Here is a 72,089-nt window from a genome sequence, read left to right on the forward strand (position 1 = left end):
TCATCCACGCATTTCGAGGCAGGGGCTGTGGCCACTTTAATTGTATGTTTAATTTGTTAATTAATTAGAAATTCTGTAATAATTAATTTAGTGTTATTTATTCGGACTGTAATATTTATTTGGACCCTCCGAGTGAGAGCAATTGTGTAATAAGTGTGCGTGAGTGTGTGTATGCTTCCAACCCCACGTCTTTCTTCCCTTTTATTTACCCGCTTATGATGGTGGACTAGGGCATATTTAAATTAGCATACCTTATGCTATGCATGCGTGCATTCATACATTTGTCTTGCATGCACCGGGCTCGGCGCATCATTCTAACTGCATTTGTATTTCAATTCCAAATTGAATACGTGTTAGTTGTAGCATTTCACATGTCATTGTAGATTAGCCGAGCCTATCTTATTTGCATTTTGCATGTGTTGCATTAGCCATCTTAACATGAACTAGGATCATGCATATGATTACTAACTAGTTTTTGTTTTGGCTCGGAGTACTCAGTAAGCATTCACGCTTTAGCATACCGCATGTGTGTGAGTGTTGCCATAACAGCATAATTACCATGAGGCTAGCTGCTTATGTGATATAACTGCTTGAATGCCTGTGGATGGAGGCTGAATTACCTAAATTGGAAAAATGCATTAAAACTGTGAGTTTTAAGCCCACTAGATAGTGGCAAAACCATCTTTTCTAAAAGCCCACTCGAGGGTGGCAAAACCTGCATTTTAGCCTACTTGCGAGTAGCAAACCATCTTCAAAACAAGCATGAAATGTTTTGCTCCAATTTAGGCGATTTGGTCTATATTTGTTCGTTGTGCGCACAATATAGTAATTCTAGGCTAATAACCGGAATAAGAACACATAACATTTTCAAAAGCGGATATCACGGTTAGTAGAGGCCGATCTTCGGATCAGGCGAGAGGGGGTGCTCATAGCTGACCTTCCCCAATCGTACCCAAGCTCCCGAGCCGAGGCAACTTGGTGGTGACGGATACGTGGCCTTTGGTACCGAGTCAGGGTTTCCTAAATTCCACCATAAAAAATATTTAGGTGGCGACTCTATATCTGGCAAAGCAGTCCATGTTTGACACTTCTTTTCTGAAAATCTGTTTTCTCAAAATGATTAGCCGGATTTGGACTCTTTGGTTCAGATTAAGGATCGTGACACAAATTGAGTCCGAACTGTAGTGAGGCCCACGGGCGCGTCTACAAAGGGTTCATACCTGGTTGGTCCCCGATCATGGAAACGGTCAGGTAATCCCATAAGATCTCTAAGTTGATCGGAGGATTCGAAAAGAGACATGCTAGTGTTGCTCCTACTTCAAGCTCGTTGTTGTCGGAATCACTTTCAGTGCTTTTTACAGCTTCGGCAGTAATTGGCTCAGCCATTTCCTCTGTATCACTATCATGCAGCTGGAAGTCAAAGAAGATTTCAAAGCCAGGAACTCGCTGCCTCTCAGAGTTGAATCAGGGCTCGGGGAAACCATAGAATGGGAAGACTTCACCCTCCCGAACAAAATAACCATTCAGGGTTCCCCGGATCGATCGGTGCACATGTTCATAGTGCTTACCGGTCTGCTTAGCTCTGGCTCTTCCGGCCATCTCTTTCCCTTTCCTCACCAAGTCCTCTTTGGTGGGCGTATAGCCAAGACCAAAGGCATGCGGGTTATATGGCACATCGGCCAATGCAATAACGCCCTTCCGACCACTTTTTTCCAGTCCCATTCTTGGCATGTGTTGATGCTTGTTCATGAAGTATACAGATTGGGCCCTAACATACAAGCCTTTATTAACAGCCAAAATATTCTGCACTACCTGGGCCTCAGCCAAGGTAAACCCCGAAAGGAAAACATCCTCTTCGCCATGCATAATCTCCAACACAGGTGATGTGACCTTTGGCGGAGGATGTATAGATGAATTCTCGAAGACTATGGCCACTCCTTTCCCGTGGAGGTACTGTAACATTTGGTGCACGATGGAAGAGACAGCTTTCACTTGGTGCAGCCAAGGTCACCCAAGTAGTAAGTTGAAAGTGCTCGGAACATCTAGAACATGGAACTCGATGTCCTGTTGAGCTGGGCTGACTTGTACTCTGATCTGCACTATTCCCATCACCTCTCTTCTTGTATTGTCATATGCCCGAATCACCTGGGCTATAGGCATAAAATCCGCCAGTTTCAGGCCAATAGCATAAGTCGTGTGACATGGACAGACGTTGATTGCTGACTCGGTGTCGACCAATACCACTGGTATCCACTTTTCTCGGCCCTCCACTAATATGTATAGAGGCTTGTTATGTGCAGACCCTTCCAGCGGCAGTTCCTTGTTCGAGAAGGTTAGACTTGGCGCAGCACCTCCCGGGAAGACTAATACTATTAGTTATTCCGGGGTAGTGTCGATGGACAACTTAGCTTTATCCATCGCTGACAATGCAGCCTGTCTGTGCACTCGCGAAGCCATAAGCAGACCTCAGATAGATATATCAGCTTGAATCTTCTTCCACCGTTTCAATATAGTCTCTTTTTTCAACAGTTTTTCTTTCAACTTCTTGACTTCTTTATCTTTCTCGGACGCCTCGGGTTGGTCCAGATGCGGTGGTTTGAAATATCGACCAATTCTTGTCATATGGTCGACCTCTTCCACATAGCAAGTGTTGTCGGGAAAATCTTCACCCCAATCCTCAATAGTATGGGCCAGGTGTAGGTCGTCGTCGTCCCACCAGATTCCTTCGGCAGCCGACATGTCACGACCCCAAACCGCCCCTAGTAGTTTGGTGCCGTGATGGCCAGTAATCCGTAATTACCGAAGGCCAACTTTTCAAAACTTAACACAATCAGAGTATGAATATAGGGGCTCACAAATGCGGAAGCAATAAATCAATTACAAGTGGTCCATAAGAGCTGTGCGAAGATCAAAGCAATGCCAAACATTCCAAATTAACTTTACAGCTTAAATACAACAAGGTGAAAATACATGTTACATCTTGATCAAAAGGCTTCTCGAGCCGACATATACAAAATACAACTAATACAAGTCAAGAAGCATGATTTTCAAGATTTGCCGACATGTGAAACAGGGCACCGCCGACGTAAATACAAAAGTAAGGCCGACATATACACGAATCCAAAACAAGCATCCAACGAACTAGGCGTCGCCGCCGTCCTGCTCATCACCTACATATATATAGAGGGGTGAGTACAAAACTCAGTGAATGGTACTAAAAATAAAGGTTTTGCATGAATAAAGCCGAGGTCCTTCAAAACGAAACACATCAGAACTTTAACAAGACAAAGGATGAACCGTATTCATCAATCAATTATTACAAGTATCCAGAGATGTTTACTGACATCGGCGAAACAAGGGATGAACCGTATTCATCATTCAAGTATCATAACATCGGCGAAACAAGGGATGAACCGTATTCATCATTCAAGTATCATAACATTGGCGAAACAAGGGATGAACCGTATTCATCATTCAAGTATCGAAACATCGGCGAAGCAAGGGATGAACCGTATTCATCATTCAAGTATCATAACACTGGCGAAACAAGGGATGAACCGTATTCATCATTCAAGTATCGAAACATCGGCGAAGCAAGGGATGAACCGTATTCATCATTCAAGTATCATAACACTGGCGAAACAAGGGATGAACCGTATTCATCATTCAAGTATCATAACACTGGCGAAACAAGGGATGAACCGTATTCATCATTCAAGTATCGAAACATCGGCGAAGCAAGGGATGAACCGTATTCATCATTCAAGTATCATAACATTGGTGAAACAAGGGATGAACCGTATTCATCATTCAAGTATCGAAACATCGGCGAAGCAAGGGATGAACCGTATTCATCATTCAAGTATCGAAACATCGGCGAAGCAAGGGATGAACCGTATTCATCATTCAAATATCATAAGCTGTACGATCCGTAATCGTTTGGTCAAAAGTATTGCGAAAGTTTAAAGTCCTCCAATACAAGGGACTTGTATTACTTAGGCCCGTAGCCCGATTTAACAAGGACCGTATCCTTTTATACTTAGTACTGCAAAAGTTTAGAGTCCTCCAGCACAAGGGACTTTCCGAGGTTAACAATCAAACAAGGCCATTTATTCATGCTTAGCAAATACCACGTCAAAACAAACAAAACAAGATTTATCAAAAGCAGGTGTAACATAGCTTTATTAGAAATACCACTCACCTAGTTCTTCAAGTGTAGACTCAAGCAAATATCAAGGTCCTACAAATCACACGGCAAACCACATTCTCAAAACAAGCTCTATATATATATGCAAATGATCTCGGCATTCTTGCCAGATCCGAGTCAAAGACAAAGCAAAACAAGCTGGGAGTTTAAACACTGCTCCCGTTCCTCGAAAACACACTGGGTACAGTCCAGGGCTAAGCCAAGGTCCCGCTAAACAAAGTCAGGAAAAATCTGGGTTTTCCTTTGAAGAATATGAAGAACATGATCATTGAAAGATGGATGCAAAGATCACGACTTGTTACAAGAATCTGAGTTTTTATGCCAAGAGTTCAAAATATATGGACCTGGGTACCCATCAAAGAAAGGCATGCAAGAACAAACACAAAACATGATTTTCGTTCCAACTTTTCGATCCAAAAGAGGTCTTTTTCAAGAACACATGGAAAACCGTTTTCTCTTTCCAAAACCAACTTCAAAACGATGCATGACATGCAAAACAAATCCGATCATGCAATGCAGCTAGATATTCAGCAAGAACAACCAAAGGGGATCAAGATTCTAACCTCAAAACTCGGATCTAACGGCTCAAGCCACAAGGATCAAGCTTGGAAGACTACTCTCACTCAAGAACTCTTCTTCCTCCTCTCTAGAGCTTCTCTCTCTAAAACAAAGATTTGAGACAAGAAAAATGATTTGTTTCAAGGTCTGTCGGCTGCCTTAACAAACAGCTCGGACACGTGGCATTATCGGATTGGTTCAGCTCCAAAAGGTGATTGATGGACAAGACAAGTCTCTGACAAAGCTTATGCAGCAAGCTCGGGTAAGACACATCGGCAAAGAGATGACATCGGCTCAAATCAAGGATCCAGCAACTGGATAGAAAAACATCGGCTAGGGAGGACGACACTTGAGTAAGCTGTGCCACACCTTGGCCGTGGTGTGCCACATCTCGGCCTAGGCCATACCTGCCTGCGGACAAGGTTCTAGTGCAAAACATCTCGGCAAAGAATGCCCGAGGTGACGATGGGGTTGAACAAGATCTCAAAACAAGTCTAAGTACAAAGGTTCAAGGGCGGATTAAGCTCAAGATGACCTCGGCTACGCACACACACAAAGCAAGGAACAAAATCATGCAAGCAACTTAAGCAAATCAAGGCAAGATAAGACCTTCAAATTAACATAACAAGCACGACCATGCAAGAATGTATGCAAGTATGTCAAGAGTAAGGTGAGGGTTGTTACATCCTACCCCCCTTAAAGAAGTTTGGTCCCCAAACTTGAATTACCTTGTTCCCAGAACAATTTCGGATAACGGACTCTCATATCCTCTTCCTTTTCCCACGTGGCTTCTGTGCCGTAATGCTCCTTCCATTCGACCTTTACCATCGGTATCGATCTGTTCCTCAATTGCCTCACTTGTCGGTCAACCATCCTCATTGGCTTCTCCTCGTAGCCCAAATCTTCATTAACTGTGATCTCGGAATGATCAATTACATGTAGTGGATCTCGGATGTACTTCCTCAACATCGAAACATGAAACACATTATGGACTTGGCTCAAATCTGGCGGCAAAGCAAGTCTGTAGGCAACGGGATTAATTCTCTCAAGAATTTCAAATGGCCCAATATAGCGAGGTGCTAACTTACCTTTCCTTCCAAATCTGGAAACTCCTTTCATTGGTGAGACCTTCAGGAATACGTGATTCCCAACTTCGAACTCTAACTCATTTCTTTTCTGGTCGGCGTAGCTCTTCTGTCGGCTCTGGGCAGTCCTAATCCTCTGTTGGATAAGTTTAATCTTCTCTGTTGTCACTTGAAATCAATTCGGGACCAAGCAGAGCTCTGTCTCCGACTTCGGTCCAACATATCGACGATCTACATTTCCTTCCGTACAAGGCCTCATACGGCGCCATGCCAATGCTAGCTTGATAACTGTTATTGTAAGCGAATTCCACTAAGGGTAAATGTGTTTCCCAACTTCCTTGGAAGTCCAACACACAAAGCCTAAGCATATCTTCAAGCGTCTGAATTGTCCTCTCAGTCTGTCCATCTGTCTGGGGATGAAAAGCTGTACTAAATCTCAGCTCAGCTCCAAAAGCCCTCTGTAAACTCTGCCAAAATCTAGAAACAAATTTAGGATCTCGGTCTGAAACAATTGACATCGGCACTCCATGAAGCCTGACAATCTCGTTCACATATAGCAAGGCAAGTTGATTGGCGTTGAAGGTAGTCTTAACAGGTAGGAAGTGTGCTGACTTAGTTAACCTATCGACAACAACCCAAATTGAATCCATACTCTTTGGTGTTTTCGGCAAGCCAATCACAAAATCCATGGAGATATGCTCCCATTTCCACTCAGGAATCGGCAAAGGTTGAAGAAGTCCTGCTGGTCTTTGATGTTCTGCTTTCACTTGCTGACAATGTAAACACTGGGACACGAATTCGGCTATCTCTCTTTTCATATTTGGCCACCAGAAGGTCTGCTTCACATCTTGATACATTTTGGTGTTCCCTGGATGGACAGCAAACTTAGAACTATGAGCTTCCTGTAAAATCTTTTTCTTCAGCTCTGGGATGTCGGCCACGCATAACCTTCCTTCAAACCTGAGCACTTGGTTCTCGATGGTGTATCCTGGTCTCGGCCTTGTGTCAATCTCCTCGGCTATTCTCTTGAGGAAGTTATCCTCCATCTGTCTTGTCTTAACCTCATCCACGATAGTCGGCTCCACTGACATCACGGTTAAACACGCCAAATTTCCTTCTGACTTTCTGCTCAAAGCGTCAGCTACACTGTTAGCTTTCCCGGGGTGATATTGAATTTGCATATCATAGTCCTTCAACAACTCAAGCCACCGTCTCTGTCTCAAATTTAATTCCTTCTGAGTGAATAGGTACTTTAAGCTCTTATAGTCTGTAAAAACCTGACAAGTTGCTCCGTACAAGTAGTGACGCCAAATTTTTAAAGCAAATACCACAGCCGCCAATTCTAAGTCATGGGTAGGGTAGTTTTTCTCATGAGGTTTCAACTGACGAGATGCATATGCTATAACCTTACCCTTTTGCATTAATACACAACCCAAACCCTTATGCGATGCATCACTATAGACATGAAATTCTTCGTTACCTGATGGTAGTACAAGTACTGGTGCTGTAATTAACCTCGTCTTCAGTTCCTGGAAAGCTGACTCTCGATCTTTTGTCCATTCGTACAGTGTCCCCTTCTTAGTCAGTTGCGTTAACGGAATTGCAATCCTTGAGAAATCTTTCACAAACTTTCTGTAATAACCTGCCAAACCCAGAAAACTACGAATCTCGGACACATTAGTCGGCCTCGGCCAATTTACTACGGCTTCAACTTTGCTAGGATCTACTGAAATACCCTCTTCATTAATTACATGACCCAGAAATGAGATGGTAGAAAGCCAAAACTCACACTTGTTAAACTTCGCATACAATTTCCGTTCTCTCAAAATCTGTAAGGCAAGTCTCAAATGGTTTTCATGTTCAACATCACTCTTGGAATAGATCAATATATCATCAATGAAAACGACTACAAATTCATCTAAATACGGTTTGAAGATTCTGTTCATTAAATCCATAAATGCAGCAGGGGCATTAGTCAGTCCAAAAGGCATTACTAAGAACTCGTAGTGGCCATATCTTGTTCGAAAAGCAGTCTTCTCAACATCTTCGGCTTTAACCTTAAGCTGATGGTAACCAGACCGAAGGTCGATCTTAGAAAAGACTCGTGCTCCTTGTAACTGATCAAGCAAATCATCAATCCTAGGCAGCGGGTACTTGTTCTTAATGGTGACCTTGTTAAGTTCTCTATAGTCAATGCAAAGACGGAGTGTGCCATCCTTCTTCTTAACAAATAAAACAGGTGCTCCCCACGGTGAAGTGCTCGGCCTAATAAATCCCTTATCTAACAACTCTTGCAACTGCAGTTTCAATTCTCTAAGTTCAGCAGGGGCCATTCTATAAGGTGGTTTGGAGATCGGCTGCGTTCCCGATGTAATATCGACAGTAAATTCTATTTCTCTATCGGTCAAGTGGCCAGGCAATTCATCCGGAAAGACGTCAGGGAAATCACTAACAATCGGAATGTCGGCTAAGTTAACATTTCCATTCTGATCACTCAGTATACTACACAAGTAACCTCGACACCCTTTCTGAATTAACTTACAGGCCTTAATGGACGAAATCAAGTATGGTGGGGGCACTATCCCTTTACCTTGGAAAATAACCTCGGCTAGGTTTGGGGGTCTCAGTGTGACACTTTTTGAAACACAGTTAATAGATGCATCCTTTGCAACTAACCAGTCCATTCCCAATATGATATCAAAATGAGCTAGGTCTAGAGGCATTAGATCTACTAGCAACTCAACATTCTCAATCACAACAACACATGCTCTGTAAATGGATGCTACAAACATAGATCTCCCAGATGGAGTAGATACAGACAACACATAATTAAGGGGCTCTAGTTCTCTATTAATTTTCTCGGCAAACTTAGTAGATATAAACGAATGAGTAGAACCCGAATCAATCAACACATAAGCATCTTGGGAGCAAATTAGAAGTATACCTGACACTACTGCCTCAGCATTCTGAGTGTCTCCTGGCACTAATGCAAACACTCTGCCCTGTCTCATCTGTCCCTTCTCAGCATTTCCTTTCTGAACGGGACCCGAGGTATTCTCTCCTTTCCTGTTGTCATCAGCCTTTGTCTTGGGGCAATCTCTCACATAATGGCCCATCTCGCCACATTCATAACAGGCTCCAGACGTTCGTCGACAGATCCCGAAATGTTGTTTCCCACAATCCGAACACATCGGTTTAGCACTCCCTTCTTGTCTTACGTTACTAGTACTGCCCATGTTCGTTCTCTTCTTGGTGCTCAGTTGTCCTCGGCGATTGTCATAGTTCTGCCTTTTTCGCTGGTTTTCTCCCGAGCTCTGGTATCGGTTCAGATTAGCTTCGGCCTGGATGGCTTTGTCCAATACTTCGGCATAGGTCGGCATATCAAGCAAGTTGACCCGGTCTTGAATCGGTCCACGAAGTCCACACTCGAACTTCCTGGCCTTCATATATTCATCGTTGGTCATGTGAGGCACAAACCTTACCAATTCAGTGAAAGCGCGGTCATATTCCGCCACTGTCTTGTTACCTTGCGTCAGAGTATGAAATTCGGTAGCTTTACGGTTTCGAACACTTAGGGGAAAATGTTTCTTGTAGAACAACTCTAAGAATCGGGTCCAGGTCAAATCTGGATTGCTCCCTCTAACCGTCATCCACCACCTGCAGGCGTCATCATCTAATGTGAATGCTGCCAACGTCACTTTCTGAGCGTCGGTGCTAGGAAAAATCTCGAATAACTTCTCCATTTCCAAAACCCATGCCTCAGCCTTCATCGGCTCTACACCCCCAGAGAACCTCGGTGGTCTCATTTTCTTGAACTCCTTGATCAAAGCTATCGTTCCATCCCCATACAAGGCTGGTTGCGGGGGAATCTGCGGCACTGGAGGAGGTGGAACTACATTTCGGCCGTTGGTCTGCTCGGCCTGAGTCGACGTAGCACTCGCGAACTGTTGTCTGGTTTGCCGCAACTCGCGGGCCAAACCTTCAACTAATCTTTCCAATCTGTCCATTCTATCTTCGGGCTGATCTTGGCCAAGCGGTGGTCTACCTCTCCTCATGATGCTATGAGCGTGCAAAGTATGACTTTTAAACAATTAAGCAAATAACCACATAGACAAGCAACAAATAAGCATATCAAGACAATGCACATCTCGTTCAAATAACAAATACCATGATGCAACCCTGACATCTTTCTAAGGGAAATCCTATGCTCTTTAGGACTCAAGTGTGTGAATAACGTATACCGAGGAACTTGTGCTCTGATACCATTCTGTCACGACCCCAAACCGCCCCTAGTAGTTTGGTGCCGTGATGGCCAGTAATCCGTAATTACCGAAGGCCAACTTTTCAAAACTTAACACAATCAGAGTATGAATATAGGGGCTCACAAATGCGGAAGCAATAAATCAATTACAAGTGGTCCATAAGAGCTGTGCGAAGATCAAAGCAATGCCAAACATTCCAAATTAACTTTACAGCTTAAATACAACAAGGTGAAAATACATGTTACATCTTGATCAAAAGGCTTCTCGAGCCGACATATACAAAATACAACTAATACAAGTCAAGAAGCATGATTTTCAAGATTTGCCGACATGTGAAACAGGGCACCGCCGACGTAAATACAAAAGTAAGGCCGACATATACACGAATCCAAAACAAGCATCCAAAACGAACTAGGCGTCGCCGCCGTCCTGCTCATCACCTACATATATATAGAGGGGTGAGTACAAAACTCAGTGAATGGTACTAAAAATAAATGTTTTGCATGAATAAAGCCGAGGTCCTTCAAAACGAAACACATCAGAACTTTAACAAGACAAAGGATGAACCGTATTCATCAATCAATTATTACAAGTATCCAGAGATGTTTCCTGACATCGGCGAAACAAGGGATGAACCGTATTCATCATTCAAGTATCATAACATCGGCGAAACAAGGGATGAACCGTATTCATCATTCAAGTATCATAACATTGGCGAAACAAGGGATGAACCGTATTCATCATTCAAGTATCGAAACATCGGCGAAGCAAGGGATGAACCGTATTCATCATTCAAGTATCATAACATTGGCGAAACAAGGGATGAACCGTATTCATCATTCAAGTATCGAAACATCGGCGAAGCAAGGGATGAACCGTATTCATCATTCAAGTATCATAACATTGGCGAAACAAGGGATGAACCGTATTCATCATTCAAGTATCGAAACATCGGCGAAGCAAGGGATGAACCGTATTCATCATTCAAGTATCAAAACATCGGCGAAGCAAGGGATGAACCGTATTCATCATTCAAATATCATAAGCTGTACGATCCGTAATCGTTTGGTCAAAAGTATTGCGAAAGTTTAAAGTCCTCCAATACAAGGGACTTGTATTACTTAGGCCCGTAGCCCGATTTAACAAGGACCGTATCCTTTTATACTTAGTACTGCAAAAGTTTAGAGTCCTCCAGCACAAGGGACTTTCCGAGGTTAACAACCAAACAAGGCCATTTATTCATGCTTAGCAAATACCACGTCAAAACAAACAAAACAAGATTTATCAAAAGCAGGTGTAACATAGCTTTATTAGAAATACCACTCACCTAGTTCTTCAAGTGTAGACTCAAGCAAATATCAAGGTCCTACAAATCACACGGCAAACCACATTCTCAAAACAAGCTCTATATATATATATGCAAATGATCTCGGCATTCTTGCCAGATCCGAGTCAAAGACAAAGCAAAACAAGCTGGGAGTTTAAACACTGCTCCCGTTCCTCGAAAACACACTGGGTACAGTCCAGGGCTAAGCCGAGGTCCCGCTAAACAAAGTCAGGAAAAATCTGGGTTTTCCTTTGAAGAATATGAAGAACATGATCATTGAAAGATGGATGCAAAGATCACGACTTGTTACAAAAATCTGAGTTTTTATGCCAAGAGTTCAAAATATATGGACCTGGGTACCCATCAAAGAAAGGCATGCAAGAACAAACACAAAACATGATTTCCGTTCCAACTTTTCGATCCAAAAGAGGTCTTTTTCAAGAACACATGGAAAACCGTTTTCTCTTTCCAAAACCAACTTCAAAACGATGCATGACATGCAAAACAAATCCGATCATGCAATGCAGCTAGATATTCAGCAAGAACAACCAAAGGGGATCAAGATTCTAACCTCAAAACTCGGATCTAACGGCTCAAGCCACAAGGATCAAGCTTGGAAGACTACTCTCACTCAAGAACTCTTCTTTCTCGTCTCTAGAGCTTCTCTCTCTAAAACAGAGATTTGAGACAAGAAAAATGATTTGTTTCAAGGTCTGTCGGCTGCCTTAACAAACAGCTCGGACACGTGGCATTATCGGATTGGTTCAGCTCCAAAAGGTGATTGATGGACAAGACAAGTCTCTGACAAAGCTTATGCAGCAAGCTCGGGTAAGACACATCGGCAAAGAGATGACATCGGCTCAAATCAAGGATCCAGCAACTGGATAGAAAAACATCGGCTAGGGAGGACGACACTTGATTAAGCTGTGCCACACCTTGGCCGTGGTGTGCCACATCTCGGCCTAGGCCATACCTGCCTGCGGACAAGGTTCTAGTGCAAAACATCTCGGCAAAGAATGCCCGAGGTGACGATGGGGTTGAACAAGATCTGAAAACAAGTCTAAGTACAAAGGTTCAAGGGCGGATTAAGCTCAAGATGACCTCGTCTACGCACACACACAAAGCAAGGAACAAAATCATGCAAGCAACTTAAGCAAATCAAGGCGAGATAAGACCTTCAAATTAACATAACAAGCACGACCATGCAAGAATGTATGCAAGTATGTCAAGAGTAAGGTGAGGGTTGTTACACGACAAGCATTCGTTCGGCTCTGTTCGGATTATCTTCTCATTACAAATCTCCTTCGTAGGGTGTTGGGCTTTTCCAGCTTTTCGGTTGTCTCCACCGATTTCTTGTTCAAATCGCTTCAACGTGGCTTCTTGTTCTGTATGTACAATACTAACAATGCCCAGTTCCTGAGCCAATTGTTCTACACCAGTGTTGTCTGATAGTTTTCCCTTCCCATCAGCCATTTTGGCCATTGCAACAATTTTGGTTTTCTGTTCTTTCGGCTTCAATTCAGTTCCCTCATCTATATCGGGTTCATCACTTAGCCACCTAGAATTGTCTGTTAACCCGTTCAAATCAGACCAATCAATATGCATGTCCCCTTGATCTTGCTCATCAAAGAACTGCAAATTGTCTATGTCCTCCTCCAGGTTGGCCAGATCATCTAATCCCTGACTTGGGCCATCCTCTCGAACTACATTGACCTCCATCCTAGTCGGCAACACCACTTCTACCTTAGCTTGATTAATTGGCACAATATAGCAGTATGGGTTGTGCATCCCTTCAGATAAGTCTTCAGAGCCCTCGGGCAACGGATTGACATTCTCCACCAAGGCCAACCTCTCTTTATTTTCCATTGTCACCACCACTGGTTCGGGTTGGAGTGTAAACATGTTCATCATGCACAAGTTCGTGCTCTCAGGGATGAACAACACAGGCTTAAGTAGGTGGAATGGGGTGATATACATACTGGGGTCATAAAGGACGGCTAGTGTATGGATGAGGTTTATATGCCGGGGTGGAGGGACTTGGTTATATGGTGGGAGAGGATTTGTAGTGATGTTGGGTTTTTAGGGAGGTGCTATCACCTTATTGCCAATGAGATCTTGAATCTCATGACGCAGCCTATAACATTGATCAGTGTCATGACCGTGCTGCTAGTAAAAAGCACAATATTTGGCCGAGTTATGTTTTGGAGGGAGAGGATCGGGTAATGGGCGTTGTTCTAACGGCTTAAGATGCCCTTTTCTGATCAGGACCCCTAGGGCTTTGGATAAAGGCACGTAGAGCGGGGTAAAGACCCTTTGAGATCGGGCCTAATTGGTTGAGTTTTTTGAAGTTGTGTTGGATGTGTTGGCGAAAGGGTTGCCAGTTTTAGGTGTGATGATAACCATACTCACATTTGAGGGCCGTGCAGAGGTGCTACCACTCGTGGTTGCATTGGAGCTACGTGTAAAGGGCCTCTTGGGCTGTTCCTTCTCATTGTCTATCAGCCCCTGTTTCATTGCATCCTCAATTTGAACTCCTATCTCGTGGAGCTCAGTGAATGTAAACAAAGGCAAGACTATCATCTTCTATAATAATCTCCCTTGCAAGTTACGGAGCCATTCTAATTTGGTTCATTTCAGATGGCTTGATAGTCATCACAGAGGCCTTAGCCCTCCATCGGGTCACAAAATCGAAGAAGCCCTCCTTTGGCTCTTGATGAGTCACTTCAAGATCACAGGCAGTGACCTCGATCTGGGTATTGTAGGAGTACTGCGCAATAAAGGGCTCAGTCATTTCCTCCCAACTTCTTTTCATGGAGTCCTCAAGCTTTGCATACCAGATGGCCGCTATACCTGACAGGGTCCGGCCAAAAAGCGACAGCTTCTGAAGTGTAGTGAGACCCATTGGTCATAGGATATCAAAAAATAATCGTAGATGGACCATAGGATCCCCGAAGCCGTCGAACTGGTCTATGTGCGGCATCTTGAATCTGTCCGGTAGAGTTACAGCGGACTCTGTGTATCCATCCTCAATGTCAGGGATTGAATTCACACCATGTGCCCGCTTGAAAAGCTTTTCTAGCTTGTTGACTTTCAGTGCAGTGGGGTCAACCTCAAATTCAAATGGCACCTCCGTTTGGTACACTGGTGCCATGGAGGTCTGAGGTGGGATCAAATCTATTGGAATGCCTGGATTCTCTTGGACATTGACAGTAACTCTGGGTGCTGGGATACTTGTTGGGGGTGCAAGGGATACAGAGGCTACTGCCTGTTGTGGTTGTTGTTGTTGAAACCTATTTATCACTTCTGCTTGGCAGGCTGTGACCTTAGCTTGGCAGGCAGCATCTAGCCGCATGGTCTTAATGGTCTGCTGGAGCTGACGAAACATGTCTTCTATGCTAACTGGCGGATGTTGAGCTATCAGAACTGGTCAATACTCTATTTCTGGTGTAGAAGTAGAAGACTGAGCCTGGCTGGGCACAAGTGAAGTAAAAGGTGACTGCTGGACTAGTGAATTATGCCTGATCCTCCTTCGTCTGGTAACCGGTAAGAGTGAAGCAAACACTGGTTGTCCCCTAACAAGATCCCCAGATCTGTAAAGTCTTCTCACTCAAGTCCAGAGTGCTTGGGTGGTAACAAAATTGTCCGAAGCAATGGTAAAAAACTACCTTGCAAAAAGAAATAAAGCAAAAGAAAACAAAAACTAGAAACCGCACAGCACCTCGGGTCAAACACTAACAACACGCAATTGCAATCATAAGTTGTAGAACTGTACTCAATAGTGATTTCTGCCTTCAAAACTGAAGCCCAAACTTGCAATTGATACATACGTTCTTGCAGAGTTTCACTCTAAAGCACATAATAGTTAAATGAGAGCCAAAACACCCCTATAAGGGGAGAAGGTTACCCAGTCCTAGTTTCGTCAGGAGCTAGGGTTCACTATTCACGCAAAGTGTTTCACATAATCCTGAATTTGGTAAGCAACCTGTCCTTGTTTGGAACAGTCTCTATGGCTTTCGATATGCAACTAGGTCGATTGGTCAAAAAGGGGACCTCAACAAGACAACTTAATATACCTCTCACACCTAACACCGAGAAGTGAAAGGAGGATCAAGTGGTATAGCGATAGTCTAGATCCAAGGGTTGTGTTCCCATCGTGGCAGAGCCAGCAATCGGTCAGCCTTTTGGCAAGCTTTTCCAAGCAAGCCTTCGGCAAACCGTTCAGGAATAGTAGATGGCAAACACTATGACTTAGGCGCACCGATGCAAATGCAAATGCAAAGAAATATGTAAGTGTAGATAAAATATCATAAAATGAGTTCGAGTTAAGTTCTCTAAGTCCCCAGCGGAGTCGCCAGAAACTGTAGCTCGGCTTTTTTGCGCCCCCTTTCGGAAGGTTTGAAAGAAAACCCTACAATTCGGACTCTCGCGATTCTAAATCTAATCTCATAAGTGCAATGTGAAACAGATAATCACCAAAGAGTCCAAATCCGGCAAATCGTTTGAAAAAAATTGATTTTAGGATAAAAAAAATGCCAAAATTGGACTACTTTGCCACTTGCAGAGTCGTCACCTAAATATTTTATTTTGGAAAAATTTAGGAAATCCATGACTCGTGCAAAAGGCCATGTATCCGTCATCCCCACAGTTGCCTCGACTCGGGAATTTAGGTACGAGAGGGGAATGTCATGAATTGGGCACCCCCACTTGCCCAATCAAAGATCGGCCTCTACTAATCATGATACGATTTTTTATCAACATTATGTGCTCCTGTTCTGGTTATTAAACTAGCTTTACTATGTGATGCACACAAGCAAGTATAGACTAGTTTTCTCAATTTGGAACAATTCAACTCATGTTTGTTTGTGAAAATGGTTTGAATTTGCCACATCAAGTGGGCTCAAAGTTTGCTGATTTGCCACCAAACATAGTGGGTTTAAAACTGATTTGCCGCTAAACAAAGTGGGCTTAAAACATACATTCGTTGAATCGTTTCAATTCAAACAACACTCCTTCATCCACAGGCATTCAACTAGTTTATCAAATAAGCATTTAGCCTCATGGCAACATTCACATTCATGCAAGTATGCTAAAGCATAAAACTTACCTAGTACTCCAAGCTAAGAAAACACGAGTTAGAAAAATATGCATGATTCCTAACTATATAAGATACCTAATGCAACACATGCAATATGCAATTAATAGGCTCAGCTACTAATATGGCATGTGAATCAATTTGATAACATGCGGTTAAACACGTATTCAAAGAAGGTATTGAAATAGCAATGCGATTTGAATGATGTGCCGAGCCTCAGTACATGCAATACAAATGAATGGATGCAAGTATGAGGTATGCTAATTGAAACGTGTCCCTAATCTAACCAACAAAAGCGGATAAATAAAAGGAAGAAAGACATGGGGTTGGAAGACATACACATTATTACGTTTTGCTGTCATGAAGAAGAGTCCGAATGAATAAAGCTAAGCTAACTAGCAACTATGCTAAGCTAATTAAGCTAATTTAAGCTAATTAGGCTAATCAGACTACTTATTACAAACCAAATGAATAACTAGCTAAACTAATTAACTAATTATTACAACACTTGAATGAATCAACTAGTAAGCTAACTAATTAATTTACAACACAAATGTAAACAACCTAAGCAATTAAGGTATTTAACTACGCTTCCACTAGTCCACCTCGGGAAGTGAAAGATACGCATGCTCGGTTTTTACCCGAAAAGACCTTTGTTTTGCTCTCAAAAGCCTCTGTTTGCAGAGTTGAACATTTCCAGAACCTTTCTGCTCCACCTTACCAACATTCTGCTGAAGTTTACATCAATGGCCAACCGGCCATGGATGAATGTTGTCGGTCATTTGCCAGCCAAAAAGGTGGTCTGCCGACCATCTATAGTGCACTGTCGGCCATGGATGGTGGCCTGCAGGCCATTGATGCATTGGATCACTATGCTGCAACAGAGTACAAACAGAGCAAAAAAAAGGTTTTTCCAAGGATCGTCTGCACAATTCACCCCTCCTTTTAATGGACAAATCCAAGGAGTTGTGAACTTAAACCACAAACCACGAATCTAAGTAATTCCATTGCATGATGGCTTGTGTTTCAAGGTGTGCAAGCTCAATGAATGCAAAACAAGACGCTCAAGAACCATCACTCTATCATGCATGATCAAGTGCAATGGAGACCTAGGAAACTTGAGACATTTCATCACTTTGAGTATGAAATGTCCCAATTTTTCTCATGTTCAATTAACGTCCGATTGAACACACAACACATAAGTTATTATCTTGCTCAATTTTAGTCCCAAGTTGTTAGTTACTCATTTTAACTTACCAACCATTACTTAATCCAATTAAGTCCAAAAGGTGAGTTAGAGTCCTCTAATGGAAAGAATGCTCAGAACACAAGTTGCTTTGGGTATGAAAGAAGTCTCGTACCGTTGGTAATGAACCCCCAAACGGATTAAACCATTAAGCATGAAACCTCAATTCTACATTTAGGCAAACAAATGACTTGAAACAACTTTCAAAGCAAAAAGAAAACAAAGAAATGAGGGAGGTTGCAAAGGTGATTAGTGCTGAAATGAAGTGCAAAACAACACCAAAGCATGCAATCAACTCAAACAAGAGGTGTCTAATGGCCTAGAACACCAAACTTGTGAAGACTATTACACTACAACCATGAAAAACAAGACTCAACTGACCCAAACAGCCCAAAATAGAGCTAAAATAAGTTTAAAATAATGGTAAAAACATGCTGAAATATAGGTACAAAAAGCTAGAAAATCATGCTAACATATGGAGTTAACTAGGCGAACAAACATGACACAAAAAGGGGAGGCTAACCCCTCCAAATTTGGACTTCAAAACAACTTTTTTGTCACTAAAAATACTCTGAAATTCAATGTTTAAAGGCCCGAAAAAAGATGGTTTAAAAAAATGGGAAACACTAGTGGAGAAGCCTTACAAGCAAGGTAGAAAAAAAGGTGAACCACCCCGTACCTTAAAATGGCTTCAAACCACAAATTTCAGCCCATTTTTATAGAGTTTTTATAACCCAAGAACAGCCCAAAAACAGTTGGAAAAGATTGGAAAACAAGTATACTAAAACAAGTTAACAAAGCAACTATTGTACCTCTTGAAGAGAAGTGCAATTCTAGGCAACAATTCAAGCCAAAAAGCCACTTGTAGAGCTCCAAGAGGGCCTCAAAGAACCTCATCTCAAAGGTGATCAAGTTTGGTTAAGGAAGTCAAGGCAAGAGTGTAGTGTAAGTAGGCAAAAGTGTAGAGAAATGCAAGAGAGAGAGAGAGAGAGAGAGAGAAATCTAGGGAGAGATAGAAAATTTTGAGTTTGAAATCTTCCAACCTTAAAACATGAGAGAGGGACTCCCTATATGTAGAAAACATGAATTCTATACAAGGAGATCCAACTCTCTATGTGCGTACAAATACAAGCATCTGTGCAACCAGCTAGCACAGCTGGCACAAAATATCTGCGGAAAACACTGGTGGCCGGCCGGCCATCAGTGGTGGACAACAAGGCATCATTGATGGCCGGCAGACCAAAAGCTCTGGCCGGCAGCCTTCATAGATGGCTGGCAAGCTACCAAAAACTGCAGGAGAGGAAGACCAAGACATGATCCAAAACGAAGACAAAATGGATGAGGGGTTTGAAAGGTTCGAACCTGTGGCGTTCTGCTGAGGACTTCAAGCACTTGATGAGCGAATTCATCATCGGATGTACCTGCAAGAACATCCAAGTCTCGAAGGGTCGTCAAAAATTGGGTGTCTACATACACATGAACAAGTTTAATTAATTTTTTATACTTCAACCGATTCCTTGTCTTTGTATGTATCAGGCTAAATTTACTCCAATTGCGCTCACAATTATAAGAAGACGTTGTTTGGCTCAATACTCTCACAGCCACTTTTTGGAGTGCCGAAGCCGATGTACCATAATGGATCCACCATTTAGCTATATACAAATCAATCAATGATTAGTGATTATGTTATAATTTGACATAGATGTGTTGGCAATGTAACAATGATATGTAATTAAAATAGTTAATAGTTGATTGAGTATATAATAATTACCAGGATTTGTTGCTTTCACTGCTCTTTTGGCTAACACGGCACCAAAAGAATCTTCTTTATTACAAAATAAAGAGATTTGCAATGAACAAAACGCAATAAGTAGTTTTACAAACACAATTCACAAGTTAAATAATAAGTGATCAGTTTAACTAATATTAAATAATGACTAACTTGGTTTATCGTCTGTATTTGCTCCTTTAAATCTGGTAAAAGTCTCAAAATCACATTTTTAACTCCACTCATCACTTCTCGAGGATTAGAAAGGTGCTCCCTATATTGGAATATGGGATTTAAAAAATGATCAACATTCAAATATAAAATAATAATAAAAGTGAGACAAAGGAACACATAATTTCTAATTTAAATAAATTAAAAATTACTTACCAGCAGCATGCAAGTCCGTGTGCAATTGGAAAGCCCATCAATTATTAATAATCTTCCAATAATCTGCATAATAACGACAAATTTGTTTGATGGCCAACTTTGGTCTATCCATCGCTTCATATGTAAAACCCATTGTTGGCTTTTTATCCTCATCTACAAGTCTAAGCACCTTTAGAAGTGATTCTTGAACTTTTAACACATTTGTAGCCCTGGTCGAAAAATCTTTACTTTGTATAATTCTTTTTGCTTCTTTTGCATCATCCTTTTTGGGCCATTTGCTTTGCTTCCACTCTTGAGAATGAAACATATCCTGTAAAGCAGTCATATGTTTAACAATGCTTTCCAAAGTAATGAAATTGGTGGCAAAGCATGTGATGACAGGACGTAACAACTCTCTATCTCCTGTGAATCTCTTCATGAAATTAACGACCCAATTGGAGTTGTAAATAAAGTGTATGATTACTTTTGCAGAATCCAACACCTTTGCCACACTTTTTTTTCTTCCTAATATCCTCTAACATAAGATCAATACAATGAGCTGTACATCCTGTCCAATACAGATTCTCCATTTTTTGCATCAGTTTGTAACCAGTTGCCTTTATTGCAGCTTTGTTATCAGTTACAATTTGCACAACATATTCTTCTCCAATTTCATCCACTACTTTGTCCACGAGGCCCAAGTAATAATCAGCTGTCCTACTAGGTACATCAGTTACATCCATAGAATTCTGAAAAATTGTTCCACAATTGCTATACACAAGAAAATTAACAATGTGCTTTCTTGTGGGCCCAGACCATCCATCACACATAATTGTAACACCTCTCTCAACCCAACTAGATTTATGAGATTTTATCCAATTTTGTAAAGCTTCATACTCCATCGGTAAATACACTTCAGTTACCTGTTTAGTAATAAATAACAAACAAAAACTATTAACAAGCATCTTAATAATTTATTTATTTTTAAACATGGAAAGAGTTTTTTCAAACTTTAAGTTAGAGGCTTACTTCATAAGACCTAGGTAGCTTTGTTCCTTTTCCAACCTCTCTTGTAGTATCCAACATTGGTTCTAGCCATTTAGAATTAACAACATTAGTAGGCACCAGGGTGAACAATACAAACTGGCTAACTGCTCTTTCTAATTTTTTGTTTCCTTCTTTCAAGAATCTAGAGGAGAGTTTGGATTGTATGTTGCCTTTGGTCCTATGAAGATCCACATCTATGTCTAATAATTGAACTTCTGGAGAGGATGTATTAATCCATTTCCTACCTGTACTAGCCTCACGAACACTATGACTTCGCCGAGCAAAACCAGGAGGAGGTGCAACCTCAATATCACTAGCCCTAACTTGTCGGGCTATAACCATTTCTAGGTCCTCCTTATCATTTTCATCATCATCACACTAACCGGCTGTAATTTGTTCTGTCAATTTCTCATTCATCTTCCTTTTGTCAAGCTTTTTGCCTTTATAATTATTCAAATGATCCATCATTAGTGTTCGAACTTCACCATTGACATTAGCACAAGGTACGGCTTGACCTTTCATATGGGCCAAATGTTGCTTCAACCTAGTTATACCACCATTTAGCTCTTTTCCACAAAATGTACACCTATTTTATGCCTAGTATTTTCTAGTGGAATTCTAAATTTCCAACCAATATCATCACTTGGAGGTTTTCCACTAGAACCACCTCTGTGAACCACCTCTGTGCGCCATTAGAACTTTCAATTATGTACAATAACAATTTTCAATTGACAAATATTGTAATTCTAATTTAGTTACTAACAATAATGCATTTAAAATAAAAATAAAAAATCTAAAATATTAAACCTCTTTGCTTAACAATTAAACCTCTTTAAAAAAATCTGACATAAAAATAATCTAAAATAAAAAAAATCTGACAGATTAAAAAATCTGAAATAAAATCTAAAATAATAAAACAATTTGAAATAAAAAATCTGACAGATTAAACTTCTTTAAATAAAAATAAAAAATCTGAAATATTAAACCTCTTTAATAATTAAAAAAAACAAACAAACAAACAATGAACAATCACAAACATTTCTACTAACCTTGTTTGTGGATCCAAGCTTTTGACAGATGAAGATCTTGATTTCAATATTTATTTTTCTTGTTTTTTTTTTCCCTTGCTCAATTGAGAAATATATATATATATATATATATATTAATATTTGAACAATCATAAATATATATATATATATATATTAATATATCTCACATCCCATACCATAATATAAATAGCAAATATATATAGTGGCGTAAATGGCAATTATGAAACAAAAAAAGAAAAAAAAAAACAAATATATAAACAGAACAACAACTATAAAACAAAGCATGACAATGACACACCTTCTTTGAAGAGGCTTGAAAATGGTGCCACTGGGAGATGGGTTTGGGTTCAATTCGATGCTTCTCCCTGCAACACTTTACAAGATCGATGCCACTGGGAGATGGATTTGGGTTTGATTGAGGATTTGGGTTTGGTCTGATTGAGGGTTTTCATTTATGGGTTGTTGTCTTCTCAAGTTGAAGATTGAAGTGAACTCCACCACACAGCTCAAAGAAAGAAGCTTAGATCTATGGAGCCAAGCCACAAAGAAGTTTGAGTGTGAAATGTGAACTGCAAATCTGCAACTGGTATCAAATTTATGGTCCGTGAAAGTGTGAAATTGCTTTAAGAAGACAAAGCACTTGAAGCCACAAAGGTCTGAGTGAGTGATGTACATGTATGTGATGGGTTATTCCTTTCTTTTTCGCATTTGCTTTTGCTTTTCCTTTTGCTTTTGCAGGTGCTCTACTCTATTTCCATCTATACCAGACGATTATTTTTGCTTTTACAGAAGGTTCTCTACTCCAATTTCAGTCGTATCGATGATGGCAAACGTGTATCAGAACTGTATCGCTCATGTATCGAATTCAGGCGGAATCGTATCGAGAATTGGCCACTACAACTGCGAATTTCATTCTCACTGGTATACCGGCCCATATCCAAATTGGCACTCCAAATTTTCAGTACAAACCGGCTGATACAGTATGAACCGGCCGATATTTAGAACTATGGGCATACATCTTGGTATCAATATAAATGGGATAGTTTTGCTTGCTTTGATGCTATTTTGCACTCATTTAACAAATACATGGAAATCTCTCCGGCAGCCTACTAAATTCTTCATTAATTCGATAGGGACTGTCGAGTATTACCTCTCTTTGTTAATGTTTATCTTTGTACCTTGTATCTTGATCCTCATTAATAAAATTCCTTTTAGCTAACAAAAAAAATAACAAAACAACTAGAAATAGTATCTAACTTGAACACTTTCTGTATCAGAACATATTTACAAGTAACAGTGATAATCCAGAATATAGAATAAAAACTCTTTATTTAAACAAACCAGAAAAAATGCACAATAAAATTATGTAATATATTAGAATAAAAAATTACAAAATAATATTACATATTCAAATAGAACACAAACAACACTGTAATGAATAACAATATAACAAGAAACATAATCGGACTCAAACACAAATTTGAGTAAAAACTTCAAGTAGACATTAGTTCAACCAAAACAAAGAATGCGAATATATGTATTTAACCGAGCAAAAGTGATAATCTATATAGATATAGCCATAATTTATTTTGGTAAGAGTTCGAGCTGATGGAGTAGGGGTGAACTCTTTAATTATATTTTAACTATACAAACATACTAATGCTAAAAAAATAATAAAAAAACTACTCAGATTATACAGAACCAGAATAAATTCTAGATAAAATAATTTTAAACAAATAGAACCAAAAAATACAGAATATCAATCTGTATTAATAAAACAGAAAAAAAAAAACAAGGATGAATAATAGTTTTGTATACAATAGAACCCGAATTGTCGTAAGATTGTCATAACAAATGTATACTGTGTAAACATGTAAATAATTGAACCAAATATGCTACCAAATTATATATAAAATTATAATTTTAGACAACAAAAATTGTTTGGGTAAAACAAAACAAAATCATATAGAGAGAACTAGAAAAATTTGTAAACGAAAACAAATTGATCAAGGCTTATATAGACACAGTGTCCTTAAAACAAATTCGTCCCAACTATGGTGCTCACATGAGTTTTATTGAACATTCGTTTTATTGAACAATCGAAATCTTGCAGAAACAGCACTACTACTGCAAGTTTGGTGATGGGTCGTTGAACACACCAAAAATAAACCCTAAACTACACCAAATTCTTTTAGAATAATGGCAAGTCCAGGTATCGATCTACAGGGACAATTGTCAAATTAAACTAATTTAATTGTTAAATTCCTAAATTAATTTTGATAAAAAGATTGGCTGTTCATAGCCTAAATTAAGAACAAATAAATTAAGCTAAGGAATTAAATTATCAATAATAAATGAAATTGGGTTTACTGAATTGGGGAAAAAACTAGGGCAAAGAGTCCACCACTAGCCACGTAATTAGGGTTTCCAATTGAAATCAATTATGCTATGGTTTGAACGGGTTAATGCTTCGCAACTACAAGCTCAAAGCATTTAACAAGAAGATCATCACATTCAATGTAGGAGCACGAACCATCTCAAGTAATACGAATCGTTCACTCTAAACTAAGGTAGTGATACGACTCATTCCTCGTAGCATGGTTCGTCTCATACTTTGAAAGTGAAGGAATAGAAAACTCATGTATGGATAACATTCAACAATCACAGAAAGTAAAATATTCGAAGAAATAATAAAAAATATATAAAAGAAACTTCTAAATCACCATACAAATGTTCAAACCTTTAGATAATTAAAATCAAAAAGAAAACAAAATAATTACATGGCTACGGTTTCATCAAAACTCTAGAAAAGGAGACTAGCCACTCATGGAGGAGTGAAAGGAGGCAGATGGAGAAGGAACCACCATGAGAGACATCCTTGAAGCTTTTAGTTTCTCTTCCCTTCCAAACCCTAGCCTCTCTCTTTAGGTCAAAACAAGTTCAAAACCCTAATCCAACCTTTTCCTTGCCTTTTTATCCTTCTAATCCCTTCCAAACAGGTTTAAAACGTCGGATTGACTTTCCCAGAAAAAGTCAACGCACATGCAGGAAAGTCAACGCACTTGCGAGAAAGTCAACTTTCTCCAAATTCTGTCCTTTTGCCCATTTTATGCTCCGACTATATACAACCTGATTGACATTCAACACACATAAAGTATACAGTTTGACCAGCAAGTGAAGTTAAAAGATTCTAATTAACAGCCTCAATGATGTACATTTCGGCCTTAATTACATCCCCAACTTACTAGTTGCTAGTCCTCAAGCAAGTAATAAAAATAAAATCAAATAAAAAAAAATCTAGCTAGTTCATCTTTCGTGAGAGAACGGTTGCATTTAGTATATGCAACAAGCCTTTAAACCACAAAGTTACCCCAAGTGGACGAGTAAAGTCTCGTGAGGGTTTTAAGAAATGATACCCACAAACATTAACATATTCATATATACTCAACAACAATTGACCACATTACTCCACCTAACAATCAACTTATGTGCCACTACAATGTGATATTGAGACATAATGAGTCATTAAAGGCACAGTGGACAAGCATGAAGGAACCTATTGTGTCAAAATCACAATTCAGTTAATACAAAAGTAAAGTTCCCTGTACTTGTGCATGCTAGTAGACAAGTCATGAGTACCATTGGTGTAAAGTGCAATCTCCATATTAGTTAACTGTTCACTATAATAGCCAAGTGTAACTCATAATAACACCCAACATATATAGAAAAACTAACCTGTTGCAGCCAAGATTCTCAAAAGTTTTTTTTTTTTTTTGATGACTGTGCAATGTCCTGATCCATTAAGCTTTCTAATCAACCCATGTAACAAGCATTGGGCCAATGACTCCCAAACCAGACGGTTTTAGGGCACCAGGTGTAAAGACACCCCTACGGGCTTAATAACTCGAGTTGAAAAGGCTACGAATCCGAACAAGTCATTCTTCTTATTTTTCCTTAACTGTGCAATGTCCAAGTCCCTTGAGCTTTCTAATTAACCCATGTAGCAAGTTATGGGCCAATGACACCCAAACCAGACGGTTTTAGGGCATCAGGTGTAGAGACACCCCTACGAGCTTAATAACTCGAGTTAAAAATGCTACGAACCCAAACTAGTCAAGTGTCTTTTTTTTTCTTTTTTTTTTTTAAGAATCTTGGCTCCTCATTTATTCTTTTCTACAACTCTTGCTATTATCAGTGATGTACACTAGGGATTATAATAAAAAGATCACCGCAATGATAGTGTGTTCATGTGAATTAAGGCATACTCATGACAAGTGTACTAATACCACAAACACAGACAACTCTCCTCGTGCAAACATCGCATTCAAGTATCTACCCAATAAACCCTTTCCATACAAGTCTACTATGCTCTCCAATAAACATATGCAAATATCATCACCCTACTAGCAAAAAGTCACATCAAGTGAAGTAATGCAATCAAGTGAAACAAGTATAAGCATGAATTATGAGCCAAATAGAAATGCACAAAAGAAAATATAACCCTCATCCCCCAACTTGAATATGACATTGTCCTCAATGGAAAAGTAAAGAGAAATGTGAGAATATTACCAGAATTGTAGGTGCACATCCAGGTAGGCAGGGAGTAACATATACACACTTCACACAATTTTATTTTTTATTTTTTGAAAGAAAAGAAAGAACAAAAAAGAAAAACAAAAATAAAACTAAAAGAGACAAAGCAATATACAGGCGAGTACTACGGGGAAGCCGGTGGTGGTGGTGGCGGGAAATGCTGGGCAAACAAGGTTTGCATCAAAGAACGCGTCTCAAAGGCCTCATCCTGAACCCGTTGCTGGATGGCGAGGTTGTCGGCGTGCAGCAGGTCGAAAGTCGCCTGAGAATAGTCTTGATGCGCCTAAAAATTCGTGCGCAACTCCATGAGACTCTGCTAGTGAACACGAAGAGTACTGTGGACCTGATCCACAGAGTGCTGAAGCTGTAAGTACTCCTCGCGAGTCATGTAGAGTGGGTCCCCTTGGGGAGGCACGGGGGGAACAGGATGAGCTGGGTGGTCACGTACAAGGTCCTGGGCCTCATCAACTGGGGCACCAACTGGCTGCGGGATGCGAGATATGCTATGCTGCCATTCCCGCTGGCCGAAAGTTAGATACCCTCTATCAATCTCCTCATCCTCAACAATGGGGAGGTGGTTCAGCTCAAACACAAGTGTCAACAAATTGGAAAATGGTAGTGGCCAAGCCAGGTTCTGCATAGGATCAGGCCGAACAGCCTCTTATAGAAATTTCTGCAAATTCATCCAGATGGTATGTGCAAGCGGGACCTGATAGCCATACTGATACCCGTGTAAAACCCGAACAAACTCCAAATGACGCTCCGCTCGATGCCCAAGTGGAAGGACATTCTTATGGACCATGGAATCAATGAACAGCAAGCGGCTTGGCAGCTTGCTTCACCGCAAGCATGTGAAACTGAGGTCACTGTGGGACCTCGGGAAGTATTGCTAGATGAGGCTATGTATGGGCTGTCGATCCTCAACTTCTGGGAAGGGCTGATATTTCGGCTTGGTGAAAAACCCTAACACTGTGACAATCAGGGATGAGGTGATGTGGACAACATGACCATCAATGTTAGAGAGCAGTCCATCCGCGGTGGGTGTCTCATACAGGTTCTGGTAGAATAGTCGTACCAGATGAGGATAAGTGGGCACTGTCACAGCGCAAATGCCCAACTGTTGCCGGAGGTGAAGCTGCTCAACGGCCCAAGTAGTGTTTGCGTCACGCTGAAAAAATAGCCAATTGAACTATGTGAGCTTGTGAAGAGGGTGTGAAGCCCACTCCGGTCAGGGCAAGTCACTCGGTGGTGGTGGCGAGGATGGTGGTGACAGTGGCAGTGGTGGCGCCGAAGAGATGGAACCTCTGGCCTTCTTAGAGGCCCGACGTAGACATCCCCGAATGCCCCGGGAGGATGAGTCCCGTTCTGTTCTTCTGTGGGCTTACTACAGTTCGGACTCGATTTGTTGTCACGGTTCTAAATCTGAACCAAAGAGTCCAAATCCGGCAAATCGTTTTGAGAAAAACAGATTTTGAAAGAAGTGTCAAACATGGACTGATTTGCCAGATACAGAGTCACCACCTAAATATTTTTTAATGGGGAAATTTAGGAAACCCTGACTCGGTGCCAAAGGCCATGTGTCCGTCATCACCAAAGTTGCCTCGGCTCGGGAACTTGGGTACGATTGGGGAAGGTCAGCTATGAGCACCCCCTCTCGCCCGGTCCGAAGACCGGCCTCTACTAATCATGATATCCAATTTTGAAAACGTTATGTGTTCTTATTCCGGTTATTAGTCTAGAATTACTATGTTATGTGCACAACAAACAAGTATAGACCAAATCGCCCACATTGGAACAAAACATTTCATGTTTGTTTTGAAAACGGTTTGCTACTCGCAAGTAGGCTAAAATGCAAGTTTTGCCACCCTCGAGTGGGTTTAGAAAAAAAGACGATTTTCCCACTATCTAGTGGGCTTAAAACTCACAGTTTCAATGCATTATTCCAATTTAGGTAATTCAACCTCCATCCACAGGCATTCAAGCAGTTATATCACAAAAGCAGCTAGCCTCATGGTAATCATGCTATTATGACAACACTCACACGCATGCGGTATGCTAAAACATAAAAGCTTACCTAGTACTCCGTGCCAAAACAGAAACTAGTTAGTAATCTTGCATGATCCTAGTTCATGTTAAAAATGGCTAATGCATCACATACGGAATGTCACTTAGATAGGCTCAGCTAATATATAATGACATGTGAAATGCTGCAAATAACATGTATTCAATTTGGAATTGAAATACAGATGCAGTTAGAATGATGCACTGAGCCCAATGCATGCAAAACAGATGAATGAATGCAAACATGCTATCATACTGTATGCTAATTTCAACATGCCCTAGTCTACCATCAGAAGCAGGTAAATAAAAAGGAAGAAAGACGTGGGATTGAAAGACATACACGCACTCACGCACACTTATTACACAATTGCCCTCGCTCGGAAGGTCCTAATAAATATTACAGTCCGAATAATAAATACATTAATTATTACAAAATTTCTAATTAATTAACAGAAAGAATGCCAAAAGAGGAAAGGTGAGCACAACCCCTGCCTCGGGATGCGCAAGTGATGCATGCTCGAACCCGTCTCGTCCGGAAAGCCTGTACCATACCATTGCTGCCTCTGTTTTCACTGCCTTGCTTCTTTGAAAAATGCCAAAGTTCTGGGATAGGTTCCTTGCACACTGTAGAATACCATCGGCTGGAGGAAATGCCCACCGACCATATATAATTTCCATCGGCTTCTGATGGAGTTATCGGCCATTCACCAATGACCGGTCGGCACTGAATGCTGCCGGTCGGCAGAAACTTCCTGCAGAAGACAGTTTTGACAGCAACAGAGGACAGACAGTATATGGCATGGGATTTCAGGCACATGTGAGCATGGTCATGTTCCCCATCATGTATTGAACTCAGGGAAGCATGGCCCTCGATCCTCGAGCCATCAATTGTGCATGATAGCCTAAGAGATCAAGCTTGCCATTTGATGTAAAAATGCATGCAACACACAAATGAGGACCAAGACACTATCATGTCGAAGTCAAGGGCCCCGGTGACCGAGAGTTAAGACGCGTTACATCACTTATAGTATGAACGCTCCTTAACCCTCACACTTGGTTTGACACCCCAAACCAAGTGATGCAATGCATGTTATGCAAACATGACTCAAAGATACAACATGAGATTAAGATGCAAGGCATGCCAAATGCCATGCAACTACCATGGCAAGTATGCAATGTTAAGCATGCAAGATGCAAATGCAATGCAAACATGGACGATTTAAGCAATAGGATCATCATGTTACCACACCTAATGAAGCAATCATGCAACAAACATGAGACAAGCATGCAATGGTGGACTTAAACCATAAAGGGGCAGACCTCAATCCACCCCAAAACAGTGGCCAAAAGTGCCCAAAATGGTGGACAAACACTCATGCAACACGCAAGCCAATGGACCTAAGGCTAAGGCACAAAAAGGGGGCACTTTACTTCCACTAACATGACCATTCATGGCATGAATTAGACAAGAAAAAACAGAATCCTAGCATGCAAAAATGGACTCCAAAACCCACTGATATGGCAGCTTAAGTGGCTCCAATGAGATGCATGCACCAAAACTCATTTCTAGGCATAAAAGGGCACATCTTCAAAGCATGAAAGAGGTCACATATGCAAACATACAAACATGATTTATGGACTAAAATACAATCCTAAATGATGCCAAATCATGAGGATGGTCTAAGCTACGCATGCTAGAGGCCAATATACTCAAGGCTTACAAGGCAAAACACAAAGAGAGGACACCAAACATGGCAAGCATGACTGAAACAGATGGCCAACAGGCCTTAAACATGGTAAAGTAATGCCAATACCTTCATGAAATTAGGCTAACACATGCAAGAATCATGACCTAGACACAAGATGCATTTCTACGCCAAATAGAGGAATGTAAAGCAAGTATGTTAAGCATGCAAAAGGGCACAAATCCGACCAAAAACAAAGATAACATGTGACCTAGAGACACCGAAAAACCTCTGAAATAGGGTCAAAATCAGTCAAGCATGCATGTTGCCTTTTAAGCGAAAACAAGGATAAAAGAGAGACAAAAGGGGAGAGGGGTGTCCCTCCCCTATGCAAGACCTCAAACCACCTTCTTCACCACTGAAAATCCACTGGATTTCAGTGGTGAAAAGAGCAATACACCAAGGGTCAACAAGGCTCAAAGAAAAGGCACCAAAAGAGGCCAAAAGAGGCCTAAGAGGGGGAGTTCGACCCCCAATGCCAAAATGACCTCAATGAGATGTCTTAAGCATGAAAATACAAAGCTTTTTTCAGTTATACACAAAGCCTAAAACAGAAAGCAAGATAGGTCAAAAGCCAATGCAAGATTGGGGAAATTAAAGTAAAGTGATTACCCTTGAAGATCCTTTGAAGAACAGTTGGTCCAGCCACCCTCTATTGACCAAAACCAGTCCAAAACTTCAACAAACAACTCTTAAAGTGCCTCAAAGTCGAAGTAAGGTGTGGTAGTGTGTGTGTTAGTGCAAAACTAAGGTAGAAATGCACCTTTAGGCCACAAAACACACACAAGGGAGGAGAGAGAGGGAAATATAGAGAGAGAGTGTGTATGTATATGTATAAGCTCTGGTTTTTCTCTCAGAATTGCCAACCTAGAAGAAGGAGGAAAGCTCTCCTCTTATAGAAGTCCCCCTTGCAAAGCTTATCAAACAAGCTTGCTTAGAGGGAAATCCCTCCATACACGTGTATGGAGGGGAACAGAGTGGGTGCCAGCTATCACAGCTGGCACAAAATATCTACTAAAAGTAGATGAACAGTAGTCGGCTGCTCAAAATTTCTATTTTGACAAAATGGACTGCCGACCAGCAATATACATTGCCGATGGAAAGAAAACACCAGCCGGTGGCCTCTGGCCATGGCCGGTGGTGTGTGGGGATGCCTCACAAGGCATTCCCTGCCCCTCCAAGGCAAAACACAAGTGTTTGGTGCAAAACCAGACACTAAACAGTCGAGTCGAGAGATCCTGAGGCGAGGCGCGCAAGCCGAGACCTCCAGGAACTCAAGACGAACACAAACATGGATGATCACCGAGTGTTCAAACGGTGACGTCCAAGTCTTGAAGACGGTCAAAAATGGGGTGTCTACAGTTGCCCCTCTTTGACAGAACTCGAAAGTCATGACAATGACGGGAGTGAATGTCAAAGCCCAGAGACGACCCATTTTTGACAGGGCCGAAGGCTCAGACAAACATGCAAGACAAACAAGATATGCGCCCGAAGGCAGGGGCAAAATGCAAGACAATGCACAGAGCCGGACATAACTTTTGATCACGCAAAGAAAGCTGTAATGAAGCATACATGCGACAATTTTAAGCTAGCATACACCAAACTACATTACAATGCAGAAAGGATGTAAAAGAATTATGCAATTCTCGATACGTCTCACTCAGGGGATACAATACCTGTGCGACTCGTCTGGCTGCACCAGTCTCAAATGAACCGTACATACAATATTGTGCCTGTAAAGAAAACAAACTTAACAGGTGCAATATCGTTAGCAACATGCATGATAGTGTACTCGAAATGTGTGACAACACAGAGTAAATAGGAAACATAACGATGCTGTGAAGGCACAGACGTGTAAGTGGAGCACGCAGTCTACGCAGGCAACGAAATTGATCATGAGCATGCGGTCTACGCAAGTAATGAAATTGAACATAAGAATGCGGTTTACGCAAGTAGAACATGTGGTCTACGCAAGTAAAAAATTTGAACAAACATGCGGTCTACGCAAGCAAAACATGCGGTCTACGCAAGTAAAGAAATTGAACAAACATGCGGTCTACGCAAGCAAAACATGCGGTCTACGCAAGTAATGAATTTGAACAATCATGCGGTCTACGCAAGAAAAACATGCGGCCTACATAAGTAATGGAGTTGAACAAACATGCGGTCTACGCAAGCAAAACATGCGGTCTACGCAAGTAAAACATGCGGTCTACGCAGGTAATGAAATTGAACAATCATGTAGTCTACGCAAGCAAAACATGCGGTCTACGCAAGTAATGAATTTGAACAATCATACGGTCTACGCAAGCAAAACATGGGGTCTACGCAGGTAATGCATTTGAACAAACATGCGGTCTACGCAAGCAAAATATGCGGTCTACGCAAGTAATGGAGTTGAACAAACATGCGGTCTACGCAAGCGAAACATGCGGTCTACGCAAGTAACGAAATTTGAACAAACATGCGGTCTACGCAAGCAAAACATGCGGTCTACGCAGGTAATGAAATTGAACAATCATGTGGTCTACGCAAGCAAAACATGCGGTCTACGCAAGTAATGAATTTGAACAAACATGCGGTCTACGCAAGTAATGTGTATGAGAAGAGTTAAATGTACACATGTAAGTAAAAACATGTCATTCACGATGCTGGAATGTAAAGTACTGTAACACAGCATAATTGAAACGATTTGTGGAATTCACAAGACATGAAAAGGATACGGGACGGGACGTTCTTTGTACGTATCGAGCATTGCTCGCAGAAGTTGTGGCCTGAGGTCAACTCGAAGGTTCACTTTTCAAAAGCGTGCTTTCCCACATTGTCTCGAGTGATGAAGGCGCCAAACCATGTAGTTAACCCGAACAAAGGTGCGGAAGGTGCGTTGACCGCAAGGGGAGTTTCACTGGTATCAATTCCGACACTTTGCTACCCTGCTATTCTATGCTTTACTTTCCTTTTTACTAGTAGTTTAAGCACATTGCACTGCCTTGGGCAGGTTTTATTTTTTTCTCAAAATTACACATTTTGCAAAACACGTGATCGGAATGAAACAACCATTTTGTTCAAAAGATGTTGCATTTGTAAACTTTCTGTGCATCGCATCGCAAGGTACCACACCACAATGTGAACGAAATTGAACCTTTTTGAACACTGAGTATTTGCATTGTAATAATTAGGTAGTGAACCGACTTACAACTCGATAAGCAAAACAAAGGCCTGATATAACCAAACAAATGTGAGTACAACTTGATAAACAAATCAAAAACTCAAAGAGAGTGAAATACAACTCGATAAGCAAATGTACAATAACTTGATAAGCAGACGGGTGTGACTCCGCAAGAATCGATCACCGGGGGAGGGATCGGAGGTGGTGGAGTTCCCCAATCCCTAGCATAAACAGCTCAGGGAACCAGGAGGAAGCCCATCGGCCAGGGATAGAGGCCATCGGCCGCAAGGAATGGCCATCGGCCAGAAATTTGTTCGGTCGGCAAAAGGTAATGGCCGGTCGGCAGAACATTTGGTCGGCCGGCTATGAATGAGGGAATCACCAGAATGTTGACACTTGTCCTCCACCCAACCTTATCTCCTACAAAAGACCCCAGCTTCGTAGTTTTTATCAATTCCTCACTGATTTGCTTTAATGGAAGAGTTTCTTGCTCAAAATCTCGCAGCTTGGATTCCTAGCTTGGATGGCTCGGAAAAGTTAAATTTCTGGGGTTTCGGATAAATGCACTATTCACTCTGGGTCGTACCCCATTGCACCTCCCGTTTCTCCATGCCGCGGCAAGGTTTTGGAATCCGGTGACGCTTGTCTTTAGCTTTGCTGGGCAAGAGATATGTCCTACCTTCGAAGATTTCCGAGCCTTAATGGAGTCCGAGCGCGACGAGGAGCTCCTGCTCCAACTTAATTTCAGCCATGCCCAATCCTTAGGGCAAATGTGTGGACTCAGTATGCGTGACGCTCGGTCTCTGATTTGTGACGGGATGCTGGACATTCCGAGTTTGATCGATCGGTTTTCAAATGCCGGTGATCGCAACAACCATCGTTGGCAAGGCTTTCGGCGACACGCCCTCTGTTTGTGCCTGTTATCTCATTTTCTATTTGTCTCAGGCTCCAGAGGGTCTAGTGTCCGGCTGACCGAGGTTGCCCAAGGCTTGAAGGAGGGCAAGAGCTATATTGCCATGACTCTGGCTGAGACGTTGATGGGCTTAGACGCCTTTTATCGTCATGAGATGACCAGATTAGCAGGGAGTCCACTATTGCTACAGGTAATGTTTCCCATCCAATCTCACATATACATTGCTCACATCACTCGGCCCTCAAGCTCGGTCTTTTATCACAAAACCCTATTCTCACTTTTCTCTCCTCGTACATCTCTCTATTCTTTATTCTCTCATTTTTCATCCCTTTCCAGGTATGGTTGATGGACAAACTGCAGGTTGTGGACTCTTGCCCACCATATTCGGCTCGTGGCTACTTCTTCCGGCACCGTCTAGTCAATGCCCTGGATGAGGGATGGTGGTTCGCTTGGATGTGCCGCTTGTCCGCAGACCGTATTGCTTGGCGGTGCCCTTGGCTGAGCTTTCCGGCAATGAGTTACAATATGCCCCGGCAGACTGGGATTCAATTGATTGGTCTTACTCACTGTGTATTCTACTTCCCATTTCGGATTCGACGCCAATTCGGCCAGGATCAGACCTGCCCGCCAGAGGGGATAGAGTATCCTGCTGCATTCCCAGCCCGAGGCGCACAGCTTGCTTGGCAGGCCACTGCGTGGAGGACGAGAGAACTCCTGGCCCCCGCTCCCACTTTCAGTTGCACTTTGTCTGATGAGTGCTTGGATTGGCTTAATGAGGAAGCACAGGTTGGGCCCATCTTAGCGTCAGAGGCTTTGACCAGCTTTGGGAGGGGGCGCAGGAGCACCTGACTTGACTATGCCCCGGATTTATTGCTTTATTAGTACTTTCAAGTTTTCTTTATGAATGTAATAAAAAGCAACTTCGATTGTATGCAAGAGTAGGAGAACTCTGTTTTGAAATCAATGAAATTGAAGGTTGTGGTACTGAAAATTTTTCGCTTTGGTCCAAAAAATGGTCTTAGTTGTAGAAAGATTAATTTTAACAAAGTCAGCTTTTATTAAAACTTTTCAAAAAAAACATTTTCGGTGTGGATCAGAACTGGACATGTTTGAGATCTGTCACCGAGATGCACAATCCCGGATCCCTGCAACTGGAAAGTTGCCCCTAGTCTGAAGAGTACCGTGGCACTGCATGACAACGGAAAGTTGCCCCTAGTCTGAAGAGCACTGCACCGGAGATCATAACCGAACCCTTGAATGCTGAATAGACAAAGATGACCGAGATGATCAAATGGACAAAGTTGATCAGGGAAAAGGGTTATGGCTGAACTTCAGGATGAACCTGCCTACGTATCCCAAAGATGGGAATCAAGCCTTACGTAGTTCGGTTTAGGTTCACTCGAGTATTTTCACTCTCCTTTTCTGCTCTAACTTTTGCCAAGGTCGCCCTTTGCGAGTTTTCAACCTTGCGAGCTCAGTTTTTATATTTTCCAATTTTCTATGCTCTAACTTTTGCCTAGGTCGCCCTTTCGGGTTTTCGGCCTAGCGAGCCTCTCAAGGGTAATATTTCTTCAACTTGTCCATGTTGATCGGTTGGGAAAATTCCAGGCCATCTAGGTCCATCAGAACCATGACTCCACCTGACCAGATAGCTTTGATGATGTAGGGACCAGTCCAATTAGGTCTGAACTTGCCCCTCGGGTCGTAGATGGGAGCTCGGTTGTCTTTGAGCACCATATCTCCTTCCTTTAGATTCCTGGACTTAACTTTCTTGTTGAAAGCTCGGGCAATTCTGCGCTGATAACCTTGAACATGGTACAGTGCTTTCAGTCTTCTCTCATCAAAGAGCATGAGTTCCTCAAACCTGCTCTACTGCCAATCTGCTTCGGCTATTTGACACTCAGTCAATACTCGTAATGACGGAACCTCAATTTCGATAGGTAGAACGGCCTCCATCCCATAAACTAATGAATACGGAGTCACTCCGGTAGAAGTTCTAATTGAAGTCCTGTAGCCCCACAGAGCAAACGACAGCTTATCTGGCCAATCCCGGTAGGTTTCCACCATCTTTTGCAGTATATGCTTAATGTTCTTGTTGGCGGCCTCAACTGCTCCGTTGGTTTGCGGCCGGTATGTGGATGACTTATGAAAAGCCACGTTATATTTCTCCAACAAGTCAATCACTTCCTTCTTAAAGTGGGACCCATTATCCGAAATAATCTCGTTTGGGACCCCGTAGCGATAGATGATGTTGTTTCTGATAAACTTTGCAACGTGCAACGCCTTCAACACGGCATATGATTGGGCCTCAACCCACTTTGTAAAGTAATCTATCGCGACTAGGATGAACTCATGCCCATTCGATCCCTTCGGAGTGACAGCCCCAATCACATCAATTCCCCAAACTGAAAATGGCCATGGCGAAGTCATGAGTTTTGACGGCGGGATGTTTATGCGGTTTGCATGGATCTGACACTTGTGGCATCGCCGAACAAAACTGATGCAATCCTCTTCCATGGTGGACCAGTAGTAATCCTGTCTTAGGATCTTTCGTGCCAGCATTACTCCGTTCATGTGCGCACCGCACTCTCCTCCATGGATGGCCTCCATCAGGTGCTTCAATTCTTCGGCTTCGACACATAGCTTGTGCATTCCCAGATGGCCTCTTTTATACAGTTTACCCCCACAGATGATGAACTGAACGGCCATTCTTCTGATTGCCCTTTTATCCTTGGCATTTGCCCCTGACAGATACGCTTCCTTCTCCAAGAAGTTCCAAATATCGTAATACCAGGGGTTGTCGTCCTGAGCCTCATCTATGGCGGAAATTGACTCATATGCTGGCGCAAACTTCTGGTCAATAATGACTGGATGCATCTGGACTCCGGACGGGATGTCTTTCATGGAAGATAGAGTTGCTAGTGAATCTGTGAACCTGTTGTTCTCTCTTACTAGGTGGGTGAAATTTAGCTTCTCAAACCGAGGAATTAACCAATCCAAGGTCTGGTGGTAAATTATCATCTTTTTCTCTTTGACTTTCCAGTCTCCTTTTGCTTGAGACACAACAAGGTTCGAGTCCCCAATGACGTCCAACCGTCTTGCCCCTAGTTCTAGGGCTGCTTCTAGGCCAGCAATACATGCCTCATATTCTGCTTCGTTGTTCGAGACTTTGAACCGGAGCTTAAATGCTAAAGGGATACGGGAACCGTCAGGTGCTATCAGCAACACTCTTATCCCATACCCGTACTGGTTTGACGCTCCGTCAAAGTACATCGTCCAAGTTGCATCTTCGACGTGCAGAATGGCTTCATCTGGGAATAGGTACTCAACTGCTTCATCCCCCTCAACCGGGTGGTCGGCAAGGAACTCCACTACCGCTCTTCCTTTTACTGACTTGCGTGTCACATACTTCAGATCAATTCAGAAAGCAACAGCAGCCAATAAGCTAGCCTACCCGTAAGTGTTGGTTTCTCAAAAAGATATTTGATGGGATCTAAGCGTGAAACCAACATTACAGAGTGAGCTAACAGGTAGTGCCGCAGCTTCTTGGTAGCCCATACCAAGGCCAAACAAGCCTTCCACAGCGGAGTGTAGCGGGTCTCGTAATCCAGCATCTTCTTGCTCAGATAGTAGATGGCCCTTTCCACTTTGTCCTCTGACTCTTGTGCGAGCATGCAGCCCATGGTAGTCCCAGTTACTGAAAGGTACAATATCAATGATTTCCCCGGCTTTGGTGGTGACAACACGGGCGGGTTCTGTAAATATTCTTTGATCTGTTCAAAAGCTGCTTGACATCGGCCGTCCCATTGGAATTTCTTTCCTTTCTTCAAGAGACCAAAAAGTGGTTCACAAGTCAAGGTTAGTTTTGAGATAAACCGTCTTATGAATTGCACTTTACCCAGAAAGCCTCGCACCTCCTTTTCAGTCCTTGGTGGTGGCATTTCTAAGGTGGCCTTGATTTTTGAAGGGTTGACCTCGATGCCCCTTTGTGTAATCAGAAATCCCAGCATTTTTCCTGCTGTAACACCAAACGTACACTTCTGAGGATTTAGCCGCAGCCGGAATTCTCTGATCCTTTGGAAGAACTTTTGCAAGGCAGCGTAGTGGCCTTCTCTTTCTTTGGACTTGACAATCATATCGTCCACATACACCTCCACCTTTTTGTGGATCATGTCATGCAATATTGTGGTCGCAGCTCATTGATATGTGGCTCCAGCATTCTTCAACCCAAACGGCATCACTCTGTAACATTATGTCCCCTACGGGGTGGTGAAAGCATTCTTCTCCCGGTCTTCGGGGGCCATCACTATCTGATTGTAGCCAGAGAAACCATCCATAAACGAGAGCAAAGCATGCCCCGCTGTAAAATCCACCAACTCATCAATATGTGGCAAGGGAAAGTCGTCCTTCGGACTAGCTTTGTTCAAATCCCTGAAATCCACGCACACTCGGATCTTGGCATCCTTCTTCGGCACTGGAACAATGTTGGCCAACCAAGCCAGGTATTCGGATACTAACAGGAAGCCTGCATCGATTTGCTTGGTGACCTCTTCCTTAATTTTGATGGCCCAGTCCGGACGAATCCTTCTGAGCTTCTGTTTGATCGGTCGGGCCCCGGGGTCGAGAGAGATCCGGTGCTATACAATCTCAGGATAGATTCCAGGCATGTCTTCGTAGGACCACGCGAAAACGTCTTTGAAATCTTTTAATAAAGCGACTAAGCGCTCGCGTTCCTCCGAAGACAACGTGGACCCAATCTGGACCAGCTGCAGGTCCTTCTCAGTACCAACATTCACAGTAGTGATTTCATCCATTAAGGGTTTAGCAAATCTTTCCTGCTCTTGATCAATTAATCGTTGCAAAACCGGAGGGATTTTTTCCTCATCGTTTTCATTAAAATTTTGAAAATCCTGATTTAAGCAATAAATCAAAGGCACAGAAAAATACTCAGAAACCACATCCACATCATTCTCATTAGATACTTCCAAGCCGCCCAATTCTTCTGTTACAACAAACTCAAAAGAGAAAGAAAATGACGACCTAGACAGGGCTGTGGCATCCAGGTTATCACCCCCAGGAATACCGGACTCAGACTCAGTCGAGCTGGAACCTGATTCCGACTCACAAGACTCGGTGGAATCAGATTCCGGCTCACTACCTGACCCGGTGCTGCTGGACAAAAATCCTTCCTCGTACTGCCAAGTGAGGGAGGGTGCGATGGATGCATCCAAAATAGTTGATGGTAGGCCCGCAGCCGTTTCATTCCCGATCATGCATACCGAGGAGTTATCCCCCAAGCACTTCTGTTCGATCGGAGGATCTGAAAGTAGACATGCCAGCGCTACCCCCATTTTGTTTTCAGCGTCCACAGACTGCACTTCCTTACTTTGCTCAGCCTTGGCTAACGGGTCTGTCTGCTCTACGGCAATGTCATCTCCAGGTAACTGTAGATCAAAGAAAATCTCAAACCCCGGCACGCGCTTCCTCTCCGCGTTCAGCCACGGCACTGGGAAGCCGCAGAACGGAAAATCCTTCCCTTCCCAGACGAAACGTCCGTTTAGGGTACCCGGAATGGGCCGGTGCATTAAGTCAAAGGGCTTCCCCGTCTGTTTCGCTCTAGCTCTTCCGGCCATTTCCTTTCCTTTCCTTATCCAGTCCTCTTTGGTGGGTAGATAACCCAATCCAAAGGTATGAGGGTTGTGTGGCACTTCGGCCAATGCTGCGACGCCCTTCCGGCCGCTCTTTCCCAATCCCATCCCAGGGATGTATTGGAGCTTGTTCATGAGGTAGACTGCTTGAGCACTAACATATACTCCTTCATTAGCTGCCATGATATCCTGTACAACCCGAGCCTCAGCCAAGGTAAAACCTGATATGAACACATCTTACATACCGTGCTCGATTTCTAGAACAGGCGTAGATGCCTCTGGCGGCGGATGAATTGATGAATTTCCGAAAACAATGGCTACTCCCTTCCCATAGGGGTATTTCACCACTTGATGTAGGGTGGAGGAGACTGCCTTTACCTGATCCAGCCACGGCCGTCCCAAAAGCAGGTTGAAAGTTGCAGGAACCTCCAAGACATGGAAATCTATCTCATGCTGTCTCGGCCCAACCTTTGTTTGAATCTTAACTGTTCCTGTAACTTCTCGGCTCGTGTTATCATACGCCCGAATCACCTGGGCCGTTGGCACGAAGTCTGCGATTTTCAAACCTATCACGTAGGCTGTCCTTGCCGGACAGATATTGATGGCAGACCCTGTGTCGACAAGCACCACGGGTATCCATTTATCTCTGCACTCCACAGAAATGTAGAGTGGCTTGTTATGGTTCGCACCCTCAGGTGGCAGTTCTTTGTCAGAAAAGGTCAACATCGGTGTAGCCCCTCCCAAAAAAACTAGGCCCACCAGCTGTTCGGGCGTGGTGTCTATAGAAAGCTTGGCTTTGTCCATGGCTGAAAGGACAGCCTATCTATGTACTCGAGATGCCATAAGCAGCCCCCAGATGGAGATATCTGCTTGTATCTTTTTCAATTGTCTCAATACGGCCTCATCCTCGAGTTGCTTTTCTTTTTGCTTCTCTGCCTCCCTATCTTTTCCAGATGCCTCTGACTGATCTAGGTGTGGAGGCTTAAAATACCGTCCACTCCTAGTTATGTGATCGACTTCGCCGATATACCAGGTATCATCTAGTTGGTTACTCCCCCAATCTTCGTCTGTGTGGGCAAGACATAGATCATCGTCCTCCCACCACATTCCATCTGCAGCCGACAGGCACCTGTCCGGTTCTGGCATGACTGTTCTCATACTCATAGTACCTTCTATCCCTATGCTCGCGGCATTCTCCATTTTTGTGCTCACAGCAGTCTTAGTCCCCACATGGGCTTTTGCCTTCCTGATTCTCTCAGAATCTTCGAATCTTCCCTGTTCCGACTGTGTCAATACAGCCGACTGTTCAATAATCCCCATACTAGAAATGCTCCAATCCCGAGCGAAATTCTTGACGCCGGCGCTCTCCGGCGATGCACTCTGTTCTCCAACTCTTCCGGCTGTCACTGATATTCTTGCCCCTGCCGGGCCTTGTTGTGGCTGAAACTCTTCCACTACATCTGGTTGATCGTCCAACCATCCCATGGCCTCTGTCGATTCCTCATAATCTGACCAGTTGACGGCTGGGTCTCCTGGATCTTGGTTACTGTAAAACTGGAGCTTGGTAAGGTCCTCTTCCACAGCCGTTACATCATCCGTTCCCTGTCCCAAACTGTCCCCTTGGATCACACACAGCTCCCCCTCTGTTGGTAGTTCTATATCTGGCCTGTCCTGGCCTATTGACGAAATGTAGTCACTCGGACTATAAACATTCCCCACACCACTCCCAGATTCCGCAGACTCTGGCTCAACAACCCTCTTCTCCTTTGGATTCTTCTCTCTCCTGTTCTCGATAGTCACCACCGTTGGCTTAGGTTGGGTTATGGAGATGTCCATCATGCACAAATCGGTGCAATCGGGAAGGAACACTTCCGGCTTAGGCAGGTGGGAAGGAGTGATATAGATGCTAGGATCGTAAGGCACGACCCCATCTTGGATGAAGATGACTCTTTTGGGTGGTGGAGTTTGGTTATGTGTGGGGAGAGGGTTTGTAGTAACGTTGGGTTTCTCGGGAGGCAAAATCACCCCGTTATTGATGAGATCTTGAATCTCATGACGCAATCGGAAGCACAGATCGGTGTCATGACCGTGCTGTTGGTGAAATGCACAATATTTGGCTGGGTTGTGGGCGGCGGGGAGTCTTTCTGGTAAGGGCCGCGGCTTTAAGGGCTTCAGATGCCTTTTCTGATTAAGACCCCCAAAGCTTTGGACAGGGGCATGTAAAGTGGAGCGAAGGTTCTGGTGTTTTTGGGTGGGTATTTGACTATTTGTGGGTTGCTTCCGGACGCACCGGAGAATGGTGCGGCTGCCATAGATCTTGAGGGAGGGTTGGTGGTAACCATACTCACTTCGGAGGTCCTGGTAGTTATAGCGCCACTCGGGCCTGCATTAGTGTTACGGTTGAAAGTTCTGCGGGGTTGCTCCCGGTCATTATCAATCAATCCTTGCTTTAAGGCATCCTCAATCTGCACCCCCATTTCATGTAGATCAGAAAAGGTAGGGAAGGGGAGTACAATCATCTTTTGCATCAACTTCGACTGAAGATTGCGCACTATCATCCGAATCTAGTCCTTGTCTGTGGGCCTTAAGGTCATCATCGAAGCCTTAGCCCGCCATCTGGTTACGAATTCTGAGAAGCTCTCTTTGGGTTCTTGTCTCGTTGTCTCGAGATCTCGGGTCGTAATCTCGATTTGTGTATTGTATGAGTACTGCAAGATAAAGGCCTCAGCCATCTCGTCCCAACTTCTCTTGACGTCATCCTCCAATTTGGCATACCATATGGCTGCTACACCTGACAGGGTCCGGCCAAATAGAGACAGCTTCTGCAGTCTAGTGAGGCCCATCGGCCTTAGGATATCTGAAAACAACCTCAGGTGCACCATGGGGTCTCCAGACCCATCAAATCGATCAATGTGCGGCATTTTGAATCTGTCAGGCAGCGTTACGGCTGCGTCGGTATACCCATCTTCAATGTCAGGGATGGTCTTGACTCCCTGGGATTTTTTGAACAGCTTTTCGAGCTTGCTCAGCTTTAATGCTGTGGGATTTGTCTCGAACTCGAAAGGAGAGTCCGGTGGGTGTTTTGGATAACTGGGGTTGGATTTGGGGTAGGATCGGGGGTGGAGGTGGTCCCATGGGAATGTCCGTGTCATTCTGAACATTAGCTGTCTCCCCGAGGATAGGAATTCCTGGCGGGGGAGGAACTTGTTGCGAAGCAGATGATCCGTTTTGCTATTGTAACCTCATGATTAACTCTGCCTGTTCATTCATAACTGTGGCCTGCTGTTTGGCGAACTCTGCCTGCCGGATAGCATCCTGCTGCATCATTTTCATGCTCTCTTGGAGTTGGCGCACCATCTCCTCTAAGCTAGCCATACTATTATGCTCGGGTTGAATTACCGGTATATGTTCCCTCTTTGTAGGTAAAACAGGACCCTGATCTCTACTGAACTCAGGTGGGGTAGATAAGGCCCTCTGAACTGACTGCTGTACTGATGCCTTCTGCCTAACGGTCCTCCGTCTAGTAACCGGGGGTAGAGAGTGCTGCACTGGTTGTCTATCTACCAGATCCTCAGATCGATGGAGCCGACGACCTCTAACCCAGAGTGCTTGGGGAATATCTACCGGGTTGGAAGCAATGGTGCTAAACTACCTAGCAAAAAGATAAATAAAGCAATAAATAAACAAACAATCAGACAGCACAACGGCGTAAAATAAACACATACAACGCACAATTGGGTATTCATAATACACAGTTGGTAAGCCGAACACACTGTTCCTTGATACTGATCACTGTTCCTCAGAATCACTGTTCCAAAAACTGAACCTGATACCTGCAGATAACTGATTCTTATAAACTGATACTGATAGCCTCAGGTCTAATACTCAATCTTTCAAACTGTCATGTACGTTCCTGTAGAGATACACTCTAAAAGCACATAGCAAGTAAAGAGAGCCAAAACACCCCTATGTTGGGGTAGGGTTTCCCTGTCCTATTTTGTCAGGAGCTAGGTTTCCACTATACACGCAGAAGTTTCCAAACAACCTAACATCGGGTAAGCAACTTGTCCTAGCTTGGAATGGTCACTAGGGATTTCGATATGCACTAGGTCGAATGGTCGAAAAGGGTACCCCGGTAAAACCGGGGTTTGTGTTCCCATGCTGTCAGAGCCCATAACTGGTCAGCCTTACGGTCATATCTTGACAAGACAAGCCTCCGACAAACCGTTCTGGAATGGCAGATGGCAAACACGGTGTCCTAAGTGCACCAATGCACATGCAATGCAAAAAAACACATAAATGTAATCAAAACAGGATATTATGAGTTCGAGTCAAGTTCTCTAATTCCCCAGCAGAGTTGCCAGAAACTGTAGACGTCCCCGAAAGCCCTGGGAGGATGAGTCTCGTTCTGTTCATCTGTGGGCTTACTACAGTTCAGACTCGATTTGTTGTCACGGTTCTAAATATGAACCAAAGAGTCCAAATCCGGCAAATCGTTTTGAGAAAAACAGATTTTGAAAGAAGTGCCAAACATGGACTGCTTTGCCAAATACAGAGTCGCCACCTAAATATTTTTTAATGGAGAAATTTAGGAAACCCTAACTCGGTGCCAAAGGCCACGTGCCCGTCATCACCAAAGTTGCCTCGGCTCGGGAACTTGGGTACGATTGGGGAAGGTCAGCTATGAGCACCCCCTCTCGCCCGGTCCGAAGACCGGCCTCTACTAATCATGATATCCAATTTTGAAAACGTTATGTGTTCTTATTCCAGTTATTAGTCTTGAATTACTATGTTATGTGCACAACAAACAAGTATCGACCAAATCGCCTACATTGGAACAAAACATTTCATGTTTGTTTTGAAAACGGTTTGCTACTCGCAAGTAGGCTAAAATGCAAGTTTTGCCACCCTCGAGTGGGTTTAGAAAAAAAGACGATTTTCCCACTATCTAGTGGGCTTAAAACTCACAGTTTCAATGCATTATTCCAATTTAGGTAATTCAACCTCCATCCACAGGCATTCAAGCAGTTATATCACATAAGCAGCTAGCCTCATGGTAATCATGCTATTATGGCAACACTCACACGCATGCGGTATGCTAAAACATAAAAGCTTACCTAGTACCCCGTGCCGAAACAGAAACTAGTTAGTAATCTTGCATGATCCTAGTTCATGTTAAAAATGGCTAATGCATCATATACAGAATGTCACTTAGATAGGCTCAGCTAATATATAATGACATGTGAAATGCTGCAGCTAACATGTATTCAATTTTGAATTGAAATACAGAGGAAGTTAGAATGATGCACTGGGCCCAATGCATGCAAAACAGATGAATGAATGCAAACATGCTATCATACTGTATGCTAATTTAAGCATGCCCTAGTCTACCATCAGAAGCAGGTAAATAAAAAGGAAGAAATACGTGGGATTGGAAGACACACACGCACTTACGCACACTTATTACACAATTGCCCTCGCTCGGAAGGTCCTAATAAATATTACAGTCCGAATAATAAATACATTAATTATTACAGAATTTCTAATTAATTAACAGAAAGAATGCCAAAAGAGGAAAGGTGACCACAACCCCTGCCTCAGGATGCGCGAGTGATGCATGCTCGAACCCGTCTCGTCCGGAAAGCCCGTACCATACCATTGCTGCCTCTATTTTCACTGCCTTGCTTCTCTGAAAAATGCCAAAGTTCTGGGACAGGTTCCTTGCACACTGTAGAATACCATCGGCTGGAGGAAATGCCCACCGACCATATATAATTTCCATCGGCTTCTGATGGAGTTATCGGCCATTCACCAATGACCGGTCGGCACTGAATGCTGCCGGTCGGCAGAAACTTCCTGCAGAAGACAGTTTTGACAGCAACAGAGGACAGACAGTATATGGCATGGGATTTCAGGCACATGTGAGCATGGTCATGTTCCCCATCATGTATTGAACTCAGGGAAGCATGGCCCTCGATCCTCGAGCCATCAATTGTGCATGATAGCCTAAGAGATCAAGCTTGCCATTTGATGTAAAAATGCATGCAACACACAAATGAGGACCAAGACCCTATCATGTCGAAGTTAAGGGCCCCGGTGACCGAGAGTTAAGACGCGTTACAACACTTATAGTATGAACGTTCCTTAACCCTCACACTTGGTTTGACACCCCAAACCAAGTGATGCAATGCATGTTATGCAAACATGACTCAAAGATACAACATGAGATTAAGATGCAAGGCATGCCAAATGCCATGCAACTACCATGGCAAGTATGCAATGTTAAGCATGCAAGATGCAAATGCAATGCAAACATGGACGATTTAAGCAATAGGATCATCATGTTACAACACCTAATGAAGCAATCATGCAACAAACATGAGACAAGCATGCAATGGTGGACTTAAACCATAAAGGGGCAGACCTCAATCCACCCCAAAACAGTAGCCAAAAGTGCCCAAAATGGTGGACAAACACTCATGCCAACACGCAAGCCAATGGACCTAAGGCTAAGGCACAAAAAGGGGGCACTTTACTTCCACTAACATGACCATTCATTGCATGAATTAGACAAGCAAAAAAAGAATCCTAGCATGCAAAAATGGACTCCAAAACCCACTGATATGGCAGCTTAAGTGGCTCCAATGAGATGCATGCACCAAAACTCATTTCTAGGCATAAAAGGGCACATCCTCAAAGCACGAAAGAGGTCAAATATGCAAACATACAAACATGATTTATGGACTAAAATACAATCCTAAATGATGCCAAATCATGAGGATGGTCTAAGCTACGCATGCTAGAGGCCAATATACTCAAGGCTTACAAGGCAAAACACAAAGAGAGGACACCAAACATGGCAAGCATGACTGAAACAGATGGCCAACAGGCCTTAAACATGGTAAAGTAATGCCAATACCTTCATGAAATTAGGCTAACACATGCAAGAATCATGACCTAGACACAAGATGCATTTCTAGGCCAAATAGAGGAATGTAAAGCAAGTATGTTAAGCATGCAAAAGGGCACAAATCCGACCAAAAACAGAGATAACATGTGACCTAGAGACACCGAAAAACCTCTGAAATAGGGCCAAAATCAGTCAAGCATGCATGTTGCCTTTTAAGCGAAAACAAGGATAAAAGAAAGACAAAAGGGGAGAGGGGTGTCCCTCCCCTATGCGAGACCTCAAACCACCTTCTTCACCACTGAAAATCCACTGGATTTCAGTAGTGAAAAGAGCAATACACCGAGGGTCAACAAGGTTCAAAGAAAAGGCACCAAAAGAGGCCAAAAGAGGCCTACGAGGGGGAGTTCGACCCCCAATGCCAAAACGACCTCAATGAGATGTCTTAAGCATGAAAATGCAAAGCTTTTTTCAGTTATACACAAAGCCTAAAATAGAAAGCAAGATAGGTCAAAAGCCAATGCAAGATTGGGGAAACTGAAGTAAAGTGATTACCCTTGAAGATCCTTTGAAGAACAGTTGGTCCAGCCACCCTCTATTGACCAAAACCAATCCAAAACTTCAACAAACAACTCTTAAAGTGCCTCAAAGTCGAAGTAAGGTGTGGTAGTGTGTGTGTTAGTGCAAAACTAAGGTAGAAATGCACCTTTAGGCCACAAAACACACACAAGGGAGGAGAGAGAGGGAAATATAGAGAGAGAGTGTGTATGTATATGTATAAGCTCTGGTTTTTCTCTCAGAATTGCCAACCTAGAAGAAGGAGGAAAGCTCTCCTCTTATAGAAGTCCCCCTTGCAAAGCTTATCAAACAAGCTTGCTTAGAGGGAAATCCCTCCATACACGTGTATGGAGGGGAACAGAGTGGGTGCCAGCTATCACAGCTGGCACAAAATATCTACTAAAAGTAGATGAACAGTAGTCGGCTGCTCAAAATTGCCATTTTGACAAAATGGACTGCCGACCGGCAACAAAGAGTGCCGACCGGCAATATACATTGCCGATGGAAAGAAAACACCAGCCGGTGGCCTCTGGCCATGGCCGGTGGTGTGTGGGGATGCCTCACAAGGCATTCCCTGTCCCTCCAAGGCAAAACACAAGTGTTTGGTGCAAAACCAGACACTAAACAGTCGAGTCGAGAGATCCTGAGGTAAGGCGCGCAAACCGAGACCTCCGGGAACTCAAGACGACCACAAACATGGATGATCACCGAGTGTTCAAACGGTGACGTCCAAGTCTTGAGGACGGTCAAAAATGGGGTGGCTACATCCAAGCAGATACACGTCGACTCATATCCTGCACACGCCAAAAGCAAATAGACACAAACTCGTGGAACCAGTCATGAGAATAAAATAAAATATGAAAGCACAAGTTTGCCCACTAATGTACCACATGCAATTCCCACTTTATTTTTTTTGTTTTTTTTGTTTGTTTTTTTTATATATATAAAAACAAAATTAATTAAATAAATGAATAAAAATGACATTAAATTAAATTAACTAAACTATAAAATAAACTAAACTAAACTAAAATATAAAATAGCTAAACTACAAAAGAGACTAAAGTTTAAAATAAAATAACCTAAACTAAATAGTTATTTATTTATTTATTTTTTCATAGAAGAGAAGAAAATAAAATAAAATAAAAACTAAACTACTTAATAATTAAATGAAAAATTACATCAAAGAATGAAATAAAATAAAAAATAACAGCACTAACTAAACAAATAAAAATAAAAATGAAAACAAAACAATCTAAAACTAATTAAACTAATGAGAATCACTAACGAAAAAATTTAAATTAAACAAATATAGCAAATAAAAAAAAAACTAAATTAAGATTAGTATTAGCACCATGATTTCTGAGTGTTTTTTTTTTTTTTTTTTCTTAATGGCTTGACTCCCGCATGTGCGCTATAGAGGGCAGCACGTGCGGTGCTCATCTTTTTCCTATGCAGAGTTTGGTTCTGATGTTTTTTTTTTTTTTTGGTTAAGATAAACAAACAAACTAAACATGGCTAAGTTAGTAGACTATTGCATGGCTAAATAAATAAAATAAAATAAAATAAAGAAGAAACAACTAACAACAAACATGGCTAAGCACTTATTATTATTATTATTATTATTATTATTATTATTATTATTATTATTATTTTCGATGAACACTAGATCAAATAAAAATAAAAAACAAAATCAAAAAATTCACAAATTGATTCCTACATCCACAAATCTACACATAAAAGGAAAAAAAGAATTACCTTGAAAAAGTGGAGAAAGAGAGAAAAAAAAATGGAGGTTCGCCGGAAAAAATGGTGGTCGCTGGAGATTCGTCGGACGGAGAGAGAAGTGATGCCGGCGGTGAGATGATGGTGGTGAGGAAGAAGAAAGAAGAAGAAAAGGCAAGAAGAGAAAGAAGAAGAAGAAGAAGGAAAAAGTGGGTTTGTGGGGTTGAGAGAGAGAGAGAGAGAGAGAGAGAAGTTTGAGAGCGATTGGGAGAGAGTAGAGGGTGTGATGTAGATAAGGTTTGTCTTCTACTTCTTTTCTTTTTTTTTTTTTTGGGAAAATTCCCGCACCAACCCACGCACCTGCTTTTAAAGCAGTGTGCAATTTGAAGTTTGCCAAATTTCCCGCATGTGCAGGGCCCAGGCCACATGTGCGGCGATTTCACCCCTCGCACAAATTGTTTTATTTTTATTTTTTTTTCAATCGTCATCCCGCACGTGCGGGGCCCAAGCTGCACGTGCGGCTTGGTTGAGGCACCACCTCCCGCACCTACTTTTAAAGCAGGGGGCAACTTTTGGTTTGCCACATTTTGCCACACGTGCGTGAACAGTTCCGCACGTGCAGGAAATTAAATTTTTTTTTTTTTTCACAACAAGTATAAAACAAATATGTATATATATATATATATATATATATTATTGCTTTTAAATAAGACAAAAACAAAGTTCTAAGCATTTGAATGTGGTTGAATACTTGATTTCCCATAAACCACAAAGCAGAAATCAAGGTCTTACCCAGGCTAGGGAGGGTCCCTTCCACCTACACGCATGCAATGACCTCTTTCTGCAACATTGCAACAGCATAGTTTAACAAAAAAAAGAAGCACTCGCAAGCGTACATACTTCAAGAAAATGGAAAACTAACTCCCACCACCTAACAAAAGGCACCAGAGCTATGGCATAAAGTTGCCACTTCAGAATCCCCCAAGTAATAAAACCCAGCGTAGATTATAGCCTTCGGGCTAGTACAACCCAAATATACTTAACCATTTCTACCTTCAATTGACATCCGAAATAAATATAGCACATAAGAACATAACGGAATGCCCACTAAAGGTATAATCTTCACGAGAAAACCACGGGTACTACTTTTCTCCGTAACTGTGTTTATAACTTTCCCTATTCTCTAAAAGGGTGACAGACTAGGTTGATTCGGTATCCAGAATCGAGGCACATAAAGCTACCTCAACCTATGGGGCTGCAATACAGAGTTCAAGCCGAGCTAGTTTTGAAGCAATCCCCACACCCCTGGGTATTTAAACCAGACTCTAGTCTCAGAAATCCCAAACCTTTATGTTCTAGGCTTTGCCCTCAATTCTTGTAGAGGACCCTTTCGTGGCTTGTCTAGCTCGTTTTGGGTTTGAAAATTTTGATATTGATGGGTCAGTTGAGGAGGTGAATGTCTTGCTTAATGCTTCTTCTACACCTGATTTTTCTCCATGGAAAGCCCAGTTTGAGTCACTTCCTCCTCTTCAGAATCCCCTAAGTAATAAAACCCAGCGTAGTTTATAGCCTTCGGGCTAGTACAACCCAAATATACTTAACCATTTCTACTTTCAATTGACATCCGAAATAAACATAGCACATAAGAACATAACGGAATGCCCACTAAAGGTATAATCTTCACGCGAAAACTGCGGGTACTACTTTTCTTCCTAACTGTGTTTCTAACTTTCCCTATTCTCCACCAAGGTGACAGACTAGGTTGATTCGGTATCCAGAATTGAGGCGTATAAAGCTACCTCAACCTATGGGGTTGCCATACAGAGTTCAAGCCGAGGTAGTTTTGAAGCAATCTCCACACCCCTGGGTAGTTAAACCAGATTCTAGTCTCGGAAATCCCATACCTTTATGTTCTAGGCTTTGCCATTCGAACTCTAGTTTCCACCGTCTCAGTTGGTCTCCTAGGAACTCACTACAAACACAGTCAGGTGGCTATACCAGACCGTCAGATTCCGTTCGGGCACGGAAAACACCAAAGGAATTATACATTTAGAGGATTTAAAGTCTCCTAGACGCAAATAAAGCATAATGAGAATAAAGAAAAACAAAATAGCATAGAAGGGAAAGAAAAGAGAACAAAAAATCAATCTATCAATCATAGTAAAATGGGTCCATCAAAGCAATGGACTCAATCATATCCCCATTCCCAATCCCTTCTATATATGGTTTCAATCTTTGGCCATTCACTTAGAAAGTGTGGCCAATTTTCGGATCTCGCACCTCAACGGTGCCATGAATAAATGCCTCGACAACCTCAAAGGGGCCATCCCATCTTGATCTTAACTTACCCGAAAAGAGTCTCAATTTTGAATTAAAAAGCCACACTTTTTGGCCGGGTTCAAAGGATTTTCTATTAATGTGCTTGTAATGGAATTCTTTAGTCCGAGCTTTAAAAACTCTCGAACTCTCATAAGCATCATTCCGGATTTCTTCCAGCTCATTGAGTTGCAATTTCCGGTTGAGCCCAGCCGCGGCTATATCGAAGTTAAACTTCTTTATGGCCCACAATGCTCGATGCTCATGTTCAACCGAGAGATGGCAAGCTTTCCCGAACACCGCTCTATATGGTGACATCCCAATGGGTGTCTTATAAGCAGTGCGGTAAGCCCATAATGCATCAATTAACCATTGTGACCAATCTTTCCTATCGGGCCTCACTGTTTTCTCTATTATGTGCCTTACCTCCCTATTTGAGACTTCCACTTGGCCACTAGTTTGAGGGTGGTATAGAGTGCCAACTTTATGAGTGATAGAGTATTTCTTAACTACCAACTCAAAGAACCGGTTACAAAAATGTGTACCCTGATCACTTATTATGGCTCTAGGAAACCCAAAACGACTAAAGATGTTTTCACACAAAAATTTGATTACCACTCTATGATCGTTTGTTCGGGTAGCTATTGCCTCCACCCACTTGCACACATAATCTACTACCAAACAAATGTACTCAAACCCGAATGACGATAGGAAAGGGCCCATAAAATCAATCCCCCAAACATCAAATATTTCTACCACAACAATAGGGGACATTGGCATCATGCCACGCCGAGACATCGAACCCATTTGCTAACAGCGCAAACAAGTTCTACAAAATTGATGAGCATCATTAAAAATTGCGGGCCAATAAAACCCGCTTTGTAAAATATTGGCGGCTGTTTTATGCCCACTAAAATGACCGCCACATGCAAAAGAATGACAAAATGTAAGAATGCTATGCACCTCACTCCCCGGCAACGGCGCAAAAATTTGATGGGTCGTTGAACACACCAAAAATAAACCCTAAATTACACCAAATTCTTTTAGAATAATGGCAAGTTCAAGTATAAATCCACAGGGACAATTGTGAAATTAAACTAATTTAATTGTTAAATTCCTAAATTAATTTTGATAAAAAGATTGACTGTTCATAGACTAAATTAATAACAAATAAATTAAGCTAAGGAATTAAATTATCAATAATAAATGAAATTGGGTTTACTGAATTGGGGGAAAAACTAGGGTAAAGAGTCCACCACTAGCCACGTAATTAGGGTTTCCAATTGAAATCAATTATGCTATGGTTTGAACGGATTAATGCTTCGCAACTACAAGCTCAAAGCATTTAACAATAAGATCATTACATTCAATGCAGGAGCACGAACCATCTCAAGTAATACGAATCGTTCACTCTAAACTAAGGTAGTGATACGACTCGTTCCTTGTAGCATGGTTCGTCTCATACCTTGAATGTGAAGGAATAGAAAAATCATGTATGGATAACATTCAACAATCACAGAAAGTCAAATATTCGAAGAAATAATGAAAAATATATAAAAGAAACTTCTAAATCACCATACAAATGTTCAAACCTTTACATAATTAAAAACCAAAAAGAAAACAAAATAATTACATGGCTAGGGTTTCATCAAAACCATAGAAAATGAGACTAGCCACTCATGGAGGAGTGGAATGAGGTAGATGGAGAAGGAACCACCATGGGAGACATCCTTGAAGCTTTTAGTTTCTCTTCCCTTCCAAACCCTAGCCTCTCTCTTTAGGTCAAAACAAGTTCAGAACCCTAATCCAGTCTTTTACTTGCCTTTTTATCCTTCTGATCCCTTCCAAACAGGTTTAAAACGTCGGGTTGACTTTCCCAAAAAAAGTCAACATACGTGCGGGAAAGTCAACTCTCTCCAAATTCTGTCTTTTTACCCATTTTATGCTCCGACTATGTACAACCTGATTGACATTCAACACACATAAAGTATACAGTTTGACCAGCAAGTGAAGTTAAAAAATTCTAATTAACGGTCTCAATGATGTACATTTCAGCCTTAATCATCTGGCGATCCTTACTTTGCAAAATTCTCTTTAACAAAAAAAAAAAAAGGAGGAGAACATAGTGCAGAAGGAAAGAAACACTAGATAAATTCGATGATTATGAATGCAACAAAGTGTCTGCTTATATAGAAAAATTGGTGACTTTTCAAGTAGTTATGGTGACTTTTTATTTTTATTTTTATGAGAGATACAACTTTTCCATATAATAGGTGTAATAACCCTGGTCCGTGTTATGCTAATTAATCTTGATTATATTGTGATTATGTGTTTGATATGATTTTAAGTGCCATTTATATGAATATATGTGGTTTTGAATTTCTATCTGTTCATCGTAGGAAAATCTGTTTGATTATCTGCTTTAGAATTTAAATTGAAGGCCCTATCGGCCACAGAACCCGAAATTGATTATGCCATTGTGATTAGCGTAATTTTTAGAGCCTATGGTGAAATTTAATTAGAAATTGATTTGGATCGAAATAATTAGATTAAATTGATTAATTTCAGTTTAGTTCTTTGGCCTTAATTAATTGATTAGCCAAGTGTGAATATAAAGGGCTAATTGCACTCATGCTCATTATTTATGAACTCAAAAATCTGATTCTTCACTCTAGAGAGAGAAGGTGAGCCGAATTTAGAGAGAGAGAGAGAGAGAGAGAGAGAGAGAAGCCATCCTTGAAGATTTTGCAAGAGAACTCAAGTTTGGAAGGCTAGGCTCAAGATTTAACTACAATTGTGAGGATTGAAGCTCCTAGGTGAGTAATTGAGCAATAATTTATGTGTATAAGTTGTAATTTTGTGAATTGAGGGTTAAATGGTAACCAATAATATGAATGAAGTTGATTTTGGTGAATTTGAGGTCAATGAATGCATGCATGTAAGAAGTTGCCATGAATTTGCATATTTGAGCATGAAATACATGATCCATGTTGTGTTTTGACTAAAGTTCATGCTTTTGATCATCTTTGATATCATCAAAGTTAAGAATGGAAATTATATTTCACATGCAAGCACAATTCTTGAAGGCATAAGCTTTAGTTGCTTGAAATTGAAGTGTTGGAGATGGGTTTGATATGAATCATGTATGCATGTAAATGATCCATGGGAATTGAGCTTCATGATGTTGTAAATTTGGTATTTTCATCATGTTAGAGCATGTACAAGTGAGTTGTGGATCATATTATGCAAGTTACACTAATTTGAACACAAGTTTGAGTTTCAAGAACAATTCTGGAAATTCCAGAATTTAGCGTGTCCACTCGAGCGGGGAAAGCGCCGCTGAAATGTGAGTTCCCAGAACTTTTGCAGACTTTGATGTCCGCTTGAGCGGGGAGAGTCACGCTTGAGCATCAGTCATATATGTTTGACCCTCAGCTCGAGCGTCCGAATTAGCACTCGAGCTTGAATATGAAGTAACCAGCACTTTTGCAAACCAAAGGGGTCCGCTCGAGCGGGGAAACATGCGTTCGACCGAGGAACCCTGTCTCAGAAACTTTGTAAAGATGTTTTGTGTTTCATTGTCCGTTATTTTTCATTTCCAAGTACTCTTAGGCATGTGTTAAGCATTGTTAATGAATTAAAAAAATAAGAAACAAGCCTGAGAGGGATGTATGAATTAAGAACGGATTGGATCGTTTGTGACCCTTGTGCTATAAATTATTTAGGGTCAAGTGCAAGGGCAAATTCACCGGTGGAACACAGTGAGTAATATCTTAGTAAAGATATTTTCAAGTATGTTACTTTCCAAATGCTACTTCTGTATAAGCTTCATGGATTTGTTCATTTGAAATATGAATGAGTATTCTATATACCTAATTTCGTATAGGACCGTTCGCCGTTGACGTGTTTGATATACCTGAATGATTAGGCCAAAGGCCGTCAGACATGAATGATTGGGCCAAAGGCCATCGGATATGAACGATTGGGCCAAAGGTCGTTAGACATGAATGCAAAGATGGGCCAAAGGCCGTTTGAATATGTCATTTGATATGTTTGAATACCGTGATTGCCCAAAGGCTGTTTGAATAAAAGGGATCATGATCATGAATATGAAATAGAATGGATATGAATAGAAAGAAAATGGGCCCGAGGCCGTTTGATGTGTTTGAATTGGACCAAAGGTCATTTTGAATAGAGAGTTGGTTGGACCAAAGCTCGTTTCGTATAGATGGAGCCGAGGTCGCATTGTTTTATATAAGAATTGGACCTGAGGTCGTTTTGCATATGGATATGATGTGTTGAACCTAAGGTTGTTTTGCTTTGTTGAGACTTGTAAATCTGGTGTGAATGAGAATAGTGGTTCGAATATGTATATTATGAGTATGATTCATTTATGAACGAATCTCATTCATTAACCTCGTTATTTTGATATTATTCACTGGGCATTAGCTCACTCTCATTTATATGTATGTAGGTGAGCAAAGGGACGTTCAACCCTAGCCTTAGTGGAATTTAAGAAAGGAACCCAAGTTTTGTGAAGTCAGCCCAGGTGCCTCACGTAAGAGGCTTTGTTTATGATCTTTTGTGTTTCTTCTGGTATTTCTATTGGTCGTGATAGATCGTTTATGTGTATAAGCTTTTGGTTTAGCCAACTATGTGTTTGAATGATCTTGGGTATACAAGATGTTAACTACTGGTATGTGGTGTGAGTTACTATTAAGTACATGTGAAATGTTTTGATATGCCATGTAAGCGTAGCTCATTGGACAAAATTTTTAAGTTTGCTTCCGTTTGGCCCCTTAACTCTGATGGCATATATTCTAATCTGATTTAAGGCCGTAGGTAACTTCATGATTACTGCCCGGTTATGACCTTAATCTATAGAGGCGGGTCGGGTCATGACAACAGGTGCAAAAGAATATACCCGACTATTCCCTCAAATGGGTTCGAATCCTGTTTGGAATTCGATTTAATTTTGATTTTAACTCAAATAAATAATGAATTTATTCAAAGAAAAATTAATTTTAAATAAAATAAATTTTGTTTTAAAATCCTACTCAAATGGTGGATTTTGGAGTTAATTTCTCATTTATCTATTAATGATTTCCAAACTATTTTTCCAAAATTATGAACCATTATGTCTAGAAGGGAGCTCCTCCTAGTAAACAAACCCCAAATCATGCTAAAATACAAAAGAAGTTTTTAAATGTGATTCAAACCAAATTTATTTAGACCCTAAAATTTAGTATCCATAATTTTTTCAAAATATAATAAATGTAACGCCCTCAAAATAATAACATTAAACCCATCAATGTAATTATTCATTTATATACAAAAGATCCACATTTCCTCAATTCATCAGAGTGCTTCATTACAAAAGTATTACACGTTAACAACAAAGTGAATGCCCTACGGGCTTACAGCTTTCCAAGTTAACACTTGGTTACAAAAGAGAGTATTGACCCGGTTACACATTAAGCCCTTGGCTTGAATTTACAAGTAATACATCAAAAGGAAGAATAAGGCAACAAAAGTAAGTTTACCCCTAGTCTCCCAAGCTATGTCCTCAGAAGTGGCATGCTACCTGTACCTGAAAATGATGTTCCCATATAGGGTGAGCCACAGCCCAGCAGAGATATACTAAACCAACTATAAACAATGCCTAAAAGATTAGCAACTGAAAGATGGTCGATACTTACACCTCCATTTACATCTTATTTCAATTCCATGACAACCAAGTCTATGTTACAAGGTACTTTTCATTTCTTGTTCAACTTTGGGTTTGAAAACAGGGCTCAGTACTCTGGCCAAAACATTTTGATGAGATTACAGTTCATCACTAGAACATTTTCAAAATTTACGGTGGATACCCATTTTGGTGCTGTATCAATAACACATAAACTACTTCCATACTTCACAAACGATGATGATATACATTTTAATGCTATATCAAATCAAACAAACTTTTCAATGGATAAGCATATGAGCTATATCACTACCACAACAGATAAGCGTATGAACCATATCAACGTTCCAATAGATAAGCATATGAGCTATATCAATACTACAACAGATAAGCATATGAGTTGTATCAATACTACAACAGATAAGCATATGAGCTATATCTACACTTCAATAGACAAGCATATGAGTTGTATCTACACTTCACAAAGATAAGCATATGAGCTGTATCTACGGAGTTCATCCCCCATCTCCTCCCAATCCTATCCGGTTTAGAGGTACATCCCCCATCTTCCCCTAAACCGTGGAGTACATCCCCCATCTCCTCCTCTACACAAGCAATGCATATAAACACAGAATCATATACACAATCGGTCAATACATAAAGTTAATGTATTCTACCAACCGTCTACACATAATGCATATAAACACATTGGTCATATACACAATCGTTCAATACATAAAGTTAATGTATTCTATCAACCGTCATACTCTATGACACATCCGATTGATTAGTTTTAGTTTGCCTAATCATCATGCATTGTCTACAACAATCAACACTACCCTCCACCGGTAGCCCAAAGCAATTATTTCTAAGGAGGAAACAAATGCACACATTGATAATATATCAATATTTCAACTAGATGAGGAATAAAAGATTCGACTACACTCTTTAGTCTCATACATTCCCAATTTCAACATTCTCAATTCAATTCTTCGTTCTCTTCAATTAATTATATGCATTAATTAATTAAACCAATTAGGGCAAATTACCATAATTCACAAACAAGCTGAAGGTTCCATTTCCATCAATGTCCCAACATTTATCTCATTTCTCTATGCCCAACATGCATATAGGTTTATATATTTAAAACCCCAACTTTTGTAAAATTACACAAAGGCCTAAACTTTCTCAAAATTTACCCAACAACCCCCAACATATCAAAAAGCTAAAATTCAAAGACAAAGCTCATAAGATGGAGTAGGTTATCCCTACCTCGAAGTTAGAGCTCGGATGGAGAAGAGACCAAAACCAAAGTGCTCCAAGGACCAAGATTTTTGGGTCAAAAGATAGCCCTCGACGATCAATCCAACTTTTAAAAAGACCAAAGGTAAGGAGAACACCTTAGCTAGATCAAACCCTAGAGAGAAGGGAGATTCTAGAGAGAGGAGCTCTCAAAAATGGGTTTTAGAAAAGTAAGAGAGAGAGTGTGGATGTAAAAAGTGATTCGAAAAAGCCTAGCTGCCAACTGATATACGACTCTCCCTCTCGAGCGGAGAACACAACGCTCGAGCGTCAATAACAAAAAACCAGGTCCGCTTGAGCGCATAAAGTCCCGTTCGAGCTCCAAGACACAAGAATAAAGCACCTCCGCTCGAGCGTGAAAACCAGTCCGCTCGAGCGTAGATTTTCCCCTCCTAGAACTTACACCAAAAAGGTACTACCCGCTCGATCGCTGCCAAGCCCGCTCGAGCGCGACTCGCTCGAGCACAAGAAACCAGCTCGAGCGTAGAAAACACTTCTGCAGAAGTTTTGCAGAGGCACGAAATACTGAAACTGTGAAAACCCCGCTCGAGCGCAATAGGACCCGCTCGAGCGGACCGTTCAAAAGCTGGGCAACAACAATGGGAGCTAAAGCTCTACCAACCTGCAACAACTGAGCCCAACACATTCTAAAACTCAAACAAAAGAGCTTAAAGGTTGACAACACGATAGGTACAACTACCAACTCCATGGGACCACGTCCGGAAAACAACAGAACAGTAGAGGGATAACTGGGATCGCTATAACCTCCCCCCCTTAAAGAATTTTGTCCCCGAAATTGAGGATATGCCAAAACACAAGACCAACTGATCGCACAACATCAACACCCGATTATTAGGAGAGGAACTATTCTCCCTACAACCTTCGATTCACTCTTACCGAGGAAGAGACTAACCAAGGGAACACATTCTAACGACCACACCTGAGGTACGCAAGCTCCAACAAACTAAACCGCCCCCGAAACAATTCAACAACAACTGACTAGCACCCCAAGCTAAGTCACTACTCAACAACCATAATTTCCAATAAAAGAATAGTCAAGACAAATCTTCTACACTAATAAAAAGAAAACATTTCCTTGCTCAAGAGATATTTCAAAATAAACCTTATATTTTCGACGCAAAACTCAAAAGTATTGTAAACATATTCACAGTTTATCTGTCAAAAGATTCATTTGAAATTTCTCAAAACCCTTGAATTAAATCAACTTCTCAACAACGCCTCTAGATGGCCCATCCACTAGAAAAAAAAAATTTCCATTTCTTTCCAAAATAACACTATCAACTACCATCACTCGCATGGTGATGCCACAACCAACATGGAACACAACATTTCTATAATGATAGTTAATAGAAATAACAACAGTACTACCAACACATAAGGTATAAGAATTTCATGGTTTTGCAATTTTATCCCGCCTCCCTTTACAAAAAGAAAGTCATAACTACGGCTCAGCACCTGGCCAACAACCAAATGAGATCACATCTCATCCCCACAATACCCCATTTTAACACACAAATGATACACATTGTAGAGCTGTATCACTATCAAACCAAACGTCATACATACGTAATGTATAAAAGCTAATCATTCATAATGATCAATCAATACATATAGTAGATGTATTATTCCAACCGTCATATTCAACGACAAAACATGTTCGATTAGTTTCAGTTTTCCCTAATCAACATACAAAGTTTACAACCAACGAGACGAAACTCAAGGTGACCAATGCCAACCCAAAACCCGTTACCGACAAGCTGACTAATCAACTAAAAGAAATCTACACTCAGTAATCCACACACTAATGTGCCACTCTAGCCACTGACCCCAACCACGAAATTCTCTACACAAACCACAAATTTTGGAATCTCACCGGATCTCCTAAAATTGAACCATATCAACACTCCATCTAAGGGAATCACTATTCCCCTGCCATGGCTATCTAGCAAGCCTGCTCACTTCCTTGACCGAAGACCGACATGGTCAACCTCAATCGTAACAACCCCAAACACGAAGGACCACTTTGACCAACGCTATACTCTTTACTCTAGAACATGAACTGCTCTTCCTTCAAAGAATGCTGCCAGCATCCACTCACAACCCAAACCCAACAATTGATAATCAATCACAATACGAACACTACCCCTGTACAACCGATGGGGTCACCACAGACTCACTGACTAGCAAGGCCCAAAACACGAACCAACATCCAGGTACCATTCCCACTAACTCAAGATACAAATCTCACATTCCCTCGAACATTCTCACATAATCTAGCCGACTCCACGCGATTCTCGCAACCGTCACATCTAACCGTCGCATCAAATCTCCACATCTTGCCTGCCACCCATCCCAAGAGTATCCTCCAGAGGCCCAGCCTCCATGCTAAACCGCTAGTCAAAACTACCGCTAGGCAACCGTTATGACCCAAACCCCGACACCACTACGAGTTGCTGACAAGGCTTTCAAGGATTCACTCTTCTAACTATCCAGCAGAGTAAAGGTTCTCACCCTCCTCACTATTAATCCACATCTCTATCCGCAAACCATACTACTGTGACTCCATTCACGGGTCATTCTCTAACCACGGGCTATTTACCCAATTAACCCTCCTAATAATATCCCCTGACCTGACCAGTGCTAAGGTACGAACCTATCACATTCAATCCAAATAAAGGAACTTGGAAACTTAGGGACTAACTTCCCCTCACTTAAAATGGCCAATCAGTACACTTGCAATCTCGATAACGTTACTCACCACGAAGGTACAAGTCCAACCTTAACAAAATTATGCGCTATGCTCCCAAAGGACACCATGTTAAATACGTGTTACATCTAGTATTAATTGCATACTTCACATCCTCTCGAGCTCTCCTGACAGTAGACCAAAAGCTATACCACGCACAAAATTTTTAAATTAGGTAATACCCATGAAGTTCCACACACTCGGCAAGTAAAACAGTTCTCGCTCCAATATTGCCTTGGCTAGGACACGCACCCCTCGGTGGTTCTTTCAGATTTTGAAAACATGGCTCCTCAACCCTCATCTTTCCCAAATCAAGCCACACGCCTTTTACCAAAAAAAAAAATTTTATGGTTTTACAGCAACTTTATACATTAATAAGACTTCAGAGCTACAACATGCTCCAATTCACCCATTCTAGGGAAATTAACAAACAAAGCATATATGTATATATATGGATAAACAAACAGTTTAGATGTTTCAACATTCCCAAAACACATTGGTTACACAACGGAACCCAATGATCACAAAACAATAATTCATTGGTTACAAAATGGATTAGTCAAAATAAACTCAACCCCTCGGTATTTCTACCACTGTTGTCCCTCGCTGGACCGCCAAAAGTTGGTCATTCTCTGACCCAAGATTTTCTGTGAGCTTACAAGCCACGAACAAGGACTACTGATGTGCCCTAACTGGCCACACTTGCAACAACTGCGAGTTTCCCCCAACTGGGGCTTGGGAACTCGACTCTACCGAGGCCCTCGAAATCTGTCCTGTTTGATCCCCAAAACGATACTGTTCCTGCCTAGTCGAATGATACCGAGCCTGGCTAGGTTGCAAAACCCCTAAAGAAGCCCCCGGCTGAGTATAGAAACGTCGAATATGACCTGGCTGATTACACACCCAACAAGTAGGCGGTGCCTGAGCACAAGACTGGTTCAGAATCTGGGTTGATGAAGACCCCAACAACTGCCTCCCCACTGAGCATTTGATCGGCCCAAAACCCGGCTGGTTAGATGATCTTGGTGGTACAACTACCGGTTGAACTGCTAACCCTGCCCCCTTCCTCCGTGGGCAACCCGAAACCTTGTGGCCCGGTAGACCACATTTGAAACAAAAGACACCCCTCTGCTTACGTTCTTCCGAATCCAAACCCGACACTGGAAGGGTAGTTCTAGTCTGACCTCCCCGTTGCGGGTTTAAACCCCTCTGCCTCTTGAAAGGCCTACCAACACCCTGAGCCACAGGAGTTGCCGAGATGGCTCCCTCCCCACTCTGCCCCATTGCTTGCACCGCAATCTCTACATGGGCAGCTGCCTCAACAAGCACACTATATTTCTTATGCCAAGACCCCGCTATCCTTACACGGATGTCGTCACGCAACTTACTCTCAAACTCGAAACAGTGCGAGTCCTCCGTCTCCACCAATTCTGGAGCAAACCTTGACAGGTTAGCAAACCATCTTTCAAACCGCACCACAGGTGTAGTACCTTGGCGTAACTCCACAAACTGTTTCCGCAACTCTTCCCGAGCGGAAGGAGGGAAATCGCAACTTCCTCGCCTAGGCATCCTAGTAAAAGTAACAGAGACACGTTAGCACACTCATACATGTGCCAAAACTAAACACTCACGTCCTAATACATGGACAACTGCAATTCACTCCACGTAAGCACATAAACACATAAGCACTTACGAATTTCATTTCCGGATAATGATAGTCCCGAGGCGTTAATAGAGTTCCGGTTAGAAACAGCATTGATCAAGTGCTTTTCCAACAAGACTCCCAGAAACCCAAGGATCCAATCAACATCCTAGAAATTAAATCCCATACCCACATAGTGACATAAGCATGTTATCAATCAATCACATAGCATATGATACTACATCTAAGTCTCTATCAAGCTAGACAAACCCATTGTGATCCTAATCACTTCCCACGTACCCAAAGTATTCGGACCCGGTACGCTCTGATACCAAGTGGTAACGCCCTCAAAATAATAACATTAAACCCATCAATGTAATTATTCATTTATATACAAAAGATCCACATTTCCTCAATTCATCAGAGTGCTTCATTACAAAAGTATTACACGTTAACAACAAAGTGAATGCCCTACGGGCTTACAGCTTTCCAAGTTAACACTTGGTTACAAAAGAGAGTATTGACCCGGTTACACATTAAGCCCTTGGCTTGAATTTACAAGTAATACATCAAAAGGAAGAATAAGGCAACAAAAGTAAGTTTACCCCTAGTCTCCCAAGCTATTTCCTCAGAAGTGGCATGCTACCTGTACCTGAAAATGATGTTCCCATATAGGGTGAGCCACAGCCCAGCAGAGATATACTAAACCAACTATAAACAATGCCTAAAAGATTAGCAACTGAAAGATGGTCGATACTTACACCTCCATTTACATCTTATTTCAATTCCATGACAACCAAGTCTATGTTACAAGGTACTTTTCATTTCTTGTTCAACTTTGGGTTTGAAAACAGGGCTCAGTACTCTGGCCAAAACATTTTGATGAGATTACAGTTCATCACTAGAACATTTTCAAAATTTACGGTGGATACCCATTTTGGTGCTGTATCAATAACACATAAACTACTTCCATACTTCACAAACGATGATGATATACATTTTAATGCTATATCAAATCAAACAAACTTTTCAATGGATAAGCATATGAGCTATGTCACTACCACAACAGATAAGCGTATGAACCATATCAACGTTCCAATAGATAAGCATATGAGCTATATCAATACTACAACAGATAAGCATATGAGCTGTATCAATACTACAATAGATAAGCATATGAGCTATATCTACACTTCACTAGACAAGCATATGCGCTGTATCTACACTTCACAAAGATAAGCATATAAGCTGTATCTTCACTTCTCTAGACAAGCATATGAGCTGTATCTACGGAGTTCATCCCCCATCTCCCCCCAATCCTATTCGGTTTAGAGGTACATCCCCCATCTTCCCCTAAACCGTGGAGTACATCCCCCATCTCCTCCTCTACACAAGCAATGCATATAAACACAGAATCATATACACAATCGGTCAATACGTAAAGTTAATGTATTCTACCAACCGTCTACACATAATGCATATAAACACATTGGTCATATACACAATCGTTCAATACATAAAGTTAATGTATTCTATCAACCGTCATACTCTATGACACATCCGATTGATTAGTTTTAGTTTGCCTAATCATCATGCATTGTCTACAACAATCAACACTACCCTCCACCGGTAGCCCAAAGCAATTATTTCTAAGCAGGAAACAAATGCACACATTGATAATATATCAATATTTCAACTAGATGAGGAATAAAAGATTCGACTACACTCTTTAGTCTCATACATTCCCAATTTCAACATTCTCAATTCAATTCTTCGTTCTCTTCAATTAATTATATGCATTAATTAATTAAACCAATTAGGGCAAATTACCATAATTCACAAACAACCCTAAGGTTCCATTTCCATCAATGTCCCAACATTTATCTCATTTCTCTATGCCCAACATGCATATAGGTTTATATATTTAAAACCCCAACTTTTGTAAAATTACACAAAGGCCTAAACTTTCTCAAAATTTACCCAACAACCCCCAACATATCAAAAAGCTAAATTTCAAAGACGAAGCTCATAAGATGGAGTAGGTTATCCCTACCTCAAAGTTAGTGCTCAGATGGAGAAGAGACCAAAACCAAAGTGCTCCGAGGACCAAGATTTTTGGATCAAAAGATAGCCCTCGACGATCAATCCAACTTTTAAAAAGACCAAAGGTAAGGAGAACACCCTAGCTAGATCAAACCCTAGAGAGAAGGGAGATTCTAGAGAGAGGAGCTCTCAAAAATGGGTTTTAGAAAAGTAAGAGAGAGAGTGTGGATGTAAAAAGTGATTCGAAAAAGCCTAGCTGCCAACTGATATACGACTCTCCCGCTCGAGCGGAGAACACAACGCTCGAGCGTCAAGAACAAAAAACCAGGTCCGCTCGAGTGCATAAAGTCCCGTTCGAGCTCCAAGACACAAGAACAAAGCACCTCCGCTCGAGCGTGAAAACCAGTCCGCTCGAGCGTAGATTTTCCTCTCCCAGAACTTACACCAAAAAGGTACTACCCGCTCGATCGCTGCCAAGCCCGCTCGAGCGCGACTCACTCGAGCACAAGAAACCAGCTCGAGCGTAGAAAACACTTCTGCAGAAGTTTTGCAGAGGCACGAAATACTGAAACTGTGAAAACCCCGCTCGAGCGCAATACGACCCGCTCGAACGGACCGTTCAAAAACTGGGCAACAACAATGGGAGCTAAAGCTCTACCAACCAGCAACAACTGAGCCCAACACATTCTAAAACTCAAACAAAAGAGCTTAAAGGTTGACAACATGATAGGTACAACTACCAACTCCATGGGACCGCGTCCGGAAAACAACAGAACAGTAGAGGGATAACCGGGATCGCTATAATAAATTTCCTAATTCAAAGGCCTAATCGATAAAATATATCCAAAATCTAGTGCAAGTGGAGTAAGTTGAACGTTTTGGACCATTTTTGATTGAATATGAGTGTTTTAACCAAATCTAATAACTAGAAAAATCGTCAAAATCAACGAACGGTCAAACTATTCCATAAACTTTTTGTCAATCATCTTTGCATCATCATTGATGATTTATTTTTACCATTTTTATTTATTGATAAACAAACAAACATTGTATTTAGATGGGAAGAGTGTGGTTTGATCTTTATTCAGACAACTTTGGATCTTTATGCAAAAGGTTCACAAACAGTTTTATTTGGGTGGACCTGTTGGTGATATTATTGACGTGATATTGAAGAAAGTTAGAATTCAACATGAGAGATTTGAGAACTATATTAGTTTAGATATTTTCAATGATATTTCATTACATGCAACTCTCTTAGTATAGTTTCTGTATATAGAAGCCTAATACATCCCTTTAGAATCTCTAACAAATTCGCATATCTCAAGTTAGTTATAACTGAGAGATGAAATAGTCCTATATCTCTTAGCACACATGGAATCCATAACTGCTTCTGAAACAGTGGCTGGAGGTGTGGCTTGAATTGGAGTTGAGGCTGCAGCTGAACCTTGTTCAGTCATTGGCTCAAGAGTCTCAACATTCCTCTGCAAGCTGATGGGATGCTCAAAGGCCATGAACTTGTTCTTGAGATACTGAAAGCGTGAGACACACAATGGCTTAGTAAACAAATCAGCTATTTGATCAACAGTAGGGATGTATTAAACAACAAACTGTTTGGCCAGAAATTTATCTCGCACAAAATGACAATCAATTTCTATATAATTGGAGCGAGAATGAAACACAGGGTTGGAGGCCAAAACCATAGTGGAGAGATATCACACCAAAGAACAGGTGTGGCAGGAGAAGAGATACTGCAGACACCCCATTTTTGACCGACCTCAAGACTTGGATGTTATCGTTTGTGCACTCGATGATTGTACTTGTTTGTGCTTGTTTTGAGCGCCTGAAGTTCTCGGCGGAATGCCTTATCTTTGAGCCTTTAAACCCATTTTGTTTTGTGCTTGTTTGTGGGCCAAACCTTATTGCCTCTTGCCTGGAAGGGGGAGGGGCCTTGTCGGCCACTTTGTGTTCTTGTCAACCACTTGAAGTGGCCGGTCGGCTAGTTGAAGTGGCCGGTCGGCTACTTAGAGTGGCCGACGGCCACTTAAAGTGGCCAATGGCCATTTGTCCCCTTCTTCAGATATTTGTTTGCCAGCTATGCCAGTTGTTGCTCACTGAAGCCATCTCCATACACGTGTATGAAGGGATATATACAAGCTCTAAGCTTGATTTTCTATATATAGGGGATGTTCTCCCCCATTTGGGAGGTTAGAAAAATTTGGGAGACAAAATTTTCTCCCTCTCTCACTAGAATTCTCTCTCTCCTTGCTTTGTGCTTGATAGTTGATTTTCTCTACACCTTTGCACACCAACCCTTAACCAAATTTGACTACCTTGAAGCTGAGGTCCCTTGGAGCCTAATTTAAGCTTTTGGAAGGAGGTTTGAGCCTAAGAGTGTAGTTGTTTTGTGCTGTGCTTCAAGAGGTGTAGGACTTACCTTGTAGGCTTTGTTTTAATTGCTTGCTTTGCCATCTTTTTATATTGTTTTTGGCCTGGTTTTCAACTACAAAAAAATCTAATTTTTAAGGCTTAACATGATGGTTTGAGACCATTTTGTGTTAAGGGGTAGTCCACCCTTCTTGTTGCTTATTTGTGTGAGCTTTTGCACCATCTTTTAGCATATTAAAATCAAACTTTTTCGGCATTTAAACCACTGAAATTCAGAGTTATTTTAGTGATGGAAAGTATGTTTTGAACTCCAAAATAGGAGGGGTTAACCTCCCCTCTTTGTGTCTTGCTTCCATGCCTAGGTTGCTTCACATGTTAGCTTGGTTTTCTAGCTTAACTTAGTATAATTCAAGCATGTTTTAGGCTTTATTTTGGCATGGTTCAGCTCTGTTTTGGGCTGGTTTGGTCACTTGAGACTTGCTTTGTGTGCTTGTAGTGCAATTATGCTTGTTCGTCTAGCTTGTGCTATGTTTTGGCTCCATATTCTAGCTATCTTTAGCTTAATTCAAGCAAGTTTTAGGACTCCTTTTAGGCTATCTTAGGACTATTTTGAAGTGTTTGTACCTTTTGAGGTTTCTATTGCATGTCCATAGTGTAATGGTCTTCACTAGTTCATTGTGTAAAAGCTTTAAGCCTGAAATGCTTGAATTGTTTGCATATTGTAGTATCATTTTGCATGTAATCTCAGCATCATAATCTCCGTCACACTCTCATTGTCTCACTTTCAATCGCTTTTGAGAGTTGTTTCAAGTTTGGAATCCTTTAAGCTTGAGATAGAGTTTATGCTTAATGGTTTTTATCCTCTTTTGGGGGTTTCTATTAACCAAAGGCATGGCCTCTCTCTTGCCTTAAATCATACCTTGGTTGATACTTCTTTCACTTTAGAAGACTCTCACCTTGGACTTAATCGATTAAAGGTGTAAACAAAAAGAACAAAGTAAAAGAGGTAAGATTAAGCATCTTTGTGTTGCATTGCACGTGTTTGGATCGGATGTTAATCCGAACACAAGAAAAATGGGACGTTTCATACTCAAAGTGATGAAACGTGCCACTTTTCTTTGTCCCCGTCACCTTTGATCATACATGATAGGGTGGTGGTCCTTTGGGTCTTATTTGTGCATTCATTAAGCTTGTACAAGCTTGGTTTTCTAGCCATCATGCATTGAAAATGCTTGGTTGATGGTTCGAAGGCCAAGAGTTACCTTCCTTTGAGTTTGCGCAATGATAAGGAGGGCAACAGTGCACATATTCCTTGAAAATACATTGCTTTGCCTCTGTTTGCTCTCTGCTGCAGCAAAAAGAGAAGTCCAGGGATGTGGTGGCCGACCGGCCAGTTTTAGTGGCTGACAGCCACTTGGAGTTGCCGATCGGCCAGTTGAGGTAGCCGATAGCCACTTTTTGTAGCCGCCTAGCTACCAGTCAACTTTTGCACAAATGTGCTCTTGAGTTGGAGTAGGGGCATTGTGGGAATTGGCACAATTTTTAGTGATCAAACGGGTGCAAACAGAGGCATCCGATGGCAAGGCAATGGCATTTTCGGGTGGATCAACCGAGCATGCATGCGTCCCTCGCCCTCGAGGAAATTTAGTCGCTTTTGTTAGCTTAGAATATGTTAGCAAATTCATTCAGACAAGTGTTGTAATTAATTAGCTTAATTCATTTTGTTGTAATTAATTAGCTTAGAATAAGTTAGTGTAGACACCCCATTTTTGACGAACCTTCAGACTTAGACGTCACCGATTGAGCGCTTGGTGATGTTGCATATTGTGCTCGTTCAGAAGTTTCAGAGTCTCGGCTGCGAGCTTTGCCTCCGGACTTCCGGACTCTTTCATACCTTGCCTCGGTTTGCGAACCAGGCTCGATTTTCTCTGTTTCTCTTCCCAAAGGGAGGGAGAGGTCTCGTAGATCATCTCTCAGTGGCCGTAGGCTACGTTTCGTGGTCATAGGCCATTTTGCCCGTTTGGAGTCCGGTTTCCGATTTTTCAGAGCTATTGGCCGTGTGCCTCGGTTCGGGACCGCTTAACCACCTCCGTTTGCTCCAGTTTTTGGCATGCATCTTATTTTCTCCCTTTCGAGGGACACTGCGGTGCGAGAGACCAACTTCATGGTCGAACACCACTTCCGGTGCCTAACAGTCAGTTTTCGGGGCCTCGGGCTGCGTGTTTCGGCCCCCGAACCTTCATTTTGCATCAGTTTGAGTTCATTTTTGGTAGGGACCTCTGTTTCATTGCTAGGAAGGTCATAGAAGGATGGGAGGCTAGTAATTGTTCTGTCAACCGACTTTATCCCTTCATCGCCCCCCGTCGCCCAATTTTTCTCACTTGAAAGCCAATGTTGACCACCCTAAGGCCACTTTTTCCAGCTCTAAACCACATATTTGTGTTGTACACACCTGGGAGGCCACCAATATCATATGGTCAGCTAGTAATTGTGTTTGACCCTTTTGAACCCCTCCTAAAAATGGCCTTTTCTCTCTCCTGGTTCACTTTCTCCAGTTTTTGACCACATAGTTATGTTGTGCACACATGGGAGGCCACTAATATGGCATGGCCGACCACTAATCTTCATTGACCCTTTTGACCCCTAGCTGACCGGCCATGGGAGGTAGCCAGCCGGCCACCTAAGCCCAAGAAAACTGGCTGGCCATGATCCTCAGGGTTGGTACATTACAAATCTGTATTCCTTTTCCCCAGATTTTGTATCCGGGAGGGGGTTGCCATTTTGGGGGGAAACATGAATTGTTTTCCCCCACATTTTTCCCCTCTTTTTGCCTATATAAACCAGCCTCCAGCTCTGGTTTTAAGGGTTAGAAAAACCACCTTTGAGCTCCCATATTGTATCTCTCTCCCTCTACACTTCCAAGCTTCAAACCTCTCAAGTCCTACACCCATTTCTTCACCAACCCATAGCCTCACCCTTCCATCCTCCATTCTAGCAGCTTGAGGTTGTTCTTCAGAGCCTAGGAGTGCTGCATTTTGGTCCAAAGGGCTGTGAAAGACTAGTCTTCAAGGGTGAGTCCCTATTCTCCTTTTTTTGTGCTTTATTTTGTTCAATACATTAGCCATACTTTCTTCCTATTTTGGGCTCTGACCCTAACTGAAAATAGCATTTTTTTGAGCTCTTATTCATGTTTGTTTAAGGGTATTTACCTGTTTGAGGCCTCCTTGTTGCACTTGCTTCATTACCTCTCTTGCATGCTATTCTCTTGGACATTATTTTTGGCCTATGTGTAAACTGTTTTGAGCACTGTCATGAACTGAAAAGTAGCTTATTTTGAGCCCTTCTTCAACATTGTTGAAGGGCTCATCATTGTTTAAGGCTTCCATGTGCCACTTGCCTTTATATATTTTTGCATGATTTGTTAGCCTCTTAAGCTTCTATTTTTGGGCTTTGGTCCGAACTATAAATGACCTTATTTTGACCCCCTCTTCATGTTTCATTAAGGGTCTTTTGATATTTGAGGCATCCTTTTTGTACTTTGTGTTATAGCTCTCTTTTTGGCCTTGTTTTGCATAGTGTTCTGAGCATGCTTTTGCACTGTTTTGGGTTTGATCATAAACTGTAAAAGGTCATAGTTTGGGCCCCTCTTCAACATTGTAGAAGGGCCCTTCTCTATTTGGGGTCAGCAGCTGTGACTTGCTTCTTTATCTCACATTTAGGGCCATTTTCGCATGCTAGCTTAGCCCCATTTTTGTTCATTGTTTGGTCTTTCTTAAAACTGTAAACATGCTTATTTTGGGACTGCCTTGAATCTTTCTTCATGCTTCCTGATCAAAAAGTGCATGTTTTGTATAGCTATAGGCCATTGTGCATGCCTAGTTTTGCATTTCGGATCCCATTTCATGTATCGGGTGCCATGTTCCCATGATTCGGGGCTATTTCAGGTCATTTTTTAGCGCTGAAATTTGCATGTGTTGCATACCATGTTTCATGCCTTGCCATGTCTTGTTAGAGTGGCATTTTGCGTCTTAGGGTCGATCCTCGGTTTGCATGCATATGTGCACGCATTCCGAGTTGTCTCATTTTCACCTAATGGCCTCTTATGTGAGTGTGGCTGAGGTCCACTCATGTTGGTGTAAGTCCATTGTGCATTGTGTATGCCATTTCATTTCATAGCATTGCGTATGCTAGGTTGTATGTTAGCGCATTGTGTATGCCATGTTATCTCGTGCATTGTGTATGTCATTTCATAGCATTGTGTATGCTAGGTTGCATGTTAGAATTGCATTCATGCATGTCATGCATATCGCATTATGTTTGGGATAGGAGTTAGCCCGAGCGCGGGAAACGAGGGACGTTTCGTACTCCGAGTGACGGAACGTATCACAATTCCCAATCACCGACACTCCGGATTAACCATGATGGAGTTAGGTCTTGTTGTGTTTTCATATGCATTCATTATATATTGAGTTGCACAATTTGACCCCTCGGCCATCATGCATCGAGATGCGTGATTGGTGGCACGAGGATCGAGACATGCATACATATGTGAAAATACATTGTTATGCCCCTTTCCTGCTCTCTGTTGCAGCAAATCAAGAATTAGTAACCTTCCAAAACTTGGC

Source organism: Camellia sinensis, chromosome 5 (assembly GCF_055761805.1).
Source record: "Camellia sinensis isolate YWXY chromosome 5, ASM5576180v1, whole genome shotgun sequence".
In the NCBI taxonomy this organism is placed as follows: domain Eukaryota; kingdom Viridiplantae; phylum Streptophyta; class Magnoliopsida; order Ericales; family Theaceae; genus Camellia; species Camellia sinensis.